At 43.7% G+C, this 72089-nt stretch overlaps 3 protein-coding genes and 1 pseudogene across 3 annotated transcripts; all 4 read left to right on the top strand.

The window, feature by feature from the left end:
• Positions 1–6654: 6654 nt before the first annotated feature.
• On the top strand, positions 6655–7587 carry LOC131407649 (olfactory receptor 13A1-like; annotated as a pseudogene).
• A 15372-nt stretch (positions 7588–22959) lies between these two features.
• On the top strand, positions 22960–23892 carry LOC131407648 (olfactory receptor 13A1-like). The gene has a single exon (XM_058544403.1). It carries the CDS (start codon positions 22960–22962, stop codon positions 23890–23892), a length of 933 nt encoding a protein of 310 aa, XP_058400386.1.
• Positions 23893–38290: 14398 nt separating this feature from the next.
• LOC131407647 (olfactory receptor 13A1-like) lies at positions 38291–39256 on the top strand. The gene has a single exon (XM_058544402.1). The coding sequence runs from the start codon at positions 38291–38293 to the stop codon at positions 39254–39256; it is 966 nt and encodes a 321-aa protein (XP_058400385.1).
• Positions 39257–39261: 5 nt separating this feature from the next.
• LOC131407646 (olfactory receptor 13G1-like) lies at positions 39262–70667 on the top strand. Its single transcript, XM_058544401.1, is given in 5 exon segments — positions 39262–39323; positions 55857–55934; positions 67613–67721; positions 69691–70144; positions 70147–70667. Coding segments are annotated over 5 exon segments (1224 nt in total).
• Positions 70668–72089: the final 1422 nt, after the last annotated feature.

Genomic DNA, 72089 nt, shown 5'->3' with positions numbered 1-72089 from the left:
GGTCCTAGCATCTCCAGGTCCCCGGGGTGCCGCCAGCTCCCTGCCGTGCACTTGCTGCAATTCGGTGTTCTAGTCTCTCTTCCTGTGGGCCCGGAGCTCGCTGCTCAGGTGCTCAGTTCCCCGTGGAAAGAAAGAAAGGAGGCGGGAGGGAGGGAACCCCACTGGCTGTGTGTGGAGCGCCTACTACACCCCAGGGACACTGCCTGGACCCTCGATGTGTTATTGGTTTTATCCCAGTGCCAGAACCAAGTTGTAATTTTAATTGAAGACTCAAATACACAAAATGTTTCACAATTTCCTCAACAAGACGCCCATTAGATCTTTCAGATTGCAAGTCTGCTGCCAGGTACCTTCCAGGGGGTCAGCTAACGTGCGAGGACCACTGGGCACCAGGCGGGGCAGCAGCCAGAGTCTGTGACGCGGGTGCTATACGTTATGTCCATGATGACCGTCATTATGTCCACCCTGACCACCACATCCACGCTGCCTGCCATGTCCACACTGACCATCACCTGCACACTGAGTGTCATGTCCACACTGACCATCATATCCACACTGTCATGTCCACTCTGACTGTCATGTCCACACTGAGTGTCATATCCACACTGAGTGTCATGTCCACCCTGACCATCATGTCCACACTGTGTGTTATGTCCACCCTGACCAGCACGTCCACGCTGCCTGCCATGTCCACACTGAGTGTCATGTCCACCCTGACCATCATGTCCACACTGTGTGTCATGTCCACCCTGACCACCACGTCCACCCTGACTGTCATGTCCACACTGAGTGTCATGTCCACACTGGGTGTCATGTCCACACTGTCATGTCCACAGAGTGTCATGTCCACACTGACTGTCACGTCAACACTGAGTGTCATGTCCATACTGACCACCATGTCCACACTGAGTGTCATGTCCACACTGAGTGCCACGTCCACACTGAGTGTCCTGTCCACACTGACCGTCACCTCCACACTGACCACCATGTCCACACTGACCACCATGTCCTCACTGAGTGTCATGTCCACACTGACCACCATGTCCACACTGGGTGTCACATCCACACTGGATGTCACATCCACACTGAGTGTCATGTCCACACTGGGTGTCACATCCACACTGAGTGTCATGTCCACACTGACCATCATGTCCACACTGCCTGCCATGTCGACCCTGACCATCATGTCCACACTGAGTGTCATGCCCACACTGACCGTCACCTTCACACTGAGTGTCATGTCCACACTGAGTGTCATGTCCACCGTGTCATGTCCACACTGAGTGTCATGTCCACACTGAGTGACTTGTCCACCCTGACCATCACACCCACACTGCCTGCCATGTCCACACTGAGTGTCATGTCTACCCTGACTGTCATGTCCGTGCAGAGTGTCATGTCCACACTGAGTGTCATGTGCACCCTGTCATGTCTGCACTGAGTGTCATGACCATACTGCTGCATGTCCACTCTGACCATCATGTTCTCACTGACAGTGAGAACTGTCACTGAGCATTATGTCCTCCCTGACGTCCACACTAACATATGTCAACCCCATTCTGACCAGGTCACTTCTCTCCTCGCCCACCTCCCTGCCCACAGGACTGAGTCTGCTGACCTCTGCTGACCTTTTCTGGACTGGCCTCTCTGTGCCTGCTCTCACCATCTCCTCACTTCAGCCTCCCAGCCTGGAGGTCGAGTCCAGCTGGCCACAATCCTGTGTCCATCCAGTAGCAGGACAAGGGGGGAGTTTTGTCTGTGGGGTGTGAGCAGGGTCTGGCCTCCAGACACTATCTGTCGGCAGATAGACAGCCATGATTCAAGTAGACGGGTCCTGGGGTCCTGGTGTGATGGGGGGGCCTGGACCACGCCCAAGGGAGCAGACACTTTATTCTCAGGGACAGGAGGGGGGCTCTGCAAGGATCTTGAGGAGGGGCAGCCGGAGACAGGGGAGCGAGGAAAACGGACCTCAGGTGGGCGGCAGGCGAGGCCAGTGCTGCCAAGAGTCCTGGGTGATGGGCGGCATTTAGGGGGCACCTGTGCTCCTCAGAACTCTGCTCCACACGAGGGGGTTTAGCGCCCATCTGATGGGTGTGTTCTGAGGATGAGAGGAACTAACTTAGTGCATGCCTCATGGTTGCTGCCACACGCCGCAATGTGGATGAACCTCGAAAACGTGACGCCAGTGAGAGAAGCCAGACACGATGCTGTGTTATTCCACTTACAGGAAATGTCCACAACAGGGAACTCTGCGGAGGCAGAAGCAGGCTGAGGTTGCCAGGGGCGGTGGGAGGTGGATGTGGGGTGACTACTGAGGAGGCACAGGGTTTCCACTGGGGGTGTTGAAGAGGCGCTGGCATAGACAGCAGTGGTGGTTGCGCAATGTTGAGAATGGACTTAATGCCACTGAATTGTACTCTTTGAATGGTTACAGTAGTAAACTTTATGTTATGGGTGTTTTACCACACACAAAAAAGGTAGAACTGCTGGGAATAAGTATCAAGTCATACACCTCGAATAGAGAAATTTTTATTTGTCAATTATACCTCAAGAAAGATGGGAAAAATACAAATACAACGTAAAAAAACACGAGACCTTGGCACAGAGTAAGTGCTCAAACTGGCTTAGCCCCCCCACTTGGCAGCTGCTGCTGTTGCTGCTGTTGGTCTGTCCTGCAAACCCACCCCAGCTCAGCGTCCTGCCTCCCTCACACTCAGGCCCAGGGGCAGTGTCAGCCGGGAACTACTCGCATCCCCTGTTCTGCCTCCAGGACGGCTCTCAGCCAGGACTGAAGAAGCAGAGGTGCTGGCTCCAGCCCTCTCTGTGGGAGGTCTGTGGGGTGGCCATGCCCTCCTCTGTCAGCACCTGTGTCCTCTTCTGTGCATGAGGCTTGACTGCAGCACCGCCAGAGGCCTTCCAGCTCTGTGCCCACGAAGGGAGCAGGGCTCAGAGTGTGCCCTTCGGATTCTGTCCTCCGGGAGACATTCCCCACCACGGCCCCCGGGGGGGGGCGGGAAGTAAGCTTCTTATCTGCCTAGCTTTGAGGAAAAGGACAGCTCCCGGCACCAACTCTTGTCTCTTTCCCTGGACACGATCTGCTATATGCTGAGCTGAAGCCTGGAGAAGGAGCGAAGGCTGCTGTCCCCCGCCACGGCTGCCTCCTTCCGAGCTGACCCCTGGGGTACTCCATGGCCCACGGGCAGTTCCAAGGCCCTCGGGACTTCTGAGGTCTTCTAAGTGATGGGACCTGGAGCTGGATCCCAGTGGATAACAATTTCACTTCTACGTCACACAGCAGAGCTGCCCCTGTTAAAACCAGGTGCTGTCTGCTCTGGTGGCCTTCGTGGACCCTGAGCACTGAGCCCTGCTTGGCACTGGGTGAGGACCTGGAAGTACCTGCTCAAGCGGGAGGCCGTTTCGAGCCCGAGGTGACTCCCTGGGCAGCTTAAGGTCCATCTGCCACGTTTCTGGGACCCGGAAAGCTGCTTCAGTTGTACAGCATTTTAAAAAAATGATGTTGTGTATTTATTTTTGATCATGGACCTTTTTCTCTTGCTATTGTTAAAGAGATTTGTTCTACAAAATTAGTGTGGGAAACAATGACTTAGCTCACGGAACCCATCTTATTTGCTAGGTTATAAATGGCTATCATTGAGCAGTTCCGAGTTTTAGGTGTCACGTTTTAATGATTTTCAATGTTCACAGAAAGAAGCAAGTCAGAGCAGGGAGGGGTTAGGACTTTGTGGCCCGAGGCCCCCGTCCCTGAAGTCTGAGCTCAGAGCACAGTCAGGCTGGGAGTGCAGGGCTGTGCACGGCTCTGATGCTCACTGTCCTCTCCAGGATCCCAGCAGACACCTTGGGACACCTTCCCAGAACGCAGCACAGCCCTCCTCTGAGGTAGCTGCTGCCCACCGTGTCACCTTCTCTGACCTACGGAAGTGAGACAGAACAGAGACTGGCTGAGATGGTTCCCCTTTCCCTCTGGACGATGCACATTCTGCGAGGTCTTTGAGTGTGGCCATTGGATAGGACCTGCTGTCATATCTGAGGTTACCTGGTGCCTCCACGTGCCCGATGGCCTTAAATTCTGCCATTTCTGCTTGGCAGGGCGTGTGCACCTGGGCTGTGATGCAGGCTGTGTGAGGGCCGGCCTGGATGTTAGAGGAGAGTCCTCTTCAGCATGTTTGAACACAACTGATTCTGCTCTTTGAGAGAATATGTGGAGCTAACAAATTGCCATTTCATCAAGTTTTTAAACCAACCACTGACCACAGGGTGTCCATTCCAGGCTCAGCCCTAGCCCCTTGGCAGGGAGGAGAGCAGAATGGGAGCTTCCTGCATCTTTATGGGGTGTTGGGTTTTCCATAGGACAGACGCATTCCCCACTGCTCTCCTCTGAAGCTCTGGCGTCAACCTCGCTGCGCCTCCCTGGCCCCGCATGCTCACTGCACTGCCCGGTGGAAGGGAGTAAATTGGAAGCAGCTCACTCTTCACAGTGTTCTCATTCCTGAAATGGGAAGAGGCGGAGAGGGTCTGACTTCAGGTCTGATTGCCAGAACAATGTATTTAATAACGCTTCCAAAAATGTCCCTATTAACACCGTCATTGCCCAGAACAAAATCAATGAATGGAGACTACTTCAGAAGATGGGGTGACTTCCCGTGCTTGCTGGACATCTTTCCAACATGAAGATCTCTTGGTGTTGTGAAAAATGAAGATGCTTAGGACCCATTCACACCTGATATTTTAGGCAGAACTATTTTTCTTAAGTTTGGGTTGCTGCTGTGAGCTTGGGAACAGCTTGTACCTTTGCTGTGAGACTACAAAGTCCTAATTAAAACAGTGACAATACAACTTGACAATACAAATCAGAAATCCTTAAAAAGCACTTTACTTACCAACTTAATCGACAGTTCTCACGGGGTCGGGTTGTCTGTGGTTCGTAGTGGACTTTCCTTTAAGCTGATCTGGGCTTGGGATAGAAGAAACAGACTCTTCCACTCAATAGTAAACAAGACTGTGATCTGTTCTGCAACAATTACGTTGCTTTCTTGGAAATAATTGGCTGGTTGTCTGAAAAGGGTCAGTGTGTCTGAGGATGTGTGGAATCTGCCTGTGGTGGGCGCAGTCCTGACACTGGGTCCAGTGAAGAAGACGATGCAACTCTATCTGCTTGAGGAACTGTCCTTCTGAAATCCCAGAGCTGCGCAGCCTTCTCAGTGAGCCTGAGGCTTACGCATTTGTCACTTACAGGCTCATTCTTGAAGTGTTTCTCTGTGTCTATGTGCACGTATAATGAACAAGGTTAAGAAATACGAAATACATCTGCAATTGTACTCAATTCTGAGGTGCCAGCACAGAGTCAGCTGTGATGAGGCCATGGGGAAGATCACCTCTACAGAATCAGCTGCGATGAGGCCATGGGGAAGGTCCTTCTACAGAATCAGCTGTGATGAGGCCATAGAGAAGGTCTCCTCTACAGAATCAGCCGTGATGAGGCCATGGGGAAGGTCTTCTCTACAGAATCAGCTGTGATGAGGCCATGGGGAAGGTCCTTCTACAGAATCAGCTGTGATGAGGCCATGGGGAAGGTCTCCTCTACAGAATCAGCTGTGATGAGCCATGGGGAAGGTCTCCTCTACAGAATCAGCTGTGATGAGGCCATGGAGAAGGTCCTTCTACAGAATCAGCTGAGAGTCCCCACCAGGCTCCTTGATGCCCTCCCATCCCTGGACTGGAGACATCATTCCCAAGACTGGGCATTCGCTGGGGCAGAAACCCCTTTGCTCTGCTACCTCCCTGTGTGATTACCCTCGACCCTCAGCCTGAGAGCTCCTCCCTGCTTCCAGGGAAGCAGCCTGAATCACCTCTGACCCTTTTCTGTGAGTCGTTATGCCTTCCTATTCTGGTCCTGACTGTACCCCCCAGTTGGCCCTCACACCTGTCCCCCCTTCATGACTTAGCTCTCCCCCCTGACTCCAAACTCATCTTCCCTGCACCCTGGCCTCCTGCTCTCCCCTGGGGTCAGCCCCTGTCTGCCTCAGCAGATCGCCCTCCCTAAGCCCAAGCCCAGGCTTTATGTCAGGTGTGGTGCTCCCTGAGGAGGAAGCTCACGTCTGGGGCAGCTCATCAGGGAAGCAGAGGGGTCCGGGAAGAGTCTGTTCCAGGCAGAAGGAACAAGGTGGTACATTTAGAGGGAGGGGGAGATGAGCAGGAGTGAGGCTGGACACTCCCTGGCGAGGACAGAACATGTGTACATTAAAGCGGCTCTCTGTAGATGCTGGACATCATCAATGAAGGGCTCTAGCCTTTCACGGCACAGTCAGTTTGCTCTTTGGGAGCTCATCACAGTGTGTGAGGAGATTGAAGTGGTCATCAGGCTGTGATGGGGTAAGAGTGCACATGGGAGGGCGGCCACGAGAGCCAGTCAAGGGCAATGGCAGCAGGACAGAGAGAAGGTCAGCACTCCCACCCTTTCTCTCAGAGGTGTTTGTTAGCTGGTGATGCCTAGGTCTAAAGAAATGTAAAATATTTACATTCTGGGAGAGTCTGACATATGAAGGTCTATACCTACCTGTATAGACCATTAATGTCACACGCTTTCCCCAGCTTAGCTGTAGAGCAAGAAAGAGTCTGAACAGAGTAGTCAATGCCATGAGTAACCAGTTGCTGGTGACGGAATTCATCCTGCAGGGCTTCTGAGAAGTGCCAAAGCTCCAGATTCTCTTCTTCACCCTCTCTCTCTCCCTCTGCACTGTGGCACTCTGTGGCAATTCCCTCATCGTGGCAGCCATCACCTTCGGCTCTTGGCTCCGCACTCCCATGCACTTCTTCCTGGTCAACTTGGCTGTGATGGATGTTATCTGTGCATGCACTGTGGTGCCCAAGCTGCTTGAGATCATGGTAGCAGGGAAGAGAAGCATCTCCTATGGGGGCTGCATGGCCTAGATGTTCTTCCTGTCATGGTCAGTAGCTGGGGAGGTGCTGCTCTTCACAGCCGTGGCCTATGACTTCTATGTGGCCATCTGCCAGCCGCTGTACTATGGCTCCATGATGAGCCCCAGGGTGTGTGGGGCGCTGGCTGTAGCAGTGTGGGCCATCAGTGTGCTCAGTACTGGAGTCAATGCCTGTCTGATGCTACAGTTGACCTTCTGTGGGCCCAACGTGATCGATCACTTCTTCTGTGAGATCCCTCCTCTGCTGCTGCTCTCCTGTTCCTCCACATACGTGAATGACATCATGGCAACAGTGGCTGACATCTTCTTTGCAGTGTTGAATTTCCTGCTCACCATGGTGTCCTACAGCTTCATCATCTCCACCATCCTGAAGATTCAAACAGCTGAGGGGAAGCAGCGAGACTTCTCCACCTGGTCCTCCCACCTTATTGTGGTGACCATGTACTATTCCACCATCATCTACACCTACCTGACCCCTGGCTCCAGCTACTCCCCAGGGACAGGCAAGGTGGTGGCTGTGCTTTATTCCACTGTGAGCCCCACCTTGAACCCTCTCATCTACACCCTGAGGAACAAGGATGTCAAGGCAGCCCTCAAGAAACTCTTTACACTTCTAGCAGAAAAACTGTAAGGACGTGGTTTAAAGGTAAGAAGGGCTGGCTCAGGGAAGCTGAAAATTCCACATTATCACAACCTAAAAGGTGTTCATTAGGTGCCATCTTCTATTGGGAACCAAAAACTAAATCAACTGACACACAGCATCTCCCATTTAGAAATATGTGCTCTAGACGTTCTTGAATTTAGACCAACACAAATAGGGCCCCTTGAATCTCACTTGACATTTGACAAATGTAGAGCTTAAATACATAGATGTTTGCAGTAACTCCTGGCAATAAGATGTACTTTGTGATAACGCAAAGTAAAAGAGCGAAACGTGGCACAGACATGATCCGTCTGTAGGGACAATCTCCGACTCAACTGCTGGTTCACTGGCCACTGTCAAGGCCCCTTCACACCACGTTTTGGCCTGGCACACTTCTCCCCGATGCCCCTGCCAGTCTGTGAGCTGCTTGAGAGACAGCAGTGGTGTCCAGGAGCTCAGGGCACATGGGTTGAGGTGAATGGAACCACAGAGGATGAGGGGGCCATGGTGTGTGGCAGGGGAAGTTGGGGAAAGGGCTGGGGCCTCAGGAAGGTGGGGTCAGATGCACTTGAGAGTTGCAGGTGAAACAGGGAACTAGCTGTGTCCACATGATGTGACTTAGAAGTGGCTCAATGGCAAACAGCTCGATGCTCCTGCCAGGAGGTGATCAGTGATGACACAAAGGACCACTGGGGACTTTAATGTACTCTGCAGGACATGAACACACTTTCCTGGGTGTCTTCCACTGGAATTCTTTTTGTCAAAAGCCCGTGCAGCTTGGGGGCCTCTCCCTGCTGCACCCCATGGTGCACGCAAGACAGGAGGGGCACAGCCACTCGAGGTGCAGGGGCCCCCTCCACACGGGACAGAGCAAGGTGCCAAATCACATGTGGTGACACTGAGTAAGGCAGCCTTCTTCGTAGTTCTGCAAGAAGCTCTGTGAGCAGGAGCTATGTAAGGAGTCAATGAGGATTAGGAGGGCAAACAGCACCACACAGGAGCTGATAGACACCCCCTGGGCCAGAGGAGTTTTCCACTTCTTTACAGAAAAGGAATTAGTGTCAGTTCCATTGTGGAAATTATCCTTGCATCTGTATCTGTGCATCTGTGTGTGCATGTGTGACTGTGTGTCTGTCTCTCTCTCTGTGTGCTCCTCTGTGCATCTTTGTGTGTATGTCTCCATGTATGTGTGTGAATTTGGTTCTGTGTGTGTGCATCTGTGTTTGTCCATCTGTGTCTCCATGTATGTGTGCAGTATATTTGGGCTCATTTAGAGTTTAGTAAACTCTCTTTAAATTCACATTCCATCATGTGGGTATTCTTCACAATTCAACATTTTGCGGACATACAGCATTCCAACTTAAAGAGCCTTTCAGACAATGTTGACATAGTTAACTTTAAGTTATCTGGAGCAAGGAACCCCATCTTGACACTGTGTCTAGACTCCTGAGGGGTCCAGGAAAGCCATACCTCTCAACAAATGGTGCCCTAAGAAGGCTTATTTCTTGAGGGTGTTTTGGGGTTATTGTGGGCTGACCTGGGGAAAGACTTGAAAATACTGGAGTTCTAAGTCACTCACCACAAGGACAATAAGAGGGAAGTACCATGAGCTGAGAGGCGGAGAAGACAACTTGGTCAGAGACACTGCGGATGAGCAGCCGTGAGTGATGTGGGAGGTGTGGGATTCAGGGAAGCACAGGACAGCCCCGCCAGCCCCTCCCATAGCAGGGTGTGTGTGAGGTTTTCTAAGCATGTGTGCGAATGTGCCACTGTGGGAGATATGAGCATGTGTGGGTGTGTAAACGTGAGTGCCGTGTAAGAGTGTGTGTGGGGGGGGAGGTGTTTTATCATGTGTGAGTTGTGAGCATGTGTACGTGTGAGCATTGTGAGGGTGTGGGCGTGTGTGGTATGTGAACATGTGTGTGAACACGTGTGTCTGACTATGAGTGTGTGTACGCACACCTGTGTGTGAGCCCTTAGTGTTCTGTGCAGTCACTGCCGGTTTGCATCTCTGCTCCTCTGCTGGCCCATGAGTGCCAGGATGGGGTGATACATCAGAAGACAGTCCTGAGCCTGGTCCAGGCTCTGGCACCTGGAGAAACTCGGCAAGTGCTGCTGACTGAGTAATGAGGTGGCCACTTTTCCTCCAAGGGATTCTCTGCCTGTGTGATTTGCAGGGTGGTCTCCAGACCTCAGTTCCTCACTATCCTTTTCCCACTGATTCACAGGTAGGGTCCTTTGTGATTCCACAGCTTTCCAGAGAGGATGTTTTCTGCTGCAGGGCACAGAGCCCCCACTGCAAGCTGTGCCCACAATGAGATGTGCTATCTCCATAACAGGGTCCAGGGCAAGGTGGATTCAGGGCTGCCTGATGCAGGGGGCCAGTGTGCCACGGGGGACCCAGATCATTTCCTCCTGTCTCTGCCATCCTCAGACCTGGTGTGTGTCCCACGATTATCGCATCTCCTAACATTTCTAAACTTCAATTTTGAAAGCATTTCCTTTCAGATTTTCCCTAAAATGAAATGAGGACAAAAATGGTTCAATAACTGATAATTCAGCTAAATCCCCACTCTCACTTATTGGAGAAGTGGTATCACAGGATGCTGCAGGGAAGGTGCTCAGAGTCCTCAGTGTGTGAGGCAGGTGCTAATGAAGGAGCCGGGCTGGGCTCAGACCAGAGTTCCCACTCCTCTCTTAGCATACCGGTCATCTGTTCACTGAACGAGTCTGTGCATGAGCGTGTGTTGTGTGTTACGATGCGTGTGTGTGAGAACGTGTGTGTACCACCGTGTGTGGGTGCCCATGGACCTGTGGCTGAGCCCATATGCTTTCGTATTCTATCCTGTGTGTGTGTGTGTGTGTGTGTGTGTGTGTGTGTGTGTGTGTGTGGATATCTTGGGGGAGAAAGACTGTTCTCGGTGCTGGGCATGGAGCAGTGAACAAAACAGAGAAACATCTGGTTCACAGACTTTGAGGAGACGAGCGTTGCTGCTTCCTGCTATAAGCGCATCACCCCTGAGAGATTCCTGCTCGGCCACTTTCATCCAGTGAATTTGGTTCACTTGGAGGTTCTTGCCTCAGTTTCAGAGGCTGGAACACCCCCTTACCATGGTCGCCCCTACAGCCCCCACGCTCCCCACCTGAAGAAGCCCAAGACCTTGGGGCAGGAGCCTTTCTGAGAAGGCATTTGAACTGCACAGAAATCAGGGTTTTAATGCTGAAAATTCTGTAATTGATCTGTAGGACTATTTTGGACAAAGTAGCCTTTTTATTAGAATAATTCTCGAGGTGTCCTGTGTTGTGGTCAGGTGACTCTCCTGTTTATTCCTGAGTCAGTTTCAATGGTTTGTGTCTTTCTAGGAATTTATTCAGTCATCAAAATTACCTAACCTGTTGGCGTACATTGTTCATAGTATTCCCTCATAAGCCTTCTATGTCTGGAAGGTCATTACTGATATCCCTGCTTTCAAGGTGACTTGAGTCTTCCCCCTTTTTCTTGGGTCAATCTAGCTAAGCTTTGTCAACTTTGTTGACCTGTTCAAAAAGAACCAAATTTTGGTTTCATTGATTTTTTTTCCTATGTTCCATTTTATTTATTTCCACCCTAATCTTCACCTTTTCCCCTTTCTTCTGCTTGGTCTGAGTTTGGGTTGCTCTAATTTTTCCATTTCTTACAGTGAAAGATGAGGTTATTTTTTGGACATCATTCTTTTTTTAATATCAGCATTATTAGCAATAAATTCCCCTCTAAGCACTACTTTAGAAGCATGGCTTAAGTTTGGGACGTTGTGTTTTTATTTTCATTTACCCTAAAGTATTTTTAAATTGTCTTTATGATTTCTTTTTTGACCCATTGGTTATTTAGAAGTGTGTTATTTAATTTCCATATATTTGTGAATTTTCCAAATTTCCTTCTGTTACTGATTTCTAACTTCATTTCATTGTGGTCACAGCACATGCTTTGTATGATTTCAATGTTTTTAAACTTATTGATGCTTGTTTTATGACCTAGATATAGTCTATCTTAGAGAATGTGTTCTGCAAACTTGAGAAGATGTCCATTGTGCTTTGTTGGCTGGAATGTTCTATGGATTTCTGTTAGGTATAGTTGGTTTATACTGTTGTTCTGATCTATATTCATGTTGATCTTTTGCTTAGTTTTCTGTCCACTTTTGAAAGCAGAGTATTGATTTCTCCAACTATTACATTTGAATTGTCTATTTCTCTCTTCAGTTCTGTCTTTTCTTGCTTCATATATTTTTCAGTCTCTAGTTAGGTAGATATACGTTTTTAATTGTTAAATTTTCCTAATAGATTGACCCTTTTATCATTATGAAATGTCTGTATTTGTTTCTAGTAACCTTTTGTCTTAAAGTCTACTCTGTCTGATATTAGTATAAGTACTCTAGCTCTCTTTTGGTTGCTATTTGGATGGTGCATAGTTTTCTATCCTTTTTCTTTCAACCTATTAGTATCTTTGAATCTAAAGTGTGTTTCTGAGACAGCATATAGTTTGGATCTTGGGGTTTTTTTTCTGCTTCTGCAGTTATTTATTTTTATTGTTTCCAGTTTTATTGAGATATAATTAACATATGACATTATATTAGTTTAAGGTGTACAACATAATGATTTGATACACATATATATTGTGAAATGATCACTACAGTAAGTTTAGTTAACATCCATCACCTCACAGAGTTACAAATTCTTTTTTTCTTATGAGGAGAACCTGTAATTTCCACTCTCTTAACAACCCTCAAATACACAATACGGTGTTGTTAACTATGCTGTGCATTACATCCCCAGAATTTATTCACCTTATAACTGGAAGTTTGTACCTTTTGACCACCTTCACTCATATCCCCCACCCTCACCCCCTGCCTATGGCAACCACCAATATGTTCTGTTCCTATCAGTTCAGGTTTTTTAGAGTCCACATATGAGGGAGATCAAACAGTTTTGTTCTCTCTCTGACTTATTTCACTTAGTGTAATACCCTCAAGGTCCATCCATGTCTTCAAATATGGTAGGGTTTTCTTCTGTTTTATGGTGAATAATATTCCATTGTGTATATATACACCACATCTTCTTTATCCATTCATCCATTGATGGACCCTTAGGTTGTTTCCAGATCTTGGCTATTGTGAATATTGCTGCAATGAACATGAGGATGCAGATATCTCTTTGAAATGCTGATCTTATTTCTTTTGGCTATATACCCAGAAGTGTGATTACTGGATCATATGTTATGTGTGTAATTACTTATTTGAGGAATTTCCATACTGTTTTCCACAGTAGCTGCACCAATTTACGTTCCCACCAAGAATGTACAAAGGTTCCCTTTTCTCCACATCCTCACCAACGCTTATCTCTTGTCTTTTTGATGACACCCATTCTAACAGGTGCGAGGTGATATCTCCCTGTGGTTTTCATTTGCATTTCCCTGATGATTACTGATGTTGAGTACCTTTTCAAGTACCTATTGGTCATTTGGATGTCTTCTTTAGAAAAATGTCTATTAATTCCTCTGCTCCCTTCTTTAATCAGGTTTGTTTTTTTTTTTTTTTTGCTTTTAAGTTGTATGAGTTCTTTATATGTTTTTGATATTAACAACTTATCAGATTTATGATTTGCAAACATTTTCTCCCACTCTGTAGCTTGTCTTTTCATTTTGTTGATGGTTTCCTGTGTTGTATAGAAGCTTTTTAGTTTGAAGTAGTCCCATTTGTCCATTTCTGCTTCTGTTGCCTTTGCTTTTGGTGTCAAATCCAGTTTGCTTTTAACCTAGTCTGACAACTCTGCCTATTGATGAGATTGTTTAATCAACTCAGATTTAATGTCACTGTCGATATGGTTGAATTTATGTCTGCTATTTTGCATTTCATTTTCTATATGCTTCAAGGGGTTACTTTTTATTCCTTTATGCTTCCTTTATCACCTCTTTTTCATTAAGTGAATATTTCCTAGTGTAATATTTTAATTCCTTTAATAATTTTTAGCTATATTTTTGTGGTTACTTTCTTGGTGCTTGCTTTAGAGTTTACAATATTTATCTTATTAGGATCTGCTTCATATTTATACTGAGTTAATACAGCGAGATATAGAAATTTTACTTTTATGTGGCTGTACTCCCTTGTCCTTTCTTTTTTTTCCTCTCTTTTTGTGAGGAAGTTTGGCCCTGAGCTAACATCTGTTGCCGATCTTCATCTATTTTATATGTGGGGTGCCACCACAGCATGGCTTCATGAGTGGTGTGTAGGTCTGCACTCAGGATACAAACCTGCGAACCCTGGGCTGCCAAAGCAGAGTGCACTAACTTAACCACTACATCACTGGGCTGGCACCAAGTGCTATTATTTTTATACACATTACATCTATATATCTTTAAAACTCAACAATACAATGCTATAGTCATTACTTTATATAATTTTTGTCATTCATAGAATCTGTGAAGAGAAAGGAAGCAATTAAAAATGTATTTATAGATTTTTAAAATATTAATATTGTGTTTATCATTTCTGATTCTCCTCATTTCTCCTTGTGGAGATGAGTTACCATCTGGTTTCATTTCCTACTTCAATATACTTGCATTGTTACACTCCCCCTTGTGCTTTTATTGTTGAATATATTCCTCTATGTCATAGGCCTAACAATACAAGTATATGCATACTGTTTTATGCAATTGCTTTTAAAATCAATTAAGAGAAAAAGAAAAATACAATTATACTGTCTTTTACAACTACTTATCTAGCTACCTATACCAGCACTCTTTGTTTTTGCTTGTGGATTTGAATTACTGTTTAGTGTCAATAGCTTTCAACCTGACAAACTTCCTGTTTTGTTCCCTATAAGGCAGATTTGCTAGCAATAAATTATCTTGGTTGTTGTTTACCTAGGAAAATTTTTATCTCTCCTTCATTTTTGAAAGATAGTTTTGGTTGATGTAATATTCTTGACTGATGGGTTTTTTTCCAGGACTTTCAAAACATCTTCTCATTGCCTTCCGGCATCCATTGTTTCTCATGAGATATCAGCTATTAATCTTCCTGTTCTTACATTCTCGTAAGTTCTCTCGTACAGCATGACTTGTTTCACTCTTGCTTCTTTCAAGATTTTCTTTTTTTTTTTTTTTGGCTATCTATATTTTAACTATGATGTATCTGGGTGTACATCTCTTTGTGCTTGTTCCACTTGGATTTTGCGGAGCTTCTTGAATATGTAGATTAATGTGTTTCTTTTTTTAATAAAATTAGGGAAGTTTTCAGCTGTTATTTCTTCAAAATACTTCTATAGGCCTGACTTTTTCTCCTCTTCTTCTGGTGTTCCTATTATATCTATACAGTGTGCTCAATGCTGTTCCATGTTTCTCTAAGCATCTGTTCACTTTTTGTCATTCTTTTTTCTCTGTGTCCTTCAGATTGTGTAATCTCTATCAGTCTATCAGCAAGCTCACTAATTGTTTCTTCTGCCAGCTCATATCTGTTGTTGAGTCCTTCTAGCACATTTTACATTTCAGTTATTGTACTTTTTAACTATAATATTTTTATTTGGTTCTTTTAAAATACTTTCTGTCCTCTTATTGATATTCTATATTTGATGTGACATTGTCATATGTTCTTTAATTACTCCAACATGGTTTCCTTTATATTTTTGAACATATTTATAGTAGCTTATTTTTTAAATTTTTTGTGAGGAAGATCATCCCTGAACTAACATCCATGCCAATCCTCCTCTTTTTTTGCTGAGGAAGACTGGCCCTGGGCTTACATCCATGCCCATCTTCCTCCACTTTATATGGGACACTGCCACAGCATGGCCTGACAAGCAGTGCACCGGTGCGTGCCCAGGAACCAAACCCGGGCCGCCAGCAGCGGAGCACGCACACTTAACAGCTACTCCATGGGGCCGGCCCCTATAGTAGACGTTTTGAAGTCTTGGTCTGCTAAGTCCAACAGCTGGACCCCCACAGGCAGTTTCTATCATGTGCTTTTTTTTTTCCTGTGCATGGGTCATACTTTCCTGTTTCTTTGCATGTCTCAAACATTTCCATTGAAAAATGGACATATTTTACACAATATATTGTAGCAACTCTGGATACTGATCCCCTCACTGGGGTGTGGTGTGTTTTTGTTTGCTTGCTTGTTTGATGACTCGTCTGGACTAGTTCAGTGAGGTCCATTTCACCCACAGCGTGCAGCCTCTGATGTCGCTCCTCAGAGGACACCAGTCCTGGGCATGAGCACAGTGTCCTTGACCGTCAAGGATGATTTTGGTTTTAGCTGGGTTCTCTTTGATCAAGCTTCTGGCTGGTCTGCCTCTACTGGTATCACACCCAGCTGTTAGCCTTCACTAATTGCTGGATGATTGCTCTATTGTTGTTTTTTATTGTGGTAAAATATACATAACATAAAATTCACTATTTTTACCATTTTTATGTTTACAATTCACTGACATTAAGTATATTTGTTACCAGACACATACCCAGGTTTTTTACCCGCTATACAAGCGGGGCCAAATAAAACTAGAACGCCAGGCTTATGGCAAGGAAAGAGTTTTTATTTCGGGTGACGTCAGCTGGGAGACGAGAGCTCTCGGATTTGTCCTGTCTCCCCGGAAGATGGGAAGCAATGGGGTTTTAAAGGTTGTGAGGAACGTGGCTGCTTGTAGGGAGGGTGAGCCTGTGGCCTTGCTGGTCAGTGCTTTCCCATCACCCTGCACTTGGCCCTGTGAGGCTGCTTGTTGGGAGGAGGAGGGCGAGATAAGGGAATTGCAGGTGGGTGTCCTTCAGCTGCCTCTGTCTCCGTGGTGGGTGGTGGATTCTGGCGCCAGGAAACCGAGGAGGTGAGATCTGAGAGGCTTTAGCTTCTCGATATCAGTTTGCCTGTAACAAACCTCAAGAACTGGTCATTAGCCAAAACATCGGTGTGAGCCCAGCTTGAGGCCACCTGGGCTTCTAACAATTTGTAAAATAACCAATATCTACATGTGGATGTAACTTAGAGAAACAGGGATAGAGAATGAGTGCTTTGGGTTTTAACCCCATATATGTTGGGTTTAATATAGGGGCACTGATATCAGGGCCGGCATTATATTTACATTGTTGTGCAACCATCACCATTCTCCATCCCTAGAACTTTTTCATTTTTCCAAACTAAAACTCTGCACCCATTATGCTCTATTGTTTTTGACAAGACCAGTCTGATCCAAAAGTCATACACTTTTCTTTGTAAGAGAGCGATGTTGTCAGTCTTTGAGGCTTGCTCTAACCCCAGTAGAGCTCTTGTTAATTGTCTCTTTGCCTGGTTTTCTTTTTTAAATTTATAGGTGATCTACCACTTTTCTTGTTGCTGCTAGTGTCATGGATCTAATAGCCTCCTCTTAATTGCTCACCATCAAAATCTCCATTGTTTTGGACAACATCCTTAAGCATGAACTTTTCCACGCTCTTTTCCAAATAAAATCAGTCCCCTTAGGGAGAGCTATGGTACACTCTGTTCTTATGTCCTACTCTCTCCCGTGGGCCGAATCTCTGAACCACTGCACAGGAGCTGGGAGTGGGGACAGTGGCCCACTTCTTCTGGAGTGACACCCCTTCTCTGCAAGTGGGGCACTGGGTGGGGATTGTAGCCCCTAGTCTTCTTGGCTTGCTCCTCCCAGCATGGAACTTCTACCCTTTGAGTGAGCTGGTCTAGAAGCAACTTGGGACAAATATTTTGGTCCTGCTATACCTGGGCTAGAGCTTCCACGCTGTGAATGGGGTTGGGTGGTGAAAGTGAACCCCAGTCTGCTCATCTGTGCCTGCCTGGAATAAAACCTCTGCAATATGGAGCTAGAAGGTAGTGAGAAATGTTGAGGACTTTCCCTTCCAAGGATGAATCCCTGGCTGTAGACCATGAGCTGGGGGTAGAGGAGAGGGAGCCCACATTTTTTACTATCTCCCGCAGAGTACAGCTTCTGTCACACTGAGCTGGATGGGAGAGGAGAGGGTCATGCCTCAAATACCACAGACTCTCACCATTCTTACCAAGATTTAATAGATTTTCTGGAACAAATGTTTCTTCTTTTGCCATGTACCCTTAAGACAATTTTCAGAGACTTTAAATGTTTGTTTTTATAGTTTTCCCATTCCAATTAAATGCTTCTCACACCACCATTCTGGAAGTCCGACCCTCAAAGGAAATCTAATTTCTTGAATTGATGGTTTCCTTGGTTTTGAAAAATTCTCAGTTGTCTCTTTGATTATGGATTCTCTCTCTCTCTTTCTCTCTCTCTCTCACTCCCTTCTGTCCTCCTCTCCTCTCCTTTTGAGATTCTACTTGAATATGCATTAGATATTTTCACTATGTCCTACATACTTTTTAATGCATTTTTAATTTTTTTCTCTCTACACTTCCATGTGAGTATTTTCTATCTAATCATATTTAGTTCTCTGATCTTCTGCTCTACTGTGTCCAATGCACAAGTAGACTCATCTATTGAGTTCTTGATTTCAGATATACTGTATTTGACAGTTCTAGAATTTCCTTTTTTTTTTTTTTTAAGATTTTCTTCCTCTGGTGAAATTTCCCATCTTTTTCATTTATTTTGTCCATAGTTTCTCTATTTTCTTTAATATACTTACTATAATTATTTTAAAGTTTTTGACTGCTAATCTCTGCAAAGTTCTCCTCTCTGGAATCTTATCTTCTCTGGTCTTTATTGCTTAGAGGGAATCTGATGCCTTTAAATAAATCGTTTTTGTATTTTATATGAATTTTCTTGATGTTATCAGAAGAAATGTTAGTCTTCCACAGGCTACTTCATCCTACCATAAGCAGAAGTCCTAAAGTATATTTTAAAATGTTTTTGGTCCATTGTTTTGATATTTTTCATTGAGGATTCCAAGGAAGTGTCTATTGTCTAATGGATATTCTGTCCCAATCTTCTATAACTATGACTTTCCCCTAATCATTTTTATCTCTGTTTTTATTTATATTTAGTTTTTCACTTTTCTTAGTGTATCTTTTATGTCTCTTGCTGTGCCATATCTTGTCTTTTTTATCCCTTGTGTTTCTGGTAATTCTTTTTTGGTTAATTTACCAAGTTGTTTTATTTCTTCTGTTTATTTCTAATCTCTACCAATTACCTTCTCAGGTCGTCTAATCATCTCTACCATGAATTCTAAATCTACTTTTAGCTATTTCTTCAGAGTTGCAATTTTCTTGTTAAATTTATTTTGAAATTAATAGTGAAAGGTTGGGGTACAATATCCTCTGTATTGTGTTACACTCTTACTGATGACTTTTCTGCATCTTCAGTAAAATGTCTTTTCTCTTTTGTTTATATCTCTTCTTAGAGAATATCTTTGGATATTGAAGACTTCTTATTACTCATGTTAGAATGATTTGGATTTTTTTATTCCAGCTAATAGCAGATGAGTGTCTCCTGGAGGGGCTATTAGAGGGGTAAGATTATTGTCCCAGTTTCTAAGCTCCTACAGAGAACTTCTTTACTATAAATCCCTTTGTGTAGCCTGGGAGGGCTCCTACTACAGGTCATGTTCTTGTTTATTTTACTACTGTCACCAAGAGTGACGCCCTCCTGCCCTCCTCCCCACCCCACCACCCATCTGTGCCTTATTTCTCTCTCAGTCTTGCTCTTGGCAGTTTCCACTCGGGACAGGCCCCTTCACTTCTGGGAATGAATTTTGTTGGAGATTTTTTCCACCTGTGACATCATTGTGGATTCCATTGCCAGTTTTGATGGTATATAATTTATATCAAATTGGAGTTTGGGATTTTCCTTGTCTTCTAACTTTGCTAAAGATGTAGTTTGTTGGTTTTTTTCTTTTCTTTGTTGATATATATGGTTTTCAGGTGAAGTGGAACCTTTTAGGATTAAGATGACCCATATTCCTATCAGAACTGTAACTTTCATTGTAATTTCAAAACAACAACAAATAGTAACCATAACAACACAAAATACAGGTAAAATAGTGTCACTAACACACTAAATATTAGGTGTCTGGGTAAATTCACTTTTGCTATTTTTACTTCTCTGTATTTCATGTCTTCTAATTTTTAGCAATAGAAGAAAAGTCAAACTTATGAAATTAAGAATAAAACATTATTTAAATTTAAAAAGTGAGCATAATCATTGAATGTCAATTTGCCCAGATTTTGAATGCTTTGTTCTCTGGGAGATGTGGTGACTCAATGTTAATGATCCAGGCATCTGGGGAAGGACAGTGGCCTCAAGAGAGCAGAGTCGATGTGAACCTGGCAACACAAGCAGCATATGACAAGATTGGAAACTGGGCAGGGCTAATGTGTCACATTCCTTGAGCCTCCTGGGGTGAATGGCTCTCCCCAGTGACAACTCCCACTGAACCAAGAAGCTTGATAAAGGAAGCCATTTCCCAGTCTATCTTCATGGATCTTCTGAAGTGCCTCCTCAAAGGCCATGTTCACATTCATGAATCCGTTGATGTCTTTGTTTTCACACTGTCACATTTAAAGTATTATAAAAACTGTCTAGCATCTTCCAGTTTTGTGTGCCTTTAATTTTGCAATCTCACAAATGAGGCATATTTGTCACCCCTAGGAGTAATTAACCAACCAAATTAACAAACCAAAGGCAGGTACCGATGATCTACATTCTTCAATTTTCATGTTTGTATCATCGTCAGTGGGATGATTTAAAACTTGCAATAATTGTGTTTATGAATTCCTGAGAAAATTGGATCTGCTCAACCAATTATAAATGCATAGTGGTAACTCTTAACCTGGTTGTTCTTTTTTTTTTATATCTTACTGGGCATCGGCATTATGAAGTGGAATTTCATGGCCTGGGAATGGATGGTTAATTTTCCTTTTATACTTGGACAGGTCGTGGTACAATACTCCATGAGTGCACCTCAACTTGCCACTTAGAGTGTTGCCAAGAGCAAAACCCTTCAGATAAGGTAAGAATGTCCTCTCAGAAATCAGAATTGATAGCCAAAAGTTAGATTTGGAAATGTCTGCTGTGACATCGAAAAGGTACTGTTGAACAATTCTATATTATCTCAAGTGTATTATATTATGATCTTTCATTAATTGTCAGTTAAATCGACAATACGCAGTTGTTTCTTTTGTGCCTCATATAGCTGAATCACAGTTTATAAATTAACATATAGAGATAATTATCTCTGATGAGATTACTGTTTTACACTTTCTCCTTTCTTTGTAAAATGATCCATATCTAATAAAATGAAAAAATATGTTGGAGAAAGCTTGTCTTTTTACTGTCCCTCAGGTGAAAAAGGCCCAGACTGACTTTTCTTGGACTATACTGTTTGGTCACAACTGGACTTGAATATCCTTGCCAGGAGAAATGACGCCTGCTTTTGAGTCCGAGTTTCTGGTTTTAACCTGCAGGAGATACACACAGTTCTTCCAGAGTGGTCCAAAGCCAACCTGATCTTAGTGAGTCTGTGTCTCCCTGTCTGTTCTTTGCAGCTGAACCCCATGTTCTCTTGATTCTACTGAGACACTGCCACAGGCCTCCTAACATGTGGCTTTTTAAGTCCAGGTATAACTCTTGCTGATCCTTCTCTGGACACTGAGAAGGTCACACAAAAGCTTCCTGGGGCCAATCAAGCCCAAAATATGTGCACAGAATCAATTTCACTACTTTTGAGATGTGTCTACATAAGAGGGGAAATACTCTAATTGTTCTCCAGTCAGGGAGATTAGCTGTGGGCTAAAGAGATTTAACATAGGAGGGAGGAAAAGTCTAACACAGTGAACAGGAATGCTGCCCCATATAGAGGCTGCCAGATGCTACAGACAGGGAATTGGTAGCAAGATCCACAGGAGAACCTCTGCTTAGTTACCAAAGCAGTCCCTTCAGAGAGTGTTGGACAGTTTGGACATATCCGAAAGGGCAAAACCAGCAAGGTCAGCATAGGATGCTACAGGCATCATTCTTTCAAGGTGGGCAGGTCAGTCAGTAAAGATTTATCCACCATCCTTGACAGAACAGCCAATGGGTGTGGTGCTGAAAGTAGTGCTGGGCGCAGTTGCCCATCATGCTAAACCTACTCAGGGAACGTAATGAACATGGTCAAGCTACTTAAGTTTGTGGTGTAGCTAGTAAGACAAATAACTGGAGAGATAAGTACAAAAGTGTAAAGGGAAGGAACGGGCCCTGTGAAGCATAGGTGGGGTAAGCCAGCCCTGGACTTGGTTGGTGCAGGCTGTGGTCCAGGGCTTCTCAGAGAAATGAGGTTAAAGTGGCAATGTTAAGGATGGCGCCATCACTTCATGGGGTAGAGCAGGAAAGGTTCGTGATATGAGGAAAGAGGCTCATGCAATTTACAGGATTTTAATTCTAGGAGTAATAGAAAAGAAAAGGGGACAAATGCAAAAAGACCCAAGTGGTTTGCAACAGGCTGACTCCAGGCCAGGGTTAGATGCCAGCCTCATTGTGGGGTGGGGAGTAGCTCTTTATGAAATTAATGTAGAGTCATGGTGGACCCAGGGCTAACTGATTTCATATCCTTGACTATAGTCTCTCCAGACGAAATTTAGAAAAGTGTGTCAGGAAAACGAATGTAGGTTCCCAGAGAAGGGTGAATGTGCTTGGCTCTTTGGTCATGACTGAACAATGCAGAGTTAACAGAGCAGAGAGCCCAACTGAAAGGATCCAGGCCATGCTTGAGCAGAGAGACACATGAGGATGAGATCCACTGGGAAACAGACTCCTGAGCACCAAAAGGAACAGTGGTGGGACTAGGCCAGGTCCCTGGTCAGAAAGTGCATTACTGAGGCTTTCAGGATTGAACACTCCTGCCCATTTCTGATGGAATACTGTGCATCTGTTAAAGAGGATGACTGATTCCATCACTGACGTGGAGAGACCTGCACCAAATATCACTGGGAGAAAAACAACCAGCATCCAAAGAAGTATAGGACGTAATTCCAGAAAGGATGTTCATGCCCTTGGAGGTTAGTGGGTATTTTACTTCCACATTATAGAAGTCTACGTTTCTTGAATTATTATATAGTTATAAGAAATAGGCAGGAAAAATTTAAAGCTATTTTTATTTGGGAAAAAAATAATGAAGAAGAGAGCATTAGTTAAGACAAAGTTCCAGAAATGTCTGTGGTTGCTGATGGCCCCAGGTCTAGGCACTGGTTATTGGGTCTAGAGTGAGAATTATTTGAAGCAGAGAGATTATAAAGACCTAGAGAAAATGGAAAATGAAATGACGGTGATGGGATTCTTTGCATTTATACTAACCAATACTAATAAACATTTACTTTCTAGTCAAACTGTAGAGTAAGAGAGAAATTTTGATCTATGTAAATTGATTGAAAGACGACTTAAACGGCCATGAGGAACCAGTCGCTGGTGACGGAATTCATCCTGCAGGGCTTCTCAGAAGCACCACAGCTCCAGATTCTCTTCTTCATCCTCTTTCTCTCCCTCTACACTGTGGTGCTCTGTGGCAATTCCCTTATCATGGAAGCCATCACCTTCAGCTCTGAGCTTCACACCCCCATGTACTTCTTCCTGGTCAACTTGGCTGTAATGGATGTTATCTGTGCATGCACTGTGGTACCCAAGCTGCTTGACATCCTGGTGGCAGAGAAGAGAAGTATCTCTTATGTGGGCTGCATGGCCCAGATATACTTCCTGACATGGGCTCTAGGAGCAGAATTGCTGCTTTTCACAGCCATGGCCTATGACCGCTACGTGGCCATCTGCCAGCCACTGCACTATGGCTCCATGATGAGCCCCAAGGTGTGTGTGACTTTGGCTGGAGCAGTGTGGGGCATCAGTGTGCTTAGTGCTGGAGTCAATGCCTGCCTGATGTTACGACTGACCTTCTGTGGGCCCAACCTGGTCAATCACTTCTTGTGTGAGATCCCCTCTCTGCTATTGCTCTCCTGTTCCTCCATATATGTGAATAATATCATGGCAATTATGGCTGACATATTCTTTGCAGTGTTGAATTTTCTGCTCACCATTGTGTCCTATGGCTTCATCATCTCCACCATTCAGAAGATTCAAACAGCTGAGGGGAAATGGCGAGCCTTCTCCACCTGCTCCTCTCACCTCATTGCTGTCACCTTGTACTACTCCACCATCATCTACACCTACATGAGCCCTGGCTCCAGCTGCTCCCCAGAGATGGGCAAGGTGGTGGCTGTGCTTTATTCCACTGTGAGCCCCGCCTTGAACCCTCTCATCTACACCCTGAGGAAAAAGAATGTTAAGGCGGCCCTCAAGAAAGTCTTGATGCTCATGGTGGAAAAACTGTAAATTAGCAGTCTCTAAAGTTTGTGTTCTTTGTTGCTCCCTGACCACTGACCCTTATGAGATGTGTCCCACCTGTTATAAATATCCTCTTTCCATGGGGGCTGCCACTGACATTCTCAATACAGCTTTGTTGAGAAAACATTCCTCCACTGATTCCCTGTAGAATCTCAATGGGATTTGGCTTCAGCCCTGGAATATTACACATGGTAACATACAACAGATCATTGACTGACCTCTCAGATCCCTTGGACTGTACACCAGCCCAGAGTCTCCATCTACTTCATGTTGACCTTCTTGCAGTGGGAGCCAGTGCAATTCCATCAAAAGTGTCCCTCTAAAGCTACCCAAATTTCTGCATAGACCAAATGGATCTTGGCCCCAAACTTAACCATCCTGTGATGGTTAAGTTTATGTGTCAACTTAACAGGGCTGAAGGATGCCCATATATCTGGCAAAACATTATTTCTGGGTGTGTCTGTGAGGGTGTTTCCAGAAGAGATTAGCAATGCAATGGGTGAATGAACTGGGTAAAGAAGTCCAAATTCTCCAATGTAGGTGGGCATCATCTAATCCATTGAGTGTAAAGAAGACTAACCTTACCAATGGGGGTGGGCATCACTTAATCTATTCAGAGCCTGACTAGAATAAAAAGGTGGAGGAAGGGCAAATTTACTCTCTTTGGCTTTCAGACTCAGACTAATACTTACCCCATCATCCCCAGATCTCAGGCATTTGGGCTTAGACTGAATTAGACCATCAGCTCTCCTGGTTTTCCAGTTTGCAGATGGCAGATCATGGGACTTTTCAGCCTCCATAACTGCATAAGCCAATTCCGATAATCAATCTCCATACATATGTGTATATATGCATATTATATTGTGTAATATTATACATATATGTATATACATATATTTAATGACATATATTATGCATATGTGTATACATTTGTGCATTATATTAAGTATATAATATATATATATTAACTGTCACAAGACCATATGTGTGTGTATCTCCTATTTGTTCTGTTTCTCTGGAGAACCCTAACGCATCTCCCTTCTCATCCAATGACTGCCTTGGAATTTCCTGATCCAGGGGTATGATAGGATCTTTATGACCCAAGACAAGACCCCCCCCCACATTCGAGTCTTGTGTACACATTGCTCCTCCTGCATGGAACCCTCTCTACCTGGTTAACTCACACTCATTTTACATCTCAGCTGCATGTTATATCCTAAGTAATTCTTCCTTCACCAGACTGAATTGAATCCCTCTGTTATCTGCTCTCCTAGTGACTTCTGTTTCCCTCAGAACTAATCACACAGTTGATTATTTGAGCAACATCTACCATACTGGGATTCATGATGGGAGGGTCTGTAGGTTTTGCTTATCATTGTATCCTCAGTAACAGAACAGGACATGGAACATAATAGGTGATGAATAAATGAAAAATAATGCACAGTACCAAACCACTTTGCATATCTGTTCAAGATGAAGATACACATACTCTGCTACTCAACAATTTCATTGCTAGGTGTTCTTGCATATGTACACAAGGACATGAGTTCATAATTGTTTGTTGTAAAAATTGACTCCAAATGGATTAAAGACTTGAATGTAAGACCTGAAACTGTGAAACTTCTAGAAGAAAACATAGGCAGTACGCTCTTCGACATCAGTCTTAGCAACATCTTTTCAAACACCATGTCTGACCGGGCAAGAGAAACAATAGAAAAAATAAACAAATGGGACTACATCAAACTAAAAATCTTCTGCACAGCAAAGGAAACCATCAACAAAACGAAAAGACAACCTAACAATTGGGAGAAGATATTTGCAAACCATACATCTGATAAGGGCTTAATCTCCAAAATATATAAAGAACTCATGCATCTCAACAACAAAAAAACTACCAACCCAATTAAAAAATGGGCAAAAGACCTGAACAGACATTTCTCCAAAGAAGATATACAGATGGCCAACAGACACACGAAAAGATGTTCAAAATCACTAACTATCAGGGAAATGTAAATCAAAACTACAATGAGATATCACCTCATGCCCGTCAGAATGGCTATAATTAACAAGACAGGAAACAACGTGTGTTGGAGAGGATGTGGAGAGAAGGGAACTCTCATACACCGCTGGTGGGAGTGCAAACTGGTGCAGCCACTATGGAAAACTGTATGGAGATTCCTCAAAAAAATCAAGGATAGAACTACCATATGATCCAGCTATTCCACTGCTCGGTATTTATCCAAAGGACTTGAAAACACCAATGTGTAAAGGTACATGCACCCCTGTGTTCATTGCAGCGTTATTCACAATAGCCAAGACTTGGAAGCAACCTAAGTGTCCATCAAGGGACGAATGTATAAAGAAGCTATGGTATATATACACAATGGAATACTACTCAGCCATAAGAAACAATGAAATCCAGCCATTTGTGACAACATGGATGGACATTGAGTGTATAATGCAAAGTGAAATAAGTCAGAGGGAGAAGGTCAAATACCGTATGATTTCCTTCATTAAGTAGTAGATAATAACAACAATAAACAAACACATAGGGACAGAGATTGGATTGGTGGTTGCCGGGGGTGGGGGGGAGGGAGGGGGGGTGAAGGGAATGGTTCGGTACATGTGTGTGGTGATGGGTTGTAGTTGGTGTTTTGGTGGTGAACATGATGTAATCTGTGCAGAAGTGGAGGTGTAGTGATGTACACCTTAAATTTTTACAATGTTGTAAACCAATGTTACTGCAATAAACAAAAAATTTTAAAAAAAAAGAAATAGGGAAGAAAAAATACACATTTAATGCTTGTAGCTAAACATATCCATGCAAATATTTAAATATAGAGTTATTGGGGAGTATGAAGAGTCTTACATGTTTTTGAAAGAAAGGAGAGAAATAATTACTTGATAGATGTAAAATAAAGGATTGTTGCACGAACAGAAAATATTACAAGAGAAGGCATAATATGGGAAAACCACAGAAAAATTGGCTTAGATGAAATTAAAAATGTTTGCATTAGTAAAATTTAAAAATTTTCATCACATTCTTGATATATAATAATATTTTTTAAAATTACGGACCTAGAATCAGAATATCTAGATCAAAAGCAATAAGTGTAATCCAATTCAATTCTACAATCAACAGGTTAAAGATTGGACCTACATGTATTAATGGAATAAATATTGGAAGCCTTTTAAAAAAAAAAAAGAATTGTTTATTGCATCTCTTTGTGTAGTAGAAAAAGTGGAAACCACCTAACTGCCCATCAGTAAGAAAATGAATAAGTAAGCTATGGATTCATCACACATGGATTATCATGCTGGATTTTCACATCTATGTGGACCTACAGCAAAAACATAATGTCATGGAAGAAAAGCAAGTTGAAAATGGATGTGCATAGGTGGTGAGCATTGTCATATTTATACAAACACTGAAATAATATGTCATATGGTTTATTGTAATAAATGTAATGGAAATGGTGCACACAGTCTTCAGATCAGTGGTTTCTCTAGGGATGCAGACAGAGAAAAGAAATCAAAGGTGGAAATGAGTTGTATCTGTATTGTTTTATTTCTTACACAGAGACAGACAGCAAACATGGCAAGAAGTCAGTACCTAGTTACATGCATATGTTTGAAACTTCACATGATTGAAAACTAAAAATAAACAAGGAATCACCTGGAATGCTCATCAACACTGAATGAATCAGAGTCTGCATTTTAACAGGCTCCTGGGTGAGTTTTATGTAAACTGAATCATGAGAACCCCAATCCAGGGAAAAAGCAAGACTTTCCTCCTCCTCCACTACACATCCCATCAGGGGTCTGATGCGAGTTCTCCCTCAACTCAGAGAAACCTATAGGCTCCCTCAAATAAATTCCTCTGTTTAGCAGATGGTTTTGGATTTTCACTCATCAGAATAGAATGCACATATCCTGTTTGTTTAAAGAAAAGTCAGTGTCATGATCTGTTTTTAGAGGCACCTTTTTAGTAAGTGTGGGTAGCTCAGCTGGCTAGGGAACCAGACCACATTGTGTTCCCCCAGATCACCCCATTTGCTCTCAATGGTCTGTAGGCAGAGCACATTTCTCACACCCATGGGTCACCTCACCACTATATGGTTTAGCCACGGGCAGTTCCCAGTGGCTCCACGAAAGTTAGTCCTCACTACTGTGGGAGTGACACCACATAGCATGTGTGTCCCCCTGCCACTGGATCCGAATGCATCGTTGGCAGTATGGTTAATCTGTGGGAAGGTTGTAGAGAACCACAGGCTGCTTTGGATGTAACACAATCCTTGAAAGCTGAAAGTAATATTGCTGGGAAAATATTTCTTCTGAACTCTATCAAAATATTAATCACAGGATGTTTCCAACCATCCATCCCGCATCTGAGTTTCCATCATTCTTACCTTGCCTGACTCCAAAAGAGACTTGAATAGGCTAAAGTAGGTTATGTGGCATTAGTAGTTTGTGAGTTGGCAGCAGTGAGATGGTTTCAGTAAATTGGTTCCCCTGGGCCACTTAAATTCATCTCCCAATTTTGCAGGTACTTTGTAATATTTCCAAATCATAGCTGATTTTCCACACAAAGCTATGAAGATATCTAATGGAATGCATCATCTGAATGGTTTAGGACAGGGAAGTAAATGATGTGATTACAATTAGCCCTCAATTATTTTTTTCCAATTCTTCCTTTATACAAGAAGGTGTATGTATTTGTTATCATTGCAAAATGTTACATAAGGAGAGGAGAAACAACTCAACCAGATCCTTCTTCCTCCCTGGATCCGCCCTCCTCCCCTCACACACACACCTCATTTCTATCCCCAGATTAATCCCTGTTGTTTCTTTTGCATTATTCCAAAAAATTTTTGTTATGCATTCTTAAATAAATGTTGGATATCTGCTTGTAGCAACATTTGTATATTGTGACAATTTTTTATTTGTAATGTAGTTTTCTTTACCTAGTATTTATTGATGGAGATTTAGATTATTTCATTTTTCTGTTATAAAAATGCTACACTGAATATTCTTATAAATATTTGAGCCCTCTGAGTATTTATGCAGAAAACAGTGTGGGAAGTGGGCTTGATGATGAAAAGATATTTATAAAAACTACCAAGTCCCTCCTTAAAAACAAAATGCAAACAACATAGAAATGTATTAATGTTCCCATAGCCTCATCAAAATTTCCAATCTAAACGTGAAATTTTTATGTCATTGTTGTTGTAATTTACATTTCCATGAATGTTAGTGGTGTTGGCACTCTTTTTAGGAATTCACTCGTCATTTCTCTTCTATGATATATGTTTTTCCATCTTTATGATTTACAGAAGCTTTACATATTCAGGGGAGAATGTGAAAGGCTATATGTTAGATATGAAGCAGAGTTAGCTGTAAAACAAAGGCTGCTCTAGACAACTCCAAAATTACTTAAAATAATCTTAAAAGTAACAAACAAATCAGCAAGTCCACCGAGTTCCTGCCGGAAAAAACCTAACACACTTAAAGAAATAATAGAAAAGCAAGCAGTGGACAACATAAAATCATGATAAAATCAAAATGGATGTCCAGCATCCATTCAAGAATTACTAGACAAGTGAAAGAGCAGAAAAAAGTGTAACATAGCCAGGAGAAAACCAGTCAACAGACTCAGAAATGATACAGGTGATGGAATTAGTGAATAACGCCATTAAAAAAGCTGTTGTAAATATGTTCCATATGCTAAATAAAAATATAAACATAATTGAAGAGAAAAATTAAAGATTTAATAAAAAACCAAATAGATGTTCTAGAGATGAAAAACACTGTATCTGAAATGGAAAGTTCACTGATGGAAGTAACAATAGACTGGAAGCTGTGGAAGAAAAGGTCAGTGAATTTGAAGACTCAGCAATAGAATCCATCTAAAATTAGACTAAAGTATTAGACTGAAAAGTGAACATCTAGGGTGAACTCTGAGAGAATATTAAGCAATCTAAGATATATGTAATTGGATTCTCACAAAGGGAGGAGTTAGAAACAAAAAAATTTTGATTAAAAAATTCATAAATTTTCTAGATGCAAAAGTCTCAATAACTCTAGGCACCATAAACACACATAAAAACAACATCAAGATTCATCATAATCACATTTTTGACAATGAACCTTAAGAGAAATTGAAGGAGGGTGAAAATACATATAAGAAACTAAGATAAAAATTACAGCATATTTCTTTACAGAACTTATGTAAGCCAGAAGACAATGAAACAATAACTTTAAAATGCTGAAAGAAAAAAATGTCAACCTAGAATTCTATATCCAGCTGTACTGTGGTCACATTAGGAAATATACACAGAAGTATCTGGGGGTAAGTAAACAGCTATAGCATATATAAGAAACCCTTAAATGATTCAGAAGAAAATGAATTGTGTGTGTGAGTGTTTTCTATCAAATATTTAAGGAACCAATAACACAAATTCTACAAAAGATTTTCCAGGAAAAAGAAAAGACTGGTACATTCCTGACATTTGAAAAGGCTAGCATTACCCTGATGCCCAAAAGAGACAACGAAGACAATATAAAGAAAGAAAATGACATATCAAAACACTCCACAAAATATTAGCAAATTAAATCCAATAATATATGAAGGATAAACATCATGTCAGTTGAAGCTTAGCCTAGGAATGCAAGGCTGGCTCAATGTTTCAAAATCAATCAATATAGTTCACACTATCAACACACTAAAAAAAGCGTATTATCTGATGAGATGTAGGAAAAAACATTTGAAAAAATTTAACATGCATCAACAATAAATATTCTAGGCAAAACAGGAATTTAGAAAAACTGCCTCAAACTGATAAGGGGGTATCCACAAAAAAGGTATAGCTCACACTGTATTTAGCGGTGAAAGACTGAATGCTTTCCCTCTCAGATCATAAACGAGACAAAGATATTCACTCTCATCACTCCTACTCAACCTCTAATTGGAAATACTAGCCAATGTGATAAGACAAAGAAAGTTATTGTCACAGGCATAGAGATATGTGAGGAAGAAATAAACTATTTCACTCCACACAAACGTGATCATCTATGTAGAAAAAAAACAAAGAATCTACAAAAAGCCACTACATTTATTAACCAGTTTAACAAGGTCACAGAATACAAGTTCACAATACAAAAATCAATTGCATTTCTATATAAAAGCTATGAAACCATTAGAAATTAAAAATTTTAAGGAACCATTTGCAATAGCACCAAAAAGCAGGAAATACTTATATATAAGTATAACAAAATATGGGCAAAATTTGTATGCTGAAAACAAAAAGTTTGACAAGAGAAATCAAAGACAACCTATAAAAAAGAAGAGATAAAGGCCAGCTCTGTGGTGTAGCAGTTAAGTGCACGTGCTCCTCTGTGGCGGCCTGGGGTTCACAGGTTTGGATCCTGGGCATGCACAGATGCACCACCTGTCAAGCCATGCTGTGGCAGCATCCCATATAAAGTAGAGGAAGATGGGGCACGGATGCTAGCCCAGGGCCAATCTTCCTCAGCTAAAAGAAGAGGATTGGCATCAGATGTTAGCTCAGGGCTAATCTTCCTCACCAAAAAAAAAAAAAAGAAGAAGAAGAGACATACCAGGTTAATGGACTGGAAAACTTGACAGGTGGAAAATATTTGCAAAATATATTTCTGATAAGGACTTGTGTCCAGAATATACAAAGTACACTTAAAATTCAACAATAAAAATAACAAACACCCAATTTTTAAAATAGCAAAAGACACTAAACCAAAGATGAAATTCAGATGGCAAATAAGCGCATAAATGGAATGGCAACATCATTAGTCATTAGGAAATTGCAAATTAAAACTATTAGCATGTCTAAAATTTAAAAGACTAACAATAGCGAGTATTTAGTGAGGATGCAGAGGAAGTAAAATTCTCATGCACTGCTGATCAGAGTATAAAATGGTAGAAACGTGTTGGAAAATAGTTTGACAGGATTTGTACAACTTAAACATACACTACTGTATGATTTCATCATTCCATTCCTAGGTATTTGCACAAGAGAAATGAAAACATGTGTGCATACAAAGAGGTGTGCACCAGTGTTCGCAGCAGCTTTATTTGTAACAGCCCCAAACTGGAAATCATCCAGTGTCCACCAACAGACACATTCATCAACAAATTGTGATACAGCCAAACAATGTAATGCTTCTGTCATTAAGAAGAAGTGCTGACACATGCTAAAATATAGACGGATCTCAAAACAATTATGCTCAGCAAAACAGCCAGACCAAAAAAGAGTATATACATTTTTATAAAATTATATAAAAGCAAACTAATCTCTAGTGATAGAAAGCATATCAGTGGTTACATGGAGTGGGGAGGGGATTCGGGGAGGAGGTTCAGGGATGGATGGGAAGAAGATCTACAAAGAGCAATGAGGAAACTTTGGGGTGATGGAGATGTTCACTGCATGGGCTATGGTTTCATAGAGACATATTTACATCAAAACTTATCAAATTTGACACCTTAAATGTGTGCAATTTATATTATGTCAATTATGCCTCAATACCACTGCTTCAAAAAGAGATCTTGGACCTCAAACTAGGACTAAAGTTCTAAATTTATAAAACTTCTGAAAGTAAAGTTAGGAGAAAATCTTCACAACCTTGAGGTAGGCATAGATTTCTTTTTTTTTTTTTTTTGTGAGGAAGATCAGCGCTGAGCTAACATCCACACCAATCCTCCTCTTTTTTGCTGAGGAAGACTGGCCCTGGGCTAACATCTGTGCCCATCTTCCTCCACTTTATATGGGACGCCACCACAGCATGGCCTGACAAGCGGTGCATCAGTGCGTGCCCGGGATCCGAACCCGGGCCGCCAGCAGCGAAGTGCGCACACTTAACCAGTAGGCCGTGGGGCCAGCCCCAGCATAGATTTCAAAAAGCATAGCACAAAAAGCACTAATTATAAGGGAAAAAAATAAAAGACAAATTAGACTTCATCCAATATAAAAATTTCTGCTCTTCAGAAGAAGCTTTTAAGAAATCAAAAAGGCAAGGCATAGATTTGGAGAAGCAAGTTGTATATCTACAAATGTATCATATTTTCTCTCAATCTGTATTTGACAAAGGACTTCTTTCCTGAATCCATAAAGGTCTTCTACATCTCAATAATATGGCAAATGGCCCTCATGGAAAAATATTATTTGAACAGACACTTCATAGAAAAAAATATACACTTAGTCAATAAACGCAAGGAAAGTGCCCCTCATTCATCAGAGAAAGGCAAAGGATTCTAGAATGGGACCATCAGTTAGGAAAACAGTCTCACAGCTCACCACCTTAACGACCCAGCTGTGCCATTTCTAAGTGTTCATCCAAGCGAAATAAAAACATATATCAATGCCAATAAAAAGACTGTCTAAAAACATTCATAGCAACTTTATTCATGCAGGTTTAAAACTGGAAGCAGGCCAAATGTGTGCCAATAGGTAAACGGATTTTTTGAAAATCATGGTATGTCCATACAATGAAATACTACTTTCAAGAAAAATGAACACACTACTAATACTTACAGAAACATGGATTAATCTCACAGACATTGTTTTATTCAAAAAAAAAAAAGCTGTACACAAAAGAGCGTATACTGCATGATTCCATTTATATGAAATTCCAGGAGAGGCCAAACTGCTAGAAGAGTTTAGACATAAATACAGCAGTGCTGGGGCAGGAAGCAGGGGGCTGGGGGCAAAACTGAGAGCCAAGGACACAGGAAAACACTCTGGATCGACGGAGCTTCCCTCTCGGGATCGAGGTGGTGGTTACACTGTGGATAGAACAATCACAATTATAACCTGTGAACTTTAATGTTAATTATATCTCAATAAAGTTGATTTAAAAATCCTCACTAAACAGAAAAGAGCACTGAATAATATGCAAATTTTGTCAAAACACATGCATATGGACAACAATTATGGAATTTGCGGTAAAATCCAGCAAGGACAAACTCTGCAAATTTTGTCTACAGAGTTTCAAAACTAGAAGGTAAAATGGAAGTTCTAAAGGAACATTTTAAAGGAAATTTAAGTGATTTATTGAATTGCTTAAATGTGGGCAAATAATAAGATACATAAAAGCGTACCAAAACTCTCTAGGGATATATCCCTATTACCGTGTGTGAGTGTCACGTGATGTGTTGTTGGTAGAATGCAAAAACCAAGACCAAAGAGCCTCAGCTGACCTGGTCTGAAAGTAGGAAACCTTCCACTCAGGGACATGGAAGTTGTAACAGTGATGCACTAAGGGCGAATGTGGGGGGAGGGGAGGGGAGGGTCTCCAGGGAAGGGCTGGGCTTGCCCCAGCTAGCGAGGCTCTGCTCGCCCGAGTCTCTCCTCAACACCTAATTGGTAGGAAGCTTTGGTCATGAACCCTCAAGCCACACTTGATGGTGTGGCTTTCTGAGAGCTTTCTCCTCCAGTTTGCCGCCCCAGGGTCCCTGGGACAAACACCCACACCTGTCTTGGAAACGCAGAGGTTCACTTGAAGGCCAGTTGAACCTCAGCCAAGAGGTCCAGTTAGGAGGACATTGGAGACTCACTTCATGCAGGACAGACAGCGTCAGTGGTCACCACAGTGCTTACTTTGGCTGGAGCTGCCTTCCAGAGCATCCACTGAGGCCGCTGTGAGTGGACAGAGGTGAGTGAAGCATGGCTGTTCCACCCTCTGAATCGCTCGGAGAGCAGTTATTTCAGCTCATGGAATGCCATGTGGAGCTATGGCCCATATTCCAGGTGAACGAACACTTCTTGGAAGGGATTGAGCAAAGATAAGGATATGGTAGAAAAGTTTTGGTTTTATGTTCCATTATGTAAAAAGTATAGTATCAAACTTTTTTTCACGTGAGTTTATTCATATCTGTTATTTTTACTCTTTATTCAGAACCTAGTTTTCTCACTCACCCACCTTACCAACAGTATTACTTTGAAATGAAACAAATTAAACTTTGAAGAATCTAAGATTCAAATCCATGACTAGACAAGACTTGGGGGTCCTCTCACTCAGCCACTGCCTCCAGAGAGAATCCTGAGAAACCATCACAGGCAGCAGCCCGTAACCCTCATCAACAGACCTGCACTTGGGAGCAGAAAGTGACTGACAGCTCCCAGTTCAAGGAAAATGTTGACCGTCGTATCCATGCTGGCCAGGCCCCGTCTTAGCCGAGTCGGCACCTGGATGACAGGAAGTCACCTAAATAAAGTGTCATTGCCATGTGACCCTAAAGTCAGTCAGAACAGAAGTTGAGAGAGAAAGTACAGAGGGGCAGGGACGCGTGGTAAGAGGCTGTGGGTGTAGGTGGTGCCTCCAAAAACACGCTCAGCATGCACTGAGTTCCCACCTTGGGGCCCGTGGGCTGAGGGAGGCATCTCAGTCTGTGGCACCGCGTGGGCAGCCCACGCTCTGGCCGGGTCTCAGCTCTCACAGGTCTGGGAGTCAGCCCTGCTGAGGTCACTTTCCTCCTCGCTGCCTGGGGGCTGTTGGGAGGCTGCTCCAAGCCCTCGTGGAAACCCTGCCTCATTTCTAGACCTCCAGCGTCCTGTCACACACGGGGCAGCCTCAGCAGCTCTACTCCTTGACCTTCTCTAACAAACATTTTAGAGCCCAAGATCTGCTCCCGAAGAACAGCCTGGACCAGTGGCAAGGGCCTCGGTGTGGATCCAGCCAACACTTTTCCCGGCCGTTTGTGTGGTTGGGGTAGGGGCACATGATTTATTCCCTCTGGATGTTGGTTCCCATGACTGAAACAGAGGAATAAAAATACTTACCAGTTGAGCCAGCAGGGAAGAGAGGCTTCTTTTTCTTTGCTCAGGCCAACGGACAGGAATCTGACCAATTATTGATTTATTGTTTTTTAAAAAGGGCCATTCAGATCTTATCAGTAATGTGTGTAAAATGTCGTACAGAAACTGTGGATTTTGAAAGGTGGATCAGCCAAGGCAAGGCAGCCTCAGGAGGCCAGGTCCAGGCAATGGTGTGGCCAGTGCCCATCAGGGTGAGGCTCCCAATTTGTCCTTCCACCTGTGATGGAGCTTCCACAAGAAGCCTGGAAAAACGGAGGCACCCTCCTTACTGCACTGCAGGGGAGTCCTCTTGTCCCTATACCAGCATGTCAACTATCATCTCTTGGCTAAGGTAATAAAGGCAAGGTACTATATTTTCCTCTGTAATTACTAAATACTCTGTAGAGGATACAAGGAGACTATGTAAAAGTCCGCACAGTTTTAGCAATGTTTGATGATGTGCAATTCCTTTTGCCTACTACACCCATTAGCTGTGTCTACTTGAGGGACAAGCTTTCTCTTCTTTCCAATTAATCAATCAATGTAAATACGGACTCATGGAATCTTACTCAGTGGAGTTTAGTTCTTTACTGTCATTATTTATTTTGATTCTCAAACTGGTTCGGATTTCACCAGTAGGAGCCCCTTCAAGCTGGCTCTGTCTCCTGTTGACATATAGTCATCGTTCTTTGGGCAATTTATTACTTTATGGCACAAAAAAGATATTCTGAGCTCATCTTGTACTTTCCTTGCTCCAGTCCTGGAGTCAGCCCTGGTTCCTTCTCCTGGAGACGGATATTTAGGGACAAAGTTTGGAGGCTCACTGCTACTGCCTGTCCTCACTTCTAAGTTTTCTCAGTGGACAGAAGTAGAAAAGGTATGTTTGTGAGTGTGGGTGTCGTATGTAGACACACACCCACACTTATTCCTGTATCCATCTCTCCATTAAAACCTGAATTCACTTGAGAGTGGTGATGGCTTCACAGGTAGACACATCAGTGAAAACTTACCAAATTATACCTCAACAGAGCTGTTTCAAACACCAGAGTTAGTTCTGCTGTCTCCAATTCCAGTACAACACCGGGAGGTCATTCCAGGGCTCCCCTGTCCAGATGGCGACCCCCTTCCCAGCAGTGGCTCCCACTACTCTCCATAGTTACCCATGTGCTCAACCTGGGACACATGGAAAGTGGTTTCAGGATGGATAACCCAGCCGTTGTGAAAAGCAAACTTAATAACTAGATTTTAGTCTTTCTTTGCAGTTTTTAAGGAAATTACATAGAAAGAAATGCGTGCATCTTATGAGAACTGTTGGGCGTGTTTTGACAAATGTGTACACCTAAGTAGCTCACCTCTACCACATTTTCGTGACCCCAGAAGTTTCCTCCTGCTCCTTCTCGGTCAGTCCCCACCGGTGCATGTCCTCAGAGGCAATCGCAGATTTCCTTTTTTCTATCATAGATCCAGTTTGCCTTTCCAGAACTTCATACAAACGGAGGCACGCACTACATTCTCTTTGAGACTGGCTTATTTTGCATACCCTTATGTTTTGAGATTCATCGATGTTGTTGTGTGTTTAGTTCAACCCCTTCTGTGGCAATGTTCAATTTTATGAATACCCCTCAATTTGTTAATCCATTTTCTGTTGATGGATATTTGGATAGTTTCCAGATTTGGGCTATTATGAGTAAAGCTGCAATTAATATCTCAATCAAAACTTCTCAAGGACATGTCTTTTCATTTTCCTTTGGTGGATACCTGGGAGCAGTTACTGAGGCATAGGGTAGGTGTACGTCAGTGTCTAGAAACTGTTTTCCAAAGTGATGTATAATTTTATCTCACTCCTAACAATATGAATTTTGATGGTTCCATACGCTGACCAACCTTCCTGCATTCTGTGGGTTTTTTTAAATGTTTATCTCATTATGATTTTAATCTGTATTTCCCTGATAGCTTACATTGTTGAGAACATTTTTATGTGCCGTTGGCCATCTGTATGTCTTGTCTTGTGAGGGATCTGTTTAGTCTTTCACCAGCTATGTCTTGAGCTTTTTGACATTTTTTTCATGTATAGGAGATTTTTATATAGTCTGTGTCTAAGTTCTTTGTCAGCTCTGTTTCCTCCCCATTGTGGCTTGCCTCTTCATTTTGTAATAGTGTGTTTTTTTGGATGAGCAGAAGTTTTTGATTTTGATTTGTCAATGAATTGTTTATTATTAGTGCTTTTGTGTTCTGTGTAAGAAATTTTGGCTAGTCCCAGGTGGCAAAATGTTATCTTAGGCTAACTTATAGAAATTTTAAATTTTTACCTTTTTCTTTTAGGCCTATGATTAATCCTGATGACAAGGTTTTTCAAGGTAGAAAATAAAAGGAAAAGTAAGTGAAGGCTATGTGGCTTTCAGAAGAGTGTTGGGGTGGAGGTTAAGGTATAAACGGACTCCTGTGAAGAAGTCGAGGTCACTCCCTCCCTTTCTGGGACCAGGCTAAGTTCTAGGACGGTCACCCACAGGAAGGAGTCTGATTTGAGTGTCCTATGATCTCTTCCAGAGAACTGAACACATATGGAGTGGCATGTGGGGACCCCTCCCAGCTGGGGGGCGAGGTCCAACCAGACGCTGGTGACGACTTTCGTGCTGCAGGGCTTCACTGAGCACCCTGGGCTGCGGATGCCCCTTTTTGGCTGCATCCTCTCCCTCTATGCCATTGCATTCATGGGAAACGCTGTGATCATTGCTGTGGTCAGCTGCAGCACTAGCCTCCACAGCCCCATGTACTTTTTCCTGAGCCACCTGGCCACCATGGATGTCGTCTGCACCTCATCTGTGCTGCCCAAGGCGCTGACGGGCCTGGCCTCTGACAAAAACACCATCTCTTTCTCAGGGTGCATGGCCCAGCTCTTCTTCCTCATCTGGTCTGGGTCTTCTGAGCTGCTGCTGCTCACGGTCATGGCCTATGACCGCTACGTGGCCATCTGCCACCCGCTGCACTACAGCTCCAGGATGAGCCTGCTGCTGTGCAGGGCGCTGGCCGTGGGCGTGTGGGCTGTGTGCGCCATCAATGCTTCGGTGCACACTGGCCTGATGGTACAGCTGTCTTTCTGCGGCCCCAACGTCATCACACACTTCTTCTGCGAGATCCCCCCACTCCTGCTGCTCTCCTGCAGCTCCACACTCGTGAACCGCATCATGACTCTCCTGGCTGATGCCTTCTTTGCAGTCATGACCTTCCTGCTCACCCTGGCGTCCTACGGCTGCGTCATCACCAGCATCCTGCGCATCCGCTCAGCTGAGGGCAAGCGGCGGGCCTTCTCCACCTGCTCCTCCCACCTGATAGTGGTCTCTGTGTACTATTCGGCTGTGTTGTATGCCTACATCAGCCCAGCCTCCAGCTATGGCCCTGAGAGAAACAAAGTGTCTGGAGTGCTGTACACGGCACTGAGCCCCACTCTGAACCCCATCATCTACTCTCTGAGGAACAGGGAGGTCAAGCACGCCCTGAGGACGCTCACCTCACTTCTCAGACGTTAATGGCGATGTGCAAGTCCTCTTCCAGCCTGGGCTCCCTACGCCTGCCCCCTGAGACCAGCCTTGGAGAGTGAGACCTGGCTTCCACACTTTCTGTGCTTCTACCCTCGGGTGTGGGTGCCGGCCTCAGCTGCAGAGCCATGGCCCAGGTCCTGGTAGGTGCTCTTCCTGCATCCCAGTAAACGTGTCATCAGCTGGGTGACCCCCATGAATCTGACCTTAGAACAGCCCCAAAGCCTTTCTCAACCCAGCTCTTCTTTAGCTGTCATGACCTTCCACACTCCCCTTGCTCCAGCTGAGATGGCCACCAGCTGTATCTGCCTCTCCCTGTCCCCACAGCCACACTCACCCGCTATGGTCTGTGTCCAGAGCCTCCTCCCTCAGTACATAGTCGACCCCGTTCTTCAAGCCTGCTCACATGCCACCACCGTCAAAGGCTTCCTTCATCTTCTAGCCAAAAATAGCCCCTCACTCCGCCTCCTAGGCTGGTCACCTGGACCTCACACAGTGTGTTCTCCCTTCTACCTGGACCTCACATGGCCTGTCCCCTGTTCCACCTGGACCTCACACGGCCTCTCCCCTGTCCTACCTGGACCTCACATGGTCTGTCCTTTCTCCTACCTGGACCCCATATGGCCTGTCCCCTGTCCTACCTGGACCTCACACGGCCTGTCCCCCGTCCTACCTGGACCTCACACGGCCTGTTCCCTGTTCCACCTGGACCTCACACAGCCTGTCCCTTGTCCTACCTGGACCTCACATGGCCTGTCTCTGTCCTACATGGACCTCACACGGCCTGTCACCCATTCTACCTGGACCTCACATGGCCTGTCCCCTGTCCTACCTGGACCTCACACGGCCTATTCCCTGTTCCACCTGGACCTCACACGGCCTGTCCCCTGTCCTACCTGGACCTCACACGGCCTGTCACCCATTCTACCTGGACCTCACATGGCCTGTCCCTTGTCCTACCTGGACCTCACATGGCCTGTCCCTGTCCTACATGGACCTCACACGGCCTGTCACCCATTCTACCTGGACCTCACATGGCCTGTCCCCTGTCCTACCTGGACCTCACACGGCCTATTCCCTGTTCCACCTGGACCTCACACGGCCTGTCCCCTGTCCTACCTGGACCTCACACGGCCTGTCACCCATTCTACCTGGACCTCACATGGCCTGTCCCCTGTCCTACCTGGACCTCACACGGCCTGTCACCCATTCTACCTGGACCTCACACAGCCTGTTCCCTGTCCTACCTAGACCTCACACGGCCTGTCCCCTGTCCTACCTGACTTCACACAGCCTGTCCCCTGTCCTACCTGGACCTCACATGGCCTGTCCCCTGTCCTACCTGGACCTCACACGGCCTGTTACCCATTCTACTTGGACCTCACACGGCCTGTCCCCTGTCCTACCTGACCTCACACAGCCTGTCCCCTGTCCTACCTAGACCTCACATGGCCTGTCCCCTGTCCTACCTGGACCTCACACGGCCTGTCACCCATTCTACCTGGATCTCACACAGCCTGTCGCCTGTTCTACCTGGACCTCACACGGCCTGTCCCCTGTCCTACCTGGACCTCATATGGCCTGTCCCCTGTCCTACCTGGACCTCACATGGCCTGTCCCCTGTCCTACCTGGACCTCACATGGCCTGTCCCCTGTCCTACCTGGACTTCACACGGCCTGTCACCCATTCTACCTGGACCTCACACTACCTGTCCCCCATCCTACTTTGAACAGTAAATCCACATAACAACTTGTCTCTTTGACCACACTTTAATTCCCAATCTTGCCGTCCCCGTCTTATGTTGGAGTTTCACGATGAATAATGAGTCCCAGTTAGTGCCTCTTGCCCCTCACGAGTGTGTTGGGGAGCGTGTGGTGCCATTATTGTTGTTTCAGTGGTTCTATCCCACTGAATCTCTCACAGGCCTCATCTGCTGAGCCCTCAAAGACTCTGGTCCTCGGGGTGGAGGCAGTGTCTTGGGGTCTCACTTCTAAGTGCCTGAGTGAGACCAGAGTCAGGACTTTTTCAGGTCCCACAATCATAAAGCTGCCCTGCACTTTCACGCTCAGTGTGGCTTCTCCCTTCATGAGTTCCTTGTCACCGATTCATATGTCAAGGGTGACTCACAGTCCATTCTCACCGTCAGCATGAAACTCCATGTCTCAGCACCCTCACTCGACATGAGTTGGGGGACCCTTCATGTGGGATGTATCTGCCCTGTTCCATGCATGGCTCCTTGTCCTAAAATGGCACGCCACCTACTTACTCATCTGGGAACACGCCCAATGACCCCTCATGGTCCAAATGCTCAGCCTTTCCTCCAGGCTCCACAGAAATGCCCCAATGCCCACGTTTGAATTTGCCTTCCATTAGTCACCAACACAACCCTTGGTTTCAGATGCACCTGTTTCTTCATGAACCATTTAAAATGCTCTTTACCCATAGTTGTGGGTTGAATTGTGTCCACAAAAAGATATGTTGAAGTTTTACCCCAGGAGTTTTTGGATGTGGCCTTCTCTAGAGATAGTGTCATTGCAGTTGTGGTCAGCTAAGGCGAGGTCCTGCTGGAGTAGAGTGAGCCCTAATCCATGACTGGGGTCCTTTCTGAGAGACACCGTGACACAGAGGGAGAGGCCATGTGAGGATGGAGACAGAGGTTGGAACACTGTGTTTACAAGCCAAGGAAGGCCAGGATTTCCAGCAACACCAAAAGCTGGAAGAGGCAACCAAGGATTCTCCCCACAGGCTTCAGTCAGAGATGGCTGACCAACACGTGGATTTTGGTGAGGAACCTCTGCAAGTGTATCATAATAAAATTCTGTTGTTTTAAGCCACCCAGTGTGTGGTACTTTATTGCAGAAGCCTAGGAAACTAATATACATTTCGTGTAGGTGGAAATTCTGTGCATGGGCTGTGGCATTTGGTCCAATGGTCATTCTGATTAGGTGGGAAGTACATCAGGGTAGATGGTATGAGGAATGAGTCTGTGGTCTATGTTCTTTGTAGAGGTATGTAAATTGGTCTGTGGTCCATATTCTTCATGGAAGAATGTAGATTGAGTCTGTGGTCCATGTTCTTCATGGAGGAATGTAGATTGAGTCTGTGGTCCATGTTCTTCACAGAGGTATGTAGATTGGTCTGTGATCTGTGTTCCTCATGGAGGTATGTAGATTGAGTCTGTGGCTAATGTTCTTCATGGAGGAATGTAGATTGAATCTGTGGTCCACATTCTTTGTGGAGGTATGTAGCTTGGCCTGTGGTCTGTGTTCTTCTTGGAGGTATGTAGATTGGTCTGTGGTCTGTGTTCTTCCTGGAGATATGTAGCTTGGGTCTATGATCCATGTTCTTCATGGAGGTAGGTAGATTGGGTCTATGGTCTGTGTTCTTCATGGAGGTATGTAGGTAGGGTCTGTGGTCCATGTTCTTCATGGAGGTATGTAGGTAGGGTCTGTGGTCCATGTTCTTTGTGGGGGTAGGTAGATTGGGTCTGTGGTCTACGATCTTCAAAGAGAGAAGGGAGTGGGTCTAAGCTGATGTTCAGTGAAGTGGGATAGGTAAGAGTCTGTGGCACAGCTTTGACAATTCCATCATTGGTTCCTGGGGTGAGGTTAGGGCTATGTGCTGATTGTTTGGTGGATTTTCTTCTGTATGTAAAACAGCACTGGTGCAAGTTATCTCCACATCAAACAACATCTCCTGTGATTTTACCTCCACAGAGCAGGTCCTCAGTGCTCTTTGTGCAAGGGAGGGGCCCAGACTCTTCTCTCCCTGGGCTTTCTGTGGGTGCAGTGCATCCCAGCTGAATAGCCCAAGGTGTAATCTCTCCACTTCCCCTGTTTTGGAGAGGTTTTCCTTGGCTCCACTGACTCCCCCCTTAGTTACGCCAAAATCTTTGGTGCTACGATCCCTCTGGCTTCCCTGGGCAGCTCCTGAGAAGTGTTTCTCTTCTGTACCTGTGGTGGCTGACTGCCTGGTCACCCCTTCAACTCCGATTAGATCATGCTTCCTACTGGATGAAAAGACCAGGAACCATGCCTCAGACTCGCTTGGAATCTCTTTTTCTTTCACACTAAAGCAGACTGGAGGTCGACAGTGCACGACCAGCAGGTGGTCTCCACAGCATTGGCAGGAGCCCCACCCCCCACCCGTCTTTCTGCTCCCCTCCCTCACCATACCACCTCCCAGACAGAAAGGAGAAGGAGCAGAGGATAGGGGCCTGTTCTGGCTCCTGCCAGGCTCTCTTGGAACTGGCCCATGGCTCCCACCAACAACTCCCTCTCAGATGGATCTCACTGCAGCCTCCCTGGGTGAAGGGCATCTGGGTGGGCCCAAGAGGAGGTGGATGGCCCAGGGACATGGCCACAGCAGCCTGTTGGCCGCCCCTCCCTCCTGTGAGCCTTGGGAGTTGTTCCAGCCCATTAATCACGCTTTGCTCTGGTGTCTTGTGCCAGCATCACACATAACCAGGAGCAAAGCAAGCAGAGGAGTTTTCTCCTCCTTTGGGGCCTTGTCAGGGTTGGGCTTTGGCTGCTGCCCTTGTTTTCTGAAATACACGTTCAGTTCAGAAAGATCTCAGAGTGTGCTGGCCCCCTGCAAAGGCACTTGGTTCAGAGGGTGTCTTGGTCCGTTTGGGGTTGCTAAAACTGAATACCACAGACTGGCAGCTGATTAACAACAGACATGCATTTCTCGCAGCTCTCGAGGCTGAAAGTCCAAGATCTAGGCGCCCGCATATTGAGTGTCTGGTGAGGGCCCACTTCTGGCCATCTTCTTGCCGTGTCCTCACATGATGGCAGGGACGAGGGAATTCTCGGGGTCTCCTTTATAAGGACACCAATCCCATTGATGAGGGCTCCACCTTCATGACCTGATCACCTCCTGACACCATCCCCGTGGGGGTTTGGATTTCAACATAGGAATTTTGGAGGACACACACATTCAGACCACAGTAGATGTCGAGACCGATGACAGCACACACAGTGAGCAGGTATGAGAGGGTTCATCACTCACATAATCCCCGTCTCTGGGGGAAGGGCAGGCCCCCAAGCAGGCTTGAGCAAGCTGGGAAAGGCGCCTGATGGGGGGTTACTGTGTCAGGAGGTAGGGCCGGGCGAGGGGCCCATACACAGGCAGGGGCTTGTGGGGCTGCTATCTCCTGCTGGTGCCCAAGTGGGAGCCCCCTTCTTCTCAGCTTGTTCAGGTGTGGGGCAGAGGTAAGGGGGAAGGGTGAAGCTTAAAAGCATCAAATACCAAAACTGGAGTCAGATGCCCCATTACAGAGAAGGCAGACAGAAACCAGCCCTGCTCCCCTCCCAGACAAGACCAGGTTTTAACCAGGAAGGGAGCAGGTGTCCTCAGAGGGGTGGGAGGTGCCACCAGGGCCTGGGGAGCACCAGGGCCCTTCTCGGGGACACCACAGGTTGAGGGGCGATGACGGCGGGCAGGTTGACGAGAGGGTATGCCCAGTTATGGTCAGAGGCAAAGGAGCTGGACCAGATTCAATCCCACTGACTGAGAAACGCCGGGTGCAGTCTGGGCGTCTGTCAAGTGAGGTCTGGTGGTAGAGCAGCATCCTCCTCACCTGAGGTCCCACAGACGGGTGCAACCCCACCTAGTGACTGGTTTGTGTGGCTGCCTTCAGAGGAACAGGGCGTTCTCCACTGAGTCATTCCCTCAGCAATCTAAGAGCATTCAAACCCAGGATGTGACAGGTGCGATCAAGGGCTCCAAGAGCACAGAGAGGAGGATGAGCATGATCCCACCTCGTGGAGCTCTGGGTTTAGTGGTGACTCACCTGGCGAGGAAGCCAGAAACGTGTCCGAGGAGCTGGAGTGTGATCACACAGACATGTAGTTGTGTCGGTAGCCACAGCCCAGAGAGGGCAGCAGGCTCTCCCAGCGTTCCTGCAGATGCTCCCTGACTTTTATTCCTGCCAAATGCAGCTGTTTTCTCTCTACCCTGTCCAAGGGCAGGAAGGCCGTCAGTACATTATTCGGGAACAATCTCACGCAGACACACATGGATACAAAATCTGGAAGTTGGTGGCTTGGTTCCCAACACACGCGTCCCCCGGAGGCCTGGGTCTCCACCCCCATCCCCACCCCCACTCTGGGTTTGGTCTCTCAGTCAATGGGCTTTATATGTTCTTCCGTGATGGGGACAGAAAAGAGTTTCGGGTCCCTCGCCTTCAGACAAACATGTTTGAGCAAATGAAACTTCCTTCTGAGGAAGATCAACGCAGCAAGATCAATGTTTCAGTCCCAATGGTACTTTCATTCTTACCCTAATCCCATTTGGATAACAGCAAGGAAGTCCTATAGTGGTCAGTCATCACAATAGAAGGAAACGAACAAAACATGAAAAGCGTTGGTATGCAGCATTGAGTTTAAAATAAAATTCTGATACTCAAATCAGCAAAAAGGCCCAAAGTTTGTGAGGCCAAAGACAAGTCCCCTGGAGGTGGGGCTGGGCCCAGACAGGAGGATGTGGACCCAGGGAAGAGAGAATCCTTGGCCCTGGAGAAGGAGGTCAGAGCAGACAGAGAGGCAGGGGTCCCTTAGCAGGGCCTGTGCCCCGCCTGCTGCACCTCATCCAGGGACTCGAGTTTGGGGAGGTACATGGTTTACCCCAGAGAGGGGCAGCCCATTCAGTCAGCCCACCCGGAACCCACTCCACCTGACAGTACAAGTGACTGTGGCATGGCTTTCCACGGATTTAAACCGAGCAGGGGAGAAACTCAACATTTTCTGGGAAGGGGGTGAAAAGTAACAGAGAAGATCGCAGGACCTGAGAGGCCTCGTGGCCACATTGAGGGGACTCACCTGTAAGCATCAGCTTCACCACACTTGCAAAGACCAGTAGGGAAGTGATGCTCACACCTGGGGCCCACACATGATGCTGCAGAAACTCCCGGGAAGGGAGAAAAGCAGATGTGACCAAGATGAAGCTAAGGCAGGTGAGATGGGTCCAATACAGAAATAAGGATTAGTGATGGAGGAAACGATCGCCTGGGTTCAGATCAACATACCGTAGCTGCTGCATTGATATTGACCGTTGTGCTCACCAATCCCTGCTTCTTTTCCCCATTTTTCCAAAGACTCCCCTCCCAGGAGGAGGAGGAAGGAGGAGGGGTCCATGTCTCCCACGCAGGGCTCAGCGGGCCGGGGCACACCCCTGCAGGCCAGACCCTGCCACGTCCCTCTCTCTCCACTTCGCAAGCTCTCTTCCAGCACCACAAACGGGAGGGTCCCCTGGGAACCCGCCCTCTCTGCTGCTCTGGACAGAGGGTATGTTTAGTAAATTTTGGTTTTATCACTCAGCTTGCAGCTGATTGAAACTGCCCAGCGACACTGCTGGAGGCTCCCTGAGCCTGGGGACACGCTTGGGTGCAGTGGGGACAGTGTTCCTTCTCTACCAGTGTGTTGGTGGCCGGGGCTCTCACTGTCTAGTTCAGAAGATAAAAAAAGTCAATACGTATGAAATCTGGAGATTTTCTGATCTGAATTAATTTTTGAGAGACTGCCTTAATGGATACTGTTTCTTGTAAAGAACATAATTACCAGACAAAATAACAATGCCAGCATTTCAGTATTTATTTTGAGTAATATCAAAGTGACAATATTAATGCTGGTACATTTTAAGTTCTGAATTCACAAAAGTTTTTTAAATATCAGTGAAACTAAATATTTAATACAACTCAATTGTTAAAATTATAAATATAATATGTAACATCAAATACAATGTTGATTTATAAAGAAACAACACAAGTATACTTTGTCATTCTAATTCACATTGTTAGTAGATAACGCATAAACGAAGTGTTCGAAAAGTAAGGAAATATGAAATGAAGAATATTTAATTAATCATGAAAAAGACGAAAATGAAATAATATCATTAGATATTTATTCAAATGTGAGAAGACCAACATAAAGAAATTCCTATCTTAAGGACTTTGTGGTTAAGTTGTGATTTTACTTTTGTGCAAAATTTTTTACTGGCTGAAGAAAGCATCTGCAGGCTCCACATCAGCCAGGTGAACGGTGTTGTTACCGAACGCAAACACAGGTCCATCACCCGATGCACCGGAAGCCAAATCACTGAAACGTCAGGCTTGCAGCAAGGAAAGAGGTTTATTATTGAAAGACAGCCCAAGGAGAGTTAAAACTCAAATCTGCCTCCTCAAAGGGAAAAAGAATTTCGCTCGGGGTTTTCAGTAGGCGACGGGGAGCATGTGGTCTTGCTGGCTGGCATCTTCAGCCTGCATTTGGTCCTGAAGATTGAATCTCTTTCTTCCCTGGACCATCCGGACTTTTCTGGTTAGTTTTCCTCCTCAGCCTGAGTTTGGCCTTGTGAGGCTGAATCTTCTTCCTCCTTAAAGTCTGGACCTTGACTTCCTGGGAAGCACAGCTCACTCATATACTAAGGAGGGACAGTAAGACCTGGTCAGCTTTAAGCAATAGCTGATTATGCTGAGTATATGCACAGTTGCAATAGCAAAGTGTATCTCAAATTTTTTTCGCTCTTCTTCGAGCCCAGGGGAGATTTTAAGTCCTTTGTTCTTGGTTTCAGGGTGAGCAGATGGGTATAAAGGTCCCCGTGTATGGGCCTCTGACAACCCCATCCTCAAATTGTCCACCTCATCTCTTATTTGATAACTTTGAACAGATACTTTGGTTTTTAGCCAGGGCTGCAGATGTTTTTATTGATAGTAGGTTTTAGCTTTTGGTTTAAAAGAGATCATATCTTGTCATCTTCAATTTCTTGGTGATAGATGCAATTTTCACACATAGTCACTGTATAGATCTCATTATTTCATGACTGTATCCTACCCCTCAGAGAGTCTTTGAACTAGAATGAGGGCTACTCTTAGTTTGCTTTCTCCTGCTCTTCAGGACGATGGAGGAAGGGGAAGTGCTTCCTGGAAGGGGGCACCTTTGCAATTCCACGAGTTAGCAGAGCATGGAGCTATGTGGATGCATTTGCATGTAAAGCTAATACAGATCTCAGACTTTTAAAATATCAAATGTCGGTATTAATGCTATTTTGGTTCTTATTTTTAAGCAGAATTCTGGATTACCAGCAGTACCCTGGTTATCTAGAGCAGCTAGACCATCACTGATGCACCAGTGCGCCAGCCGTCTCCTCTCAGCACTGGCCTCCGTCTTGGACTGCTTATTTCTGGGATACATTCCTCTGCCTTGTACAAAGTTCCATGAGGGTTAGAGCTGCTTGAAGTGTACTTTTTTAAGGTTTGTTTATTTAAAAATGTAAGTGTGAACATCTGTATGACCTTGTATCTATTAAACATATTTCATTGGTGATTGAAATCCCCACCCCACCCCCCAAAAAGAACTCTAGGCCTAGAGGGCCTCACTGGTGAATTCTATTAAACATTTAAGGAAGAAATCACACTAATCTGTAATGGTTTTCTATCACTGCATCAGTGCGTTGGAGCAGCACCTGTTTATCTCTCAATTCCGCAGGTCAAGGGTCAGAGCTGGCTCTCTGCTCAGGGAGACGTGGTGCCAGCCAGCTGGGTCCTCAGAGGCCCTGGGGAGAATCCACATCCAGGATCATTCAGGGGGAGCAGGACTCAGTGCCTTGCAGTCATAGGACTGAGGTCCCCATTTCCTTGCTGGCTGACACCCAGGGATCTCTGATCCTCAGGCCCGGCCCCTGCCATCATCAAAGCAGCAATGGCTGTCCAATCCTTGTGCTTCCAAGCTCTCTGACTTCCTCTTCCACCCTCAGAAGGAGAAAACTGCTTTTTAAAGGAGCTCATGCGATTCTATCAGGCCCACAAAGAAATCTCCCCATCTTAAGGTCAACTGAGTCATATAACACGACATAAACACATGTATGCAGAAAATGCTGCTTAAATTAAGAAGTGAGTGTAGCAAGGTCACAAGACAGTAAAATACATGAAAATAAATTGTGTTTGTATATACTGATAATGAGAATTGGAAACTGAAGTTAAATAACACCATTTACAATAGCATCAAAGAAAATGAAATACTTAGGGATAAATTTAGCAAAATATCTTCAAGTCCTATATACTAAAAAGTACAAAATAGTGTTGAGAGCATGTAAGGACGACATAAATAAATGGAGATATATACCATGATCATTGATTTGAAACCCATATTGGCAACCTATCAATTCTTCCCAAATTGATCAATAGATTCAATGCAATCTCTTTTAAGTAGAAATTGATATTTGATTTTAAAATTTACAGTGAAAAGTAAACATCATAGAATATGCAACACAATTTTGAAAAAGAACAGAGTTGGAGGACTTATGTCACTCAATTTTAAGAATTACTTTAGAGTCCAGAAACAAATAAACCCACACATAAATGGTCGATTGATCTTTAACAAAGGAGCCAAGCTAATTCAATGGGGAAAGGACAGTCTTTTCGAAAATGGAGCTGAAACAACTGGTCATATATGTGTAGAAAAGAATGACCTTCAACCCCACCTCAAAAATCACAAACATTAAATGGATCATAGGCCAAAACAGTAAAGCTAAACTAAAGACTACTAGAAAAAAAGGGAAATATCCTTGCAATTTTGGGGTAGGCAAAGATTTCTTAGGTAGCACAAACTACCAAAGAAAAAAGTTTATAAAGTAGATTTCATCAAAATTTAAAACTTCTATTTTTTAGGAAACATGGTTAAGAAAATGAGAAGGCAAACCATAAACTGGGAGAAAATATTTGTAACATATAAATCTGACAAAGGGTATGTGTTCATCATGTAAATAAAACTCTTAAAACTCCAATAATAGGACGACAAACAACGCAATTGTTTAAAAGAAAAACGGTCAATTGACAAATGTAGACATTGCACAAAAGAACTTATATGCATGGCCAACAAGCACATGAAAAGATGCTCAACATCATCAGCCATCAAGGAAAGGGAATTACAACCACAGGGAGATATCACTAGACACCTCCCAGAAAGGCTGAAGTTAAAGAGACTGGCAATGCCAAGTGTTGGCAACAGTGTAGAGCAGCTGGAACGCACATACATTCCTGGTGGGATGTAAAGTCGCACAACCACTTTGGAAAAAAGTTAACTGTTACAAATATACTTAGCACATGATCCAGCCACTTCACTCCTACATGTTACATAAGAGAAATAAAAACATATATCCACACAAAGACCGTATACAGTCCTGCGTCAAGTAACAACAGGATACGATGAGAAATGAGTCATTAGGTGATTTTGTCATTGTGCAAACATCATAGACTGTATTTACACAAACCTAGATGGTATAGCCTACTACACACCTTGGCTATATGGTACCAGTCTTATAGGACCACCATCGTAGATGCAGTCCGTCATTGACTGAAACATCATTATGTGGCACATGACTGTACTTATGTTTATTGCAACTTCATTCAAAATAGCCAAAAACTGAAATTAACGCAAATGTCCATCAATAGCTGATGGATAAAATAATCATGGTAGGGGCCAGCCCAGTGGTGTAGTGGTTAAGTTCACTTGCTCTGCTTCCGTGGCCTGGGGTTCACAGGTTCAGATCCCTGGTCTGGACCTACGCACTGCTTATCAAGCCACGCTGTGGCAGGCATCCCACATATAAAGTAAAGGAAGATAGGCACGGATGTTAGCCCACGGCCAATTTTCCTTAGCAAAAAGAGGAGGATTGGCAACAGATGTTAGCTCAGGGCTAATGTTCCTCTCCAAAAAAAATAAATAAAAATAATCATGGTACATCTATACAATGGAATAGTACTCCGCAATAAAAGATAAACATTATGTGTTTCTGCAACAATATTAATGAATCTCAAAAGCAGTAACATGAGCAAAAGAACACAGACACAAAATAAGTTCACATTGTGTAATTTCATTGAAATTATGAAATTTCAATGAATTTTCAACTATGAAATCACAGAATAGGAGCTCTAAGTTAGAGTGACAGAAAACACATCAACGATTTCCTGGGCTGGGGGTGAAGGATTTGTTTCAAATGGGCACAAGGGAACTTTCTAGGGTAATTGAAATGCCCTGTATCATTGCTGTGGTGTATACACTTGTCAGAACTCATCAAAGGTGCATATATATGTGTGAATTTTATTATATGTAAATGATACTCATTGACCTTGATTCAAAAAATTACCCTTCCATTTCTGCTTTGACATTTGGGGACATCGTTCCAGACATGGTCCCATGTCTCTCTGCCTATATAGATGGAAGGATCAACGATGTACAGTTGGAGAGCTGCTTAGCCTAGACTGAAAGATAGAATTTTATGAGAATACTATATATGTTTTCAAATGGAATATATTAAACTAAATTTTAGTTCAATTTAATAATTTTAAAAAGAAACTGAAAGGAAACTGAAAAAGCTAAAGAAACTCAGGAAAATGTTTCTTCACAATGAAGATTAGTACCCAAGAGGCACATTACTATGTAGCCCCTCAAGAAACCCCCTCAAGAATTCCCCCCATGGTGGTTTTTCCTTCTTGGGAATTAGTCTCTTGCTCTTAAATCAGCACTCACCAGGAACTCTGTGCCCATTTCCAGGGACAGAGTGGGCATCTGCAACAAGGCGGGTAACACACAACACCTCCAAACCCCAGGGAACATTTTCTTCTTTAGACACCATGGTTGCTGCCTTTTTCTTTTTTCAAGAAAGAAAGAACAAAAGGGAGAGAGAGAAAGGTGCGGGGGAGGTGTTTCCAAGTTAGATAAGAGCGCTGTGCCTGAATGTCTTTCTGGACCCACAATTTTTCTCTAAGAAAAATAATGAGAAGTCACAGCACCTTCTCCCCCTGCACCTCCTCCTCCCAGAGCAGGTGCCCAGTTGAGCTGGCTCCCTGTGTCGTGTGACCCATCCACCCCTGGACCCTGGATTTGCTGCACTCTGGAGCCCAGGACGATTCCACGTGACATCCCAGCTTCCAGCAGAGGGAGGACACAATGAGGCAATACTGTTTGCAGGGCATTTGGCAGGTTCAATCATTACCATCATCATCATCACAATCAAGATCACCTTCACCATCATCACCATCACCGTCACAATTACCATCACCATCGTTACTATCATCATCATCACCATCACCATCATCACCATCAGCACAATCACCGTCACCATCATTACTATCATCATCATCACCATCACTATCATCATCACCATCATCACCATCATTACCATCATCATCATCACCATCATCATTGTCACTGTCATTGTTGCTGTCATAGCAAGGAAAATAATAACTCGTGTGTGCTCTGCTCCTCGTTTTTCGCTTACACTCAGATGAACTTTCTAACTTTAAATTCACAACCCTCCATCTCTTAACTATACTCCTCCTTCATGCTTGTTTTCATTCTCTGGACCCAGTGCTCTTCTTTTGTTCACCACAGTCCCTCCCACTGTGCCTTCCCTTCATCCTTTCTATTTACTTTGAGCCATTCATACAGCCTCTCCAGGCTCTCCCCTGAAGAACCCTTGCAGGTGTCATCTACGAGGCAGTGATCTCCATCCAGGCTGCACACTGCTTCTCCCTCATGCCCATGCTGCACACCCAGATATTCTAGTATAATTATTTTAGGGGTTCTGGACATTGGTATTTTTTTAAAGTTCTCTTGGTGGTTCTAATGTGCAGCCAGGATTGAAACACTGTGTTTGGACAAATTTAATTCCAACTATGTATAGGTAAGTGCCAGAAAACTCTATTTACTAAGGTTGAAAATGCAGGCTGTGGAGCTGAAACATAACCACTGGGGTCTCTAGCTCCCTGCTGGGTAACCAGGGAGCCCTCGACTGCAGCTGAAACTGTCCTCCTGGGTGACATTTAAAAGTGAGGAAAGTAAGAGACCCTTGGGCGCCAATGTTCCTGTAAGGATATTTTGATTGTAAGAATATTTTAACTCAATGGACATTTTCTCATAAATATGTACTTTTAAAACAGAATTGTGCCAACGTTGAAGACATTTTGTTAAAACTCACTTAATATGGTTTAATATCTTGGTCAATTTTCTATATAGAACAAACTATGTCCTTTTTTTTTCCATTTTAATTTTACTTACATGGTTTTCATCTACATTAGTTTCTTTTTTTAAATTATCCAATAAATATTTGATTCATCTATTAGTTTTTTTTGTTCATATCCACTATTTTTACCTCATCACTTCTGCCAATGTAAATTTTTCTCCATGGCCAGTATTTCTCCCAGTCCTTACTTCACGTTTCCATTATTTCTTAGCTAATCTATGAGAAAGTGAAAGTCATTTTATGAGCCAGAGATGGAGGAAGGAAGGTGGACTGCCAGCAAGATGAGTCAGCACTTAGAGATCACACCTCTGGGTGACAAATGGCACTGCCATGACAAATTCATTACCCAATGTTTCCTTCTGCCCCACTTTTGAATGTGGGTGGTTTGCTGTGGGCCTGCATGGGTGGAGGGGTGTGAAATTGAAGGAAGACTGTGTATTGCTGGACTGGGCAGGAGTTTCTTGTGAGATGTGTAAGTCTTGTTCCCAAATCCCCCATTCCTGAGTTGGGCTTCAGGTGTAAATAAGCCAACAACAGCCCCACTCATGACCCTTTGGTTTCACAAGTCACCACCAGCCGAGTGGGGCTTTAACACCTTACACAGGAAGCCAGGGTAGCCACATCAACACCAAAGAAAATAGACTGTAAGACAGAAGGTGTTACCAGGAATGCTAACTTCAACACATTCAATAAAATAGTCTCAAAATGTACAAAATAAGAACTGACAGACCAACAGGGAATAATGTGGAAGATTTCAACAATCCTCTTTTCACCATGAGGTCAAGCAAACAAACAATATTTTTTAAATCTGGAAGACATTTAAATGACTCTACCATTACAGAACATGCAAGTTTTCAAGCATAAGCTGAACATTTACACAGATGGGCCTCATCTAGGCCAGTGCTTTCCAGACTATCTGTAGCAAAGAGTTGGCTTAGTTTATGGTTTTTGTTGTTTTCCAATCTGTTATGAGCCAATATTTTTTAAAAACATAATAAAAGTGAATTACTAGAAAAAGGATCTTGTGCTTGGAAAGCACAGTGACGCCAAAGTGCGTATGTGTTTCTGCAAAGTATGCGCTTCTGCCTGCTTCCTCTCAGTTTCCACGCTGGTCTCTTCGCAGACGGAGCAGACCGGTCACACTGCGTCACAGACAGAGTTAGTCTGTGCACCACACTCTGAGCAGCGCTGTGCTCAGCCATGAAGCCTAGTATTTGTCCTGGGACGCTCGTATCTATATGGGAAACAAATTTTATCCTTAGCCCTTACCATACGCAAGAATCAATTCCACATGGATTTAAGATGTAAGTGTGAAAGGTAAAACTTTAAAAATGGGCAACTATCTCTCTGATCTTTCTGGGATAAGGAGAGATTTTTTAAACCCAAAAAAGTGCTAACCCCAAAATAAAAGATTGAGAATTTTAAAGTATCTGTTCATCAAAAAAATAATCACAAATAGTGTGAAAAAGGTAGCCCAAAGAGTATAAAAAATAATTACAACACATAAAACTGAAAAAGCATCATTAACCAGAATATATAAAGCATTCCTACAAGCAGTGAGAGAAGACATAAACCCAGAACACAGAAGAGGAGAGCTGAATACATGAACAGGCATTTTATAAAAGAGGACACGATTCTGATGAACAAGCATGTGTAAACAGACTCTCCACTTTATTCATAATAAGGGAAATGCAAATCGGGACCACAATTAAATACCACTTTATGTCCAAAAGTTAAGATGGACAAAAGTTAAGAAATCTGTTAGTATTTAGTGTTAGCGAAGTTGTGAATCAACAGGACCACTTAGACATACTTTGGAGAGTGTAAATGGAACATGATGTAATCCATGCAGAAACAGAAGTATAATGATGTATACCTGAAATTTATACAATGTTATTAACCAATGTTACTTCAATAAAAAATAAAAAAGAATGCAAATGGGCTCAAATACTGGAGAAATAATATGGCATCATGTATTACGTTGCCCGTGTGCACATCTGACCTGGTGATATTCTTGCAAGGTGTTCCAGGAAGCATGGGAGAAAATGTTCTGAGCAACGCTGTTTGCAACAGCAGAAACGTGGGACTAATCTGACGGGATATTGGATAACCGTGAAGTCAATAACCTGCACCCACATTTCACAATGGGCATACAGAGGTAACAACAAGTAAAAAGTTCAGGCCTCAGAGAATATAAATGCTAAATGCCATGAAATCACTTTTAGAAATTAAAAAATAAGAAAAATGAAACACTATAAAAACATAAGAAAGAAAATCACAGAGAATGTTAGAAGCAAAATCCAGGACAGTGGTCACCTCTGGACATGATAGAAGCTGACAGGCAGATGCAGTTGGAAAGGGAAGAGTGGGTTGCTTGGTGTTCATTATGTTATTGTGCTTATAGTTTATGTAAGAAACGCCTCACACACTCTTTTCAATGCATCAGATGTGATGTTAAAGATGATAAAGGGCAAAGTTGCTTTGGACTTTGTTTCCTTTCACTTCTGCCTGGCACCCTCTTGAGGGTACCACAGATGCTGGTCCTCCCTCTGTGTCTCTCCTCTTCCACAGGCGTCACTGCCCTTTCGGGGACCCTTCTGTGGCCAAGCCCACCACCACTGATGTGCTGGCATCTCCGCTGGGGTTTTGGTGAGCTGAAGCCACCAGGCGGAATTCAGGAGGGTCTTTCCTCCACCCAGCGGAGCTAATGCTTTTGCATGTAGGAGAACAGTGTTGCTCCCAGAATCCTAAACAGCAGCTCGGAGATGGAGCAGAGCCAACAGACAGATAAGAGAACACACGCGTGTAACCCCAGTCCCTTTGATGTGGGAAACTTTGTTCCTGGGCCAACCTGGCTTGCCCTTCAGACACCGTGATGCTGTGTGTTCTCTGCTTTTGCTTTACTTGGAAAGAGTTTTGGCTTCTGTCAAGGTCATTATTTTTAACCCAAGAGTGCACTGAACACTACATACTTGTCTGCCCAAATTTCTATTTTGGGGTTCTTCGACCCTTTTACCATTCCAAATAAGAGGAAATTTCCAGGAGATATTCCTGAAACCAGCTCTTCTGAGCACATTTTCAGCTCCATCCCTACCCCTCTCTCTTCTTATCCACAGCCTTCTGGGTGCCCAGAGAAGTAACCGTCTTCCACCTTTTACCTCGTGGTCTAAGGATTTATGGCTACCGAGCTGCCCCTTAAAGAACTTCTGGAATAGTTACACTTCCTTCTTGTGAAGATGGAGGAAGGCAAAGTCAGCACACTAAGTCAACCTGACAGAGAACATTTTCAGCACAGGATCTGCCACTAGAGAGGACTCGGCTCTGTGGGGGGAGGGCAGGGAACCTGCGGGAGTGCTACGGCCCAGAAACTGGCCTGAGGGGAAGGGCTCAGAGCAGATGCCAAACATGCCCCTCGTGTCGCCTGTCCCCTGCTCATAAGACCTGGTGAGCAAGGGAGATTGTACGTGTCTGGGGCAGGAATCTCAGAAAGACAAGATCTGACGGAGAGGTAACAGGCGAAGAGACAAGTAAAGCGTGTATTTGATGTGACGGCAAATAATCACGTGATAAGGTGGCTATAACTATTAATGCAATTGCGAAAAATTGACATAAAATAGGAGAAAATATATTTGAACAAATTTAAAACTAATATTCTGGAACTCAAATTCCTGAGAGTGGGGGTGCAGCAGTACACTGCATGGAAAGCGGAGAAGAAAAGGAGGCTAAAGGTCTTTTTGTTCAGTCAAAAGATATTGATTAATTCTCCAAGGTTATCAAGAACTCTGAGTCTAAATGTACTTTCAGACTCAAGGTGATCACTAATAGAAAAACAACAGGACACAGAGGCTCCTGTTGCACAGAGAGCAATTTGTTTTAGCTGTGACTGATTGTGTTTTGTTTTGTTTTGTTTTTATTTTATTGAGGTCATATTAGCTTATAAGATTGCGTACATCTCAGGTGTATGTTATTATATTTCAGTTTCCGTTTAGACTGCATCATGGTCACCACCAAGAGTCTAGTTTTTATTCATCACCATACACATGTGCCCCTTTGTCCCTTCCGCCCTCCCGGTACCCCTTTCTCTTCTGGTAACCACTAATGTGAACCCCTTATCTATGTGTTTATCTTCCACATATGAATGAAATCATACGATGTTTGTCTTTCTTTATCTGACTTATTTCACTTAGCATAATACCCTCAAGGTCCCACCATATTGTTACAAATGGCACTATTTTGTCTTTTTTTTTGACTGGGTGGTAACTCCATTGTATATATAGACCACAATATTCTTTATCCATTCATCTGTTGATGGGCACTTGGGTTGCTTCCAAGTCTTGGCTGTTGTGAATAATGCTGCAGTGAACATAGGGGTGAATAAATCTTTTTGAATTCTTCATTTCATGTTCTTTGGATAAATACCCAGTAGTGGAATAGCTGAATCATATGGTATTTCGATTTTTAGTTTTTTGAGAAATCTCCATACTGTTTTCCATAGTGGCTGCACCAGTTTGCACTCCCACCAGCAGTGTATGAGGGTTCCCTTTTCTCCACATCTTCTCCAACACTCGCTATTTCTTATCTTGTTAATTATTGCCATTCTGATGGGTGTGAAGTGACATCTCATTGTAGTTTTGATTTGAATTTCCCTAACAATTAGTGATGTTGAACCTCTTTTCATGTGCCCGTTGGCGATCTGTATATCTTCTTTGGAAAAAATATCTGTTCATATCCTCTGCCTGTTTTTTGATTGGGTTGTTCTTTTTTGTTGTTGATAAGTTGTATGAGTTCTTTATACATTTTGGAAATTAAATCTTTGTCAGATATATGATTTGCAAATATTTTCTCCCAGTTGGTGGGTTGTCTTTTTTTTTGTTGGTGGTTTCCTTTGCCTTGCAGAGCTATTTAGTCTGATGTAGTCCCATTTGTTTCTTTTTTATTTTATTTCCCTTGTCTGAGTAGACACGGTATTAGAAAAGATTCTGTTAAGACTGATGTCAAAGAGTGTACTTCCTATATTTTCTCCTAAGAGTTTTACGGTTTCAGGTCTTACATTCAAGTCTTTAATCCATTTTGAGTTAATTTTTGTGTATGGTGTAAGAAAATGGTCTACTTTCATTCTTTTGCTTGTTGCTGTTCAGTTTTTCCAACACCATTTATTAAAGAGGCCTTCTTTTCTCCATTGTAAGTTCTTGGATCCTTTGTCAAAGATTGGCTGCCCATAGATGTGTGGTTTTATTTCTGGGCTCAAAATTCTGTTCCATTTTCTGCCGGTACCATGGTGTTTTGATTACTATAGCTTTGTAGTATATTTTGAATTAAGGAAGTGTGATACCGCCAACTTTGTTCTTTTTTCTCAGAATTGTTTTGGTGTGAAGTGACATCTCATTGTAGTTTTGAGTATTTTTTTGTTCCATATAAATTTTAGGATTCTTTGTTTTATTTCTATGGAGAATGTCATTGGGATTCTGATTGGGATTTCGTTGAATCTGTAAATAGCTTTAGGTAATACGGACATTTTAACTATGTCAATTCTTCCAATCCATGAGCATGGGATATCTTTCCACTTCTTTATGTCTTTTTCAATCTCTTTCAGTAATGTCTTATAGTTTTCATTCTATAGGTCTGCACCTCCTTGGTTAAATTTATTTGTAGGTATTTTATTCTTTTTGTTGTGATTGGACATGGGATTGTATTCTTGACTTCTCTTTCTGATAGTTCATTATTAGTGTATAGAAATACAATCGATTTTTGTATGTTGATTTTCTACCCAGCAACTTTACTGTATTTGTTGATTATTTCTAATAGTTTTTGGTAGATTCTTTAGGGTTTTCTATATATTGAATCATGTCATCCACAAACAGTGAGTTTCACTTCTTCTTTTCCAATTTGGATCCCTTTTGTTTCTTTTTCTTGCCTAATTTCTCTAGCTAAAACTTCCAGTACTGCATTGAATAGGAGTGGCAAGAGTGGGCACCTGTGTCTTATTCCTGTTCTCAGAGGGATGGCTTTCAGTTTTTCACCATTGAGTATGATATTGGCTATGAGTTTGTCATATATGACCTTTATTATGTTGAGGTACTTTCCTTTTATATCCATTTTATTGAGAATTTTTATCATAAATGGATGTTGGACCATGTCAGATGCTTTCTCTGCATCTATCAAGATGATCGTGTGATTCTTATTCTTCATTTTGTTAATGTGGTGTATCACATTGATTGATTGGTGGATGTTGAACCATTTGTGCATCTGTGGTATAAATCCCACTTGATCATGGCGTATGATCCTTTTAGTGAACTGTTGTATGCAATTTGCTAATCTTTTGTTGAGGATTTTTTGTCTAAGTTCATCAGTGATAATTTTCCTTTTTTGAGTTGTCCTTGTCTGGTTTTGGTATCAGGGTAATGTTGGCCTTGTAAAATGAGTTAGGAAGCATCCCGTCCTCTTCAATTTTTTGAAAGAGTTTGAGAAGGATAGGAATTAAATTTTCTTTGAATGTTTGATAGAATTCACCAGAGAAGCCATCTGATGCTGGTCTTTTGTTTTGGGGGGAGGTTTTTGATTACTATTTCAATCTCTTTTCTTGTGATTGGTCTATTCAGATTCTCTCTTTCTTCTTGATTCAGTTTGGGGGTTGTATGAGCCTAAGAATTTAGTCTAAGAATTTATTTCTTCTAGGTTATCCAGTTTGTTGACATATAGTTTTTCATAGTATTCTCTTATAATCCTTTGTATTTCCATAGTATCCATTGTAATATCTCCTCTTTCATTTTAATTTTATTTATTTGAGTCTTCTCTCTCTTTTTCTTCGTGAGTCTGGCTGAGGGTTTGGCAATTTTGTTTATCTTCTCAAAGAACCAGCTCTTAGTTTCAATGATAATTTCTATTGATTTTTTACTATTTCGGTATTTCTGCTCTGATTTTTGTTATTTCCTTCCTCCTACTGACTTTGGTCTTCATTTGTTCTCCTTTCTCTGGATCTTTTCACTATAGTGTGAGCTTGTTTACTTGAGATTTTTCTTGTTTGTTGAGGTGGGCCTGTATTGCTAGAAATTTCCCTCCTAGTACCACTTTGGTGCATCCCATAAGTTTTGGTATGTTGTGTTTTCATTTTCATTTGTCTCCAGGTATTTTTTGATTTCTCCTTGGTTTCTTCATTGATCCAATAGTTGTTCAGAAGCATGTTGTTTAGTCTCCACATATTTGTGACTTTCTCAGCTTTTTTCTTGTTGTTGATTTCTAGTTTCATAGCACTGTGGTTGGAAAAGATGCTTGATATGATTTCAATCTTCTTAAATTTGTTGAGGCTTGCATTGTTTCCCAACATATGGTCTATCTTTATGAGTGTTCCATGTGCACTTGAAAAGAATGTGTATTCTGCTGTTTTTGGATGGAATGTTCTATGTATATAATTATATATATAGAATATATATAATATACATATTAATATGTATGTATAGACATATATATGTATATATATATTAAGTCCACCTGTTCTAGTGTTTCATTTAAGGCCATTGTTTCTTTGTTAACTTTCTGTCTGGATGATCTATCCATTGATGTAAGTGGGATGTTAAAGTCCCCTACTATTATTGTGTTGCTGTCAATTACTTCCTCTAGGTCTGTTAGTAGTTGTTTAATATACTTTGGTGCTCCTCTGTTAGGTGCATATATTAATAAGTGTCACATCTTCTTGGTGAAATATCCCTTTTATCATTATATACTGCCCATAAGTCTGTTTTGTCTGATATAAGTATGAATACATCCACTTTCTTTTGCTTGTCATTTGCTTGGAGTATCGTCTTCCATCCCTTCACTCTGAGCCTATGTTTGTCTTTAGAGCTGAGATATGTTTCCTGGAGGCAGCATATTGTTGGGTCTTGTTTTTCAATCCATCCAGCCACTCTGTGTCTTTTGATTAAAGAATTCAATCTATTTACATTTAGAGTGATTATTGATAAATGAAGGCCTAATACTGCCATTTTATCTTTTCTTTTCTGGTCGTTCTCTATTTCCATTGTTTCTTTTTCCTTGTATTTCTCTCTGCCATTTCAGTTTGGTGGTTTTCTGTGATGTTTTCTTAGTTGTTTCTTTATTTATGATTTGTGACTCTACTCTGATTTTTTGTTTTGTGGTTACCATGTGGTTTGTATAAAAGATCTCATAGATGAGCTAGTCCTTTTTCTGATAGCCTCTTATTTCCATTAGCCTATGCAGGTTCTGTCCCATTCCTCTTCCCCTTCTATGTTTTTGTGGTCACAAATTGTTCTTCTTTGTGTTGTGAGTTTGTGACCAAATAGAAGTGGTTATAGTTATTTTTGATGCTTTTTTCCCTTCATCCTTTGTGTTATAATTAAATGTTTACTAACCTATTCTGATAGAGAGCTGCAATTTTCTGATCTGTCTGTCTATTTATCTCCTTGCTTGAAGCTTTATAAACCTTTGCCATTTTGTTTCAGGTAGGAGGGCTCCCTTCAACTTTTCTTGTAAGGCAGGTCTAGTGTCAGTGTACTCCCTCAGCTTTTGTTTGTCTGCAAAAGCTTTCATTTCTCCATCATATCTGAAAGATAATTACACTACATAGAGTATTCTTGGCTGATGGTTTTGGCTTTCAATATTTTGAATATAGCATGCCACTCTCTCTTAGCCCTAAGGTTTCTGCTGAGAAATGCACTGAAAATCTGATGTGATTTCCTTTGTAGGTTATTTTCTTCTCTTTTGCTGCCCTTAATATTTTTTCTTTGTCATTGACTTTTGACAGTTTTAATAATATATGCCTTGGAGAAGGTCTTTTTGAATCAAGGTAATTGGGAGTTCTGTTAGCTTCATGTACTTGCATGTCCAGTTCCTTCCCCAGGTTTGGTAAGTTCTCAGCTATTATTTCTTTGAATAAGCTCTATGCTCCTTTATCCCTCTCTTCTCCTTCTGGAATACCTATAAGCCTTATGTTACTTTTCCTAAATGAGTCAGATATTTCTCAAAGAATTTCTTCATTTCTTTTTAAATCTTAGTTCTCCTTATCCATCTGAATCATTTCTAGGTTCCTATCTTTGAGCTCACTAATTCTCTCCTCCACATATTCTGCTCTCTTTTTAATGCTTTCTACATTATTTTTCATCTCTTTAATTGTGTTCTTCATCTCCAAATTTTCTGTCTGATTTTTTTTCTTTAGAGTTTTATTCTCGTTGGTGAAGTACTCCTTCTATTCTTTAATTTTATTCCTGAGCTCATTGAACTGTCTTTCTGAGTTTGCTTGTAACTTGCTGAGTGTCTTTATGACAGGTATATTGAATTCTCTGTCAGTTAGATTGTAATCTTCTGTGACTTCAAGTCCAGTTTCTGGAATTGTCCTTCTCTTCCTTACCATGTTATTGTAGTTCTTCATGGTGTTTGATGAATTGACCCTCTGCCAGCGCATTTGTGGTAGTAACCACCTTTCTTATTTGGGTATAGCTTTGGTTACTTTGGTTCTGAGCTGCTTCTGGTTGCATTTGAGAGCCTGCACTTTCCACCCTCTGCCGCCTCTGCTACATGCATTGTCAGTGCCCTCTTTGTGCCACTTGTGCCTCTGAGGTTGGTGGTGTCTTGCTGCTTATGATGTCACTGCATTCTCAGCTGTCACCACTGGGGTCACCAGGTGGCGAGCACTTCTGCTGCTTTCGGGGTCACCTGGGTCTTGTGTTCCTCCACTGGCTCTCCACCACTCACATGCTGCTGCCCTGTACACCACCAACACTGCTGTTCCTGGGTTGTCTAGGTGTGCTGGTTGCACTGCTGCCAGGGGCACTTGGTTCATGGGTATCATGTCACTGCTAGGGACCTGGGGACCCAGAGACTTGTATGCAGCCCCATGATGCTGGTGGAGTTGGTGTTGGGGGTGTCACCACTAGGAGCTGGGTTACCAGTTCTGCTGTGGTTCCTGAAGGCTCTGGTCACGGGTTCCACCTGCCACTGCTGGGGGTAGCAGAGGCTAAGCAAGGAGAGGTTGTGGTTGCTGCTTGCTCATGCAGCCTCTGGTCTCTGGCCCTAGCTGGTGTGTTTGGAAAACTCATGTCAGGGCAATACGCCCCAGCTGGGAAAATCTGAGTTTTATATACTATCCCCAGTTTTGGAAAGACCTGGACACTACTAGGGGAATGAGAGGACATGCATGTTGGATTTACTGAGGGAGGGGCAGGGAGCATGCCATGCCTGTTTTTTCTGCCCCTGCAGCAACTGCTGCAGGCATGAGGGCTGGATCCCATGGAGGACAGGCAAGGATGTCTACTGCTTTTGCTCCTGCTGTATCCATTCACAGTCACACAAGTGACAGCGCCTGCTGTATCTGCTCCCACAGCAACTGCTGGCAGGCACGCATGCCAGCCTAAGGATCTGCGCCCTGGACTGCTGCTGCCAGAGGAGGGAGAGAAGGCTGCTCCCCTAGTTCCACTCTCTCCTGCAGCTCCAGTCCACCCCCCGTTCAGATGTACAGATGCCTGGATCTCTTATGCATCCTGTTGTGCTGTGTAGGGAATCCTCCGTTTGTCAGTGGATGTCCAATTTGTTGTAACATAGAGGGGAGAGACAAACGAAACAACTCACTCCACCACGATGCTGACATCACTCCATTAATTACTTTAAATGTAAATGGATTAAATTCTCCAATCAAAAGACACAGAGTGGCTGAGTGGATCAAAAAACAGGATCCAGCAATATACTGCCTACAAGAGACTCATTTTAACTTTAAGGTCACCCATTGGCTGAGAGTGAAGAGATGGAAAAAGATATTTCATGCAAATGGTAACCAAAAGGGTACAGAGGGGGCTATACTTAGAGAAAACAGACTTTCAGTCAAAATCAGTCATAAGAGACAAAGAAGATCATTATGTGATGATAAAGGAGTCAATTCATCAAGACAATGTAACAATTGTAAATTATATGCACCCAACATTGGAACATCTAAATATATGAAGCAAATATTAACAGAAATGAAAGGGGAAATATAAAGTAACACAATGATAGTAGAGGACTTCAAACCCTCACTTTTGTAAATGGATAGATCATCCATACAGAAAATCAACTAGGAAACCAAAGACTTAAATAACACTATGGACTAAAAGGCCTTAACAGAAATAGTCAGAACATTCCATCCAACAGGAGCAGAATACACATTCTTCTCAAGTGAATGCAGAACATTCTCTAGGATAGATCATATATATCGTGCCACAAAACAGGTATTAACAAAACTAACAAGATTAAAATCATAACAAATATCTCCTCTGACCACAATCATATGAAACTAGAGTCAATAACAGAAGAAATCTGGAAAAATCATGAATGTGTGGGAATTAAACAACACACTCCTGAAGAATCAATGGGTCAAAGGGGAAATCAAAAAATATCTTGAGACAAACTAAAATGGAAAAACATTATACAAAAAATTATAGGATGCAGCAAAAGCAGTTCTAAGAGAGAAGTTTATACCAATAAATGCCTACATTAAGAAATAGGAAATATGTCATATAAACAACCTAACCTTAAACTCAAGAAACAGAAAAAGAAGAAACTAAGCCCAAAGTTACAGAAGGAAGGAAACAGTAAAATTTGGACAGAAAATAATGAAATACGAACTAGAAACACAATAGAAAAGATAAATAAAAATAAGAGCTAGTTTTTTGAAACAATAAACAAAATTGACAAATTCTTAGCTAGACTAACCAACAAAAAGAGACAGGACCCAAATAAATAAGGGAGGAGGCATTACAACTGATGCCACAGATACACAGACCATCATAATAGACTACTATGAACAGTTATAGCCCAATAAATTGAAGAACCTAGAAGAAATGAATACATTACTATAAACATACAACTCAGCAAGACTGAATCATGAAAAAACAGATAATCTGAACAAACCATAACTAGCAAGGAGACTGAAGCAATAATCAGAAACCTCCCAACAAAGAAAAGCCCAGGACCAGATGGCTTCCTGGGTGAATTCTACCCAACATTTAAAGATTAACACCAATCTTTCTCAAACTCTTCTGAAATATGAAGAGGAGGGAATACTTCCAAACTCATATTACTGGGCCAGCATCACCCTGCTACCAAAGCCAGACAAGGACACTATAAGAAAAGAAGATTGCAGGTAAATATCCCTTATGAACATAGATGCAAAAATCTCAACAAAGTACTAGTAAATCAAACTCAACAGCACATTTAAAAGTCCATACACTGTCATCAAGTGGGACTTATCCCTGGTATGCAAAGATGGTTCAACATAGACAAATCAATAAATGTGGTACACAACATTAATAGAATGAAGATTCAAAACCATAGGACAATCTCAATAAACGCAGAAAAAGCATTTGACAAAATTCAACATCCTTTGATGATAAAAATTCTCAACGAACTGGATATAGAAGGAATGTCCCTCAACATGATAAAGGCCATGTATGTCAAGCCCAGAGCTAACGTCACACTGAATGGTGAAAAGCTGAAAGCTTTTCCTCTAAGATGAGGAACAAGACAAGGATGCCCACTCTTACCACTCTTAATCAACACAGTGCTGGAAGTCCTAGCCAGAGCAAACAGGCAAGAAGAGAAATAAAATGCATCCAAATCAGAAAGAATTAAAATTGTCTCTGTTTGCAGAGGACATGATCTTTTATACAGAAAATACTCAAGACTTCATTGAGCAATGCCACAAAAACATCCTGCCATTTGAAACAACATGGATGAACCTGGAGGACATTATGCTCAGTGAAATATGCCAGACAAAAATGACAAATACGAGGGCTGGCCCAGTGACGTAGTGTTTAAGTTCGTGCGCTCCACTTCAGTGGCCCAGGATTCGTGGGTTTAGATCCCAGGTATGGACTTATGCACCCCTCATCAAGCTATGCTGTGGCAGGAGTCCCACATACAAAATAGAGGAAGATTGGCACAGATGTTAGCTCAGGGCCAATCTTCCTCACAAAAAAAAAAATGACAAATACTGTATAGTATTATTCATATGTAGAATCTAAAAAACAAATTGAGACCATAGAAACAGAGAGTAAATGCTGCTTGCCAGGAGCTCAGGAGTGTGGGAAATGAGGAGGTGTTCACTAAAGTGTACAAACTTTCAGTTAATAGATGAATAAGTTCTGAAGGTTGAATATACAACATGGTGACTAAAGTTAAGAATACTGTATTATATACCTGATATTTGCTAAGAGACTAAATATTGAGTTCTCATAAAAAAGTAACTTTGAGATGATAGACGTGTTAACTTTATTGTAGTAATCATTTCACAACGTACGCACATATCAAATCATCACATGGTAGGGGCCGGCCCCGTGGCGTAGCAGTTAAGTGCGCGCGCTCCACTGCTGGCAGCCCGGGTTCAGATCCCGAACAGACACTGACGCACTGCTTGTCAGGCCGTGCTGTGGCAGCGTCCCATATAAAGTAGAGGAAGATGGGCATGGATGTTAGCCCAGGGCCAGTCTTCCTCAGCAAAAAGAGGAGGATTGGCATGGATGTTAGCCCAGGGCTGATCTTCCTCACACACACAAAAAAAGTCATCACGTTGTACACCTGAAAAAACTCGCATGGTACAAACGAAGTAAATACAACTTTTATTTGTCAATCATATCTCAATAAAACTAGAGGGGAAAAACCTGGGTCCATCTTGAGTGTCTACAGCCACCCCAAGTGAGAAGTTGACGCCTTCTTTGAAACCAAGAAGTGGAGAATTAAGACATAAAACCCCTACGCTGAGTCAGGGTGCGTGGACCCTAGGCTAGACCCAAACTGAGGGGTGCCCTGACCAGGAACTGAAGATGTCCAGCCAAGATCAGCAGTTTGGATGGGTCTGAGAAGACATGGTGACCAGCCAGCCATGGTTTCCACAATGAATGTGCTGGAGGTCTGAAAAGCCACCAGCTGTAAGAGGAATCTTTTCCAGGAGCAGGAGCAGCCTGTTAGCCACTGGTGAGGGCTGGCCCAGGTTAGTGTGGTGTGCCCAGGGCAGGGTGGCTTCCACTGCCCTCGAATTTGTTAAGCAGCTGGGGAGGAGCTGTTGCCATGACTGGATGAAGTATGCACATGCTCGTTGTGCGAGGAAAGTAGCACTGAAAGAGCAGAATGCTGAGAGCCAGTGACCATGGACACGTGGCCATTAGCTTCCCCAAGGGGCAGGAATCTGGTGATGTCCAGCAAGGCCCTAGGACAATGTCCAGGAACAGGGGTAGGCATTGCATTTGTGTGCTTCTAGCTGGGAAGGAAAGGCATTTTCTGCTCTCTGCGGAAAAGGTGGTGCGTTGGTTCATGGGCTCACTGCCAGGATAACCTCATTGTCTGACAAGTCCACCAGCTCTGTCTATCCTTCAGCTGTCCCTGCTGCTGCTGGACAATCAGTCCCTGGATGGTGACCACCAAGCACCAGCCCCTGTTTCAGACAGGAAACACCAGCAGGTGCCAAGAGTGTCGTCAGCTCTTACTCGGTGCTGATTAGATCTGTCCCCCAGGTGCTGGTCAGCTTCTCCAGAGAGTCCTGAATCCATGGGCTGGTTACGCCCAATTAGGGAGAGCAGGTTCTGTGCTAATTGGTCCCCCGGGCCCACCAGCACTCACCAGGAACCACGCCTCGGCCTGTTTCAGATGATACAGGGCTTCTCCAGCTCTGGTCACAAGTCTCCCGCTGACCCTGCTCTTGGCTACAGCTATCACCCTCTGTACTTTTTTTAAAATCAACTTTAATTCCTAATGATTACTGATAATTCTCTGAAGTTTTTTCCTTGGGATCAAGAAGGAAGTTTCTTGAGAAGATACCAGGAATTTCAGACAGATTTTTCCACCTTTTGTAAGCACCTACTATAATTTAACGTGGACGCTGTGGACGTGTGTGTTTTAAATGTAAACCAGGATGTGTTGAGAATGGTGGATAATTACATTTTACTCTGCGACTAAGAGCCATGAGACTCCTCAGCTGTCAGGTTTAAGGACAAAACTTTTCTAATCATATAAAAAAAGGAAAATGAGCAACATAGACAAAACGTAATATAAAATCACTCTGTCTCTCTCTTTCTTTTAATGTAACAGATTTTTGGTGGAAAAGTGTCAGCATGTACCACACAAATGAGCACATTCCAGTTGGTGATTTTGTTTGTCATTCTTGGACCACTCCTCACAGGGACACCTCCTTGTAATATTTAGTGACAGTCAGACATCTCCCAGACATTGACTAAAGCAGATGGACCAGATCTAAGCCTGTGCCAGAAAACAGTTTGCCAAGGCCTCAGCTAACGCAAATGTATGAAAATCTTTTTTGTGTGTGTGAGGAAGATCAGCCCTGAGCTAACATCCATGCCAATCCTCCTCTTTTTGCTGAGGAAGACTGGCCCTGAGCTAACATTCGTGCCCATCTTCCTACACTTTATGTGGGACGCCGCCACAGCATGGCCTGACAAGCGGTGTGTCGGTGCATGCCCAGGATCCGAACCTGGCCCGCCAGCAGCGGAGCATACACACTTAACCCCTACGCCACGGGGCTAGCCCCAAAAATCTTCTTTTTAATTAAAGGACTATGATCTAAGCAGTGAAATATTTCCAAGATGCAGGATTTTAAAATAAACTCAGTGTCCCCTAGTTAGAATAATAATTTATAAGAAGCCAAGCCATCTGCACTTGCATTGTCATTCGGAAGTTGGCTTGCACGGGCCTCAGTTCCCACTATCTCAGGTTTATCTTGGGAGATCTTTCTGATTCAGCTGAAGAGTTTGGTGGTGATTTGTCTCTGATTTTGTGGGGCCCTGCTGTGGGCTGTGCTGGGTCAGGCAGCAGCAAGATCTGCAGTGGAAACAGGGTTTGGGTCCCATCCTGTCCCCTACATCAGGCCTGGCCCCTGGCTTCCAGTGACCGCATGTGTCAGTGCTGCCTGGATGTAGCAGTCTAGGTAGGAGCCCTGTGGGCTTTAGAAACGGGTTCTCTCTGATTTAATGTGTTACTTCTTCCCTGTCTCTCCTCTGCTCCAAGACACTGTCAGAGTGTGTGACAGGCTGTAAACTCAACTGTCACAATTTTCAAATAGGAGAGTGATCCAGGTTTCCCTATAAGCCCACCACCCTCACCCCACGTGGTCAGGGCTCCCTGGGAGCTGGGGAAGGATGAGCCCATGCTGACCAGGACCCGAGTCCAGTGATTTTTGAGTGGCCGCCTCAGTCCTGCACCTCCCAAGGGAGTGGTGAGGCCTGGAGCTTCTCCACACCTCAGGGGACAGCTGCTCTCTCTGCAATGGCCCTGGTCTCCAAACTTATCAGGGGCACAAGGCTCCATTTTCATTACCAAAGCAGGATTTGAAATTCTTTCTAATGAGTCGCACACATATTTCCATGATGGAATGTTCAGAACAAGTTAAAACAGGGAGTATCTCTTTCCTCAACAGCCAGTGTCAGAGCAGTCCCCAGGTGCCCAGAAGGACCCAGAGTTCCTGCCCACCGTGGCTGTGGTGAACCAGACCCTGGTCACCAAGTTCCTCCTTCTGGGATTCTCAGAAACACCTCGGCTGCAAATGTTGCCCTTCCCTGCCTTCCTTCTCCTCTACATGATGGCCCTCTCTGGAAACCCGCTCATCGTGCTGGTCATCGGCTCAAGCCCTGCCCTGCACACCCCTATGTGCTTCTTCCTGGTCAACCTGGCCGTGGTGGACATGCTCTGCACCTCCACAATCCTACCCAAGCTGCTGGGCAGCATGGTGGCTGGCAGGACCATCTCCTTCGGGGGCTGCATGGCTCAGCTCTTTCTCTTCACATGGTCCCTGGGGGCCGAGCTGCTGCTCTTCTCCACGATGGTCTTAAACCGCTACGTGGCCGTCTGCCGGCCCCTGCACTATGGCGCCCTGATGGGCCCCGGGTGTGCATGCTCTTGGCCACAGCCGTGTGGACAGTCAGCCTGGCCAACACCATGGTAAACACTGTCCTCACCGGGCGCCTGCCCTTCTGCTGCTCTGACGTGGTCGAGCACTTCTTCTGTGAGATCCCCCCAGTGCTGAAGCTCTCCTGTGCCCCCACTTGCCTGAACGAGGCCATGGCCTTCATTGCAGATGTGGTCCTGGCCCTGGGGAACTTCTCCGAGCTCATGCTCTCCTAAGGCTGCATCATCGCCAGCATCCTGCGCATCCGTTCAGCAGCGGGCAAGTGGCGGGCCTTCTCCACCTGCTCCTCGCATCTCCTGGTGGTCTCCATGTACTACTCCACCGTCATCTACACCTACATCCACCCCACGTCCAGCTACTCGCTGGACAAGGACAAGGTGGTATCCATGATCTACACTTCCGTGGCGCCCTCCCTGAACCCCCTCATCTACTGGCTGAGGAACACGGATGTCAAAGCCGCCCTCAGGAGGATGTTCTCCTGCAGCTGAGGTCGGACGTCCCACGTGGATGCCCGCTACCTTCCACCTGGAGGGTGGGGCAGCAGGCATCGTCCAGGGCTGGCTTTCCCTGAAGTGGGGCGTGTTCTGGTGTCTAGGAGCCCGATCCTGCTTCCTCCGGACACACCCCGCTGCTCCAAGCAGTGACCACAGAACCAGCTCTGATTGCCACCACATCCTGGGCCTCCGGAAGCCCCCTACCCTCCCAGACCCCCGGTGTCCTGCTCTGTACAATCAGGGGTGACCTGTGTGACAGCTTTGTGAACTGAGAAACACGAAACAGATGTAAGAAACCATCTATGTGGACACAGCCTTTCTCCAGCCCTTGCTGTGAATCTCTTCTCCAAGATGCCCACTCAGTCTCCCCACAGGACGGGGGCTTTGAGTGGAGCTCCCCCGACCTCCCCTCCTTCTGTTCATGCCCAAGGCTGCCTCTGCCTTAGTCCTAGTGCAGTGTGAGTAGGGAGCATGCAAGCTGAGGAAGGATAGGAGTTTCAGGAGGATAGGTTCTTCCTGGAAGCCAAGTCTCTAAGAGTGGTCTTCTAAAAAAATTTTTAGTACTTTTGAGCATAGTATATTGACCAGGCTTTTTATTTTTATTTTTTTCTTTTGATTGAGGTCACATTGGTTTATAACATATAAATTTCAGGTGTACATCATTATATTTCAACTTCTGTATAAACTGCATCATGTTTACCACCAAAAGTCTAGCTGTCATCTGTCACCACACACATGTGCCCCTCTGTTCCTTTCGCCCTCCCCCCACTCTCTTCCCCTCTGGTAACCACCAATCTGTTCTCTGTATCTATGTGTTTGTGATAGTTGCTTTATCTTCCACATATGAGTGAAATCATACAGTATTTGTCTTTCTTCGTCTGACTTATCTTGCTTAACATAATACCCTCAAGGTCCATTCATGTTATCACAAATGGCACGATTTCATCTTTTTTATGGCTGAGTAGTATGCCATTGTATATATATATGCCACATCTTCTTTATCCATTCATCAGTTGATGGGCACTTAGGTTTTTTTCACATCTTGGCTATTGTGAATAATGCTGCAGTGAACATAGGGGTGCATATATCTTTTCGAATTAGTGTTTTTGTGTTCTTTGGAGAAAATACCCAGTAGTGGGATAGCTGAATCATATGATATTTCTATTCTTAATTGTTTGTGGAATCTCCACACTGTTTTCCATAGTGGCTGCAGCAGTTTGCACTCCCACCAGCAGTGTATGAGGGTTCCTTTTCTCCACATCCTCGCCAAAGCTTGTTATTTCTTGTCTTTTAGTAATAGCCATTCTGATGGGCGTGAGGGGATTATCTCATTGTAGTTTTGATTTGCGTTTCCCTGATAGTTAATGATGTTGAACATCTTTTCACGTGCTTGTTGGCCATCTGTATATCTTCTTT

Source organism: Diceros bicornis, chromosome 6 (assembly GCF_020826845.1).
Source record: "Diceros bicornis minor isolate mBicDic1 chromosome 6, mDicBic1.mat.cur, whole genome shotgun sequence".
Classification (NCBI taxonomy): domain Eukaryota; kingdom Metazoa; phylum Chordata; class Mammalia; order Perissodactyla; family Rhinocerotidae; genus Diceros; species Diceros bicornis.
Note: the sequence above shows the minus strand (reverse complement) of the source record. Positions and strands in the feature narration are given on the sequence as shown.

Bases quoted from the DNA above. Each gene is read 5' to 3' on its own strand.
- LOC131407648 (XM_058544403.1), top strand. From the start codon at position 22,960: ATGAGGAACCAGTCGCTGGTGACGGAATTCATCCTGCAGGGCTTCTCA.
- LOC131407647 (XM_058544402.1), top strand. From the start codon at position 38,291: ATGGAGTGGCATGTGGGGACCCCTCCCAGCTGGGGGGCGAGGTCCAAC.